This window comes from Cyrtonyx montezumae, unplaced genomic scaffold (assembly GCF_038088225.1).
Source record: "Cyrtonyx montezumae isolate F1298 unplaced genomic scaffold, pur_monq_1.0 scaffold_10, whole genome shotgun sequence".
In the NCBI taxonomy this organism is placed as follows: domain Eukaryota; kingdom Metazoa; phylum Chordata; class Aves; order Galliformes; family Odontophoridae; genus Cyrtonyx; species Cyrtonyx montezumae.
Window position 1 is genome coordinate 33894741 of NW_027071826.1, and position 55248 is coordinate 33949988.

The window sequence follows — 55248 nt, forward strand, 5'->3', positions numbered from 1 at the left end:
AGCAGTTTTCAATACAAGTTGGCATATATAAATAATAAATGAATATTCAGATATGAATAATAAATTATAGCTCTGTTTATATAGCTTTGCGCGTCCCTTCTCCTGAAACACCTCCTAATAATGAGAAGGCACAGACGAGACACTTGCAGAGATGATTTTCTGTATGTGTGGCACACACTATCGGAAGCGAGAACCCTATGTCTATAAATGAAGCGGGACGTGCATTTGAGTGCAAAAACCAAGAATATGGGGGAAATACTTCAGCGTTGAGAGCTCTCTCCGCCGTGCACCATACGCCTCCTCCCCGGGCGGCAGGCAGGAGGCCGTGTACCACAGCCCATGCACGGGGCGAGACAGGACAGAAAGCGCGAGCGGGCTGAGAGGAGGGAAAATGGCAGCGCCCCGCCCCAGCCGGCAGAGGGAAGCGCGGGCGGAAGTGGCGGTGCGGAGCAGAGCGGAAGTGGTGTCTGGGAGCGGCGCGGGCCGGCTGTAGGTGAGTGGTGCCCGGGGCTGGCCCGTGCGCTGCGGCCATGGCGGCTGCGTGAGCCTCGGGGCCGCTTCTCGGGTCTGTTTTCGTCTCAGGCGTTGTGCGGCCCCGCCGGACCGGTGACACGAGACCCCAGGTCACTTGCTGCTGTAGGGACCCGTTGTCACAGCCCTTTTTCGGTGCGCTGTTAGGGGTTTGGCTCAGGCCTAGAGGCTTCGTTCAGGCCTAGAGGCGTCGGGGCACTTCAGCTCCTCAGCTTGGTAATAACAGGTGTTGTTGCAGGACGGCTGTGGGCCGTGCCTTGTGGTGTTTTCAATGACTGGTGAGCTAGGCAGAGGAATTGTCTTTCTCTTGGCAGCTGGGCTGCCTTGGAGGCTGAGATGTGACTGCTTGTCTCTTTAATTCTGTATGTAAGTAAACGAGGTTTGAGATATGAACCAGAAATACATTGATTGGAGGCACTGATACGACAGCAGGACCTTGTTTTCTTCTTTGACCCAAACCTGATTTTTATTTTTTATTTTTTTGTAAAAGAATGCCAACTTGAACATTGGATGCAAGTTAGGCTTGAGAATGGAGATAAAAATTAGAAGAGGGGAGGCTTAGATTGCACATAAGGAAGAAGATTTTTACAGGGAGGATGGTGAGGCACTGGAACAGGTTACTCAGAGGTGGTGGATGCCCCATCTCGAGACGTTCAAGGTCAGGGTGGACTGGGCTCTGAGCACCAGATGTAGCTGTAGGTATCTCTGTTTGTTGTGGGGGAGTTGGACAGCGTGGCCTTTAAAGGTCTCTTTGAACTCACATGATTCTATAACAAAAAAAGATGACAATGTTCAGAAACTGGTAGAATTCTGAGGTGATTCTTTGTTTTCACATATTGTTGCTGCCTTTCCTTTTTTAGCCCTTTCAGGTTCGTGGCTGTTGTGATTTAAATTTTTCTCATCAGCTGCATTTCTCTACTGCCGCAAAAGGAAAAATGCATTGTAAATTCAGATGATCTAAAGCAAATAAAAATCAGTATGGTAATGACTTATATCAAGTAAGTGCATTTTTCTATAGCCTGGTGGCAACTGTGAAAACTCTTGTGCTGTAGTGTGGTAGCGCTTAGCCCTAAACAAAGCTCTGCCTGATTCTTGTGTTAATGTACATTTGCTGAGGGTAGTGGCTGGGATGGATAACGTGCCTGAGGAGCTTCAATGCTGCTCCAGGAAAACCAGGAGTATTATGAACTTCCGTGTTTCTGTAAAGTGCAATCTTCTGTGATACACTGATGCCATGTTAATTTATGATTAGAGGCCCTTACTGCCCTAGCTGGCATTTGTTCTTGGACTGATGCTAGAGCTGAAATTGGTTAATCAAAAAGTGTCTCTTGGCATTTGAAGCAGAGTGTGGCTTTGTTGCCCTCTGTGCTTATGCCCTTTGTTTCTAGTCCAGCTTAACCAGGTTCCACCTACATTTGCAATTCTATCTGCAGCTCTGGTAGGCTTTTCAACAAATTTATAGGCAGTCCAAAGCATATCAGAGAAGTATTTTTTGAAATTCTTAGTGTAGACAGAGATGCACTAAGCAAATGACTCTGTCATTTATGCTTAACAGCAAATGATTCTGTGTCTGGTGCATATAGGTGCTCATGGTCTGTTCACTGCATTTTTGATCCCTTGCAGACCTCTCTAGTTGCCACCTCTGTGTTACTGTCTTGTAACAGCTTAGTTCAGGATGATTTTCTAACCTCTTTAGGCAGTGACTACAAAATTGGCTTCTTGTGACTAACAGTTCTCAAGACAAATGAAAGCAGTTTCAAGGTCCAATATATTTCTGAATAATGTAATATCTGGACTCTCGGATAACTGTATATGTGTGTCCCTGTGTGGAAGAAGTCTATCACAGAAAGATTAGCAGTGCACTTTGCTTATAACTAGGCATTTTGCATCTGCTGATCCTACTGCCATCATCCTCCTTTTGGCTTTGAAGCCCAGGACAACAGGGTATTGAAACACTTGCCTTTTGGTGCATGTATTGCTGCTTAGGTGTATCAAAGAGGGACCTATCAACTGAAGTATGACCATAGCAGCCCCTATTATGGCAGGCAGCTCCATAAATAAACAGCAAGTACAGGTGCTTATGCTTGGAGTGCACAGAAAAGGAGCCATCTGCAGGAGCTGCAATTTCTGCTGTGTGTTTGGAAGAGAACTAGGCTTTAAGGGAGTGTTTGTCTTCTCAGCACCAGACAGAACTGCGGTGTTTTTATTGTGTTTTGAGGCAAGGTAGTGGCATGCTTCGCTTTCTTCATGCTCTGAAGTTGCCCCTCACTGGTGACTGTATTCCACAGCTGTCCTTGATAGTGCTAATGGAGATTTAAGGCATTTTCTCTGTGGGTTGGAGAGGATTTTATGGTTCAGAGGGCATGGGGGAGTTTCCTTGCTGCTGTCTGTGCCATATGTATGCTTGGTGTAATTGGAGGTTGTTGTTCTGGGGCTCTTGAGCTGACAGCTTTCATTAAGGCTGTGTGCTGAAATGTCTGAAATTGAGCAACTAACTCGTGATGTTGGCATCATATGAAGAGGTCTCTTTCTGCAGTAATGAGTGCTGAAGTGAATGGAGACCTTGGAAACTCAGAGCCTTGGAAAATCCACTTTAGAGTGGTGCACAAAGGTCTGAAAACTGTAAGCTTTGAATTCGTTTTTTGAACAGAAGTTGGGACATAAAACAAATTTCAACAGGTCTTATATGGTTGTTGGTTTTGCTTGAAAGCCTTGATTAATAAAAATTATAACAAATTTCACCAGGGAACTCTGAAATGAAAGAAAACAAAACTGTAAAGCTGCCCACATCTCTCTTAATTTAGTGTTGGTGGAGCGAGCAGCTCCATATCTAACTGATGCAGATTAAGAATGGGATTGCTAAAATTGGTATAAACATTCCAAGCATTGGTCATAAATACTGCATGAGGGAGGTAATTCTTGCACCTATCAGCATCCTTCCCGCGGGATATCTTCCCACATTCTTCACAACAAAAGATGATATTAGCACAAGACAAACAAAACATTGGTTTCAGGGCAGGCTGTGCCTTCGTGGGGGTTGAACTTTGTTTTGGTGTGAGATTTAGACAGGGATGCACTTTTAAGCTTTGCTCTCATGTGTACAGGCTATCCATGTGGCAGATGAATGTAGTTTTTAAAATCCACATCCATTTCCCTTTCCAACTTATCAGTAAATTGTTGCTGATTCCTGATGGTCTTTGAAATGTAGAACAGATCAAATATGTGCAAAATATTTCAAAATACCATGTGTGGGAGAGTGTCAAGCCTGCAGCATCAGTGATGATCAGTGATTCAATTAGCATGAAATTTATTTGCAAACACTTTGCTTGCTGTGTATGAAAAATGATTTGATGGTCCCAGGCTCTGGGAATGAGAGAAGGAGAGTAAATTTGCAAGTATCTTCATGGCCTGTAGTTGACAGGTGGAAGAGTTGTCTTCCTCGTCAGTTCTGATATGCACCAAGATACAAGTGTTTACAAATACCACCCCCAGCTTTCAACCCAAAACTGGTCTGAGGAGTGAATGAAAATGCTTGGCAACAGCATACCTACTACCAGGAAGAGGACAACGAAACAGTGAACTAAAGCAGAAGTACTAAATAAGGAAGCTTTTTTTCTTTTCAACTGGGAGGTTAGAAAGAGAAGGGGGGCCAGTAGTACTGAATATTCTGTCCACATCTACTTGAACAGACTCTTGCATCCTGACAGAGATGCTAACACTGTGGTACTGAGAAGACAACCAGTATGGTGGAGGGAAGTGGTTTACGTGGTACTGTGTCTATGACGTTCTTGTTTGATTCTGATTCTGGAGTAAGTTCTATCTGCTGCCTTAGTGTAGGTACTTCTGTGGCTCTGCAAATCCAAGGCCACATGGTTGGCATTCTGGCATATACACTTGTTGGCTTGCTTCTTGCTGGATTGATGCCATTCTGCTCCCGGCTGGATGGTATACCAGGTGTTGACTTGTCTAGCAGCATGTTGTTTGTCAGTGGAGAACAAGTAAACTGTTTGTCTGGGATGCTGGTGCAACTAGTTGTGTCCTGGGGAGATCATGAAGTAAGGCAGCTGTGATATAGACAGAAAGAGCAGAGCAGGATAAAAGTGCATATCTTTCCCTTGCTGCTTCTATCCTCTCCCCAGGAGAGCCAGTTCTGTGACCAGTTTTCCATGTGTTCAATAGGTTCCATGTGAACAGCAAGCAGGATCAGCCCGCAAAAACAAAACAAGATGTTCTCAAGACCAAAGCCTGGGGAGTCTGAAGCAGACCTGATACACTTCCAAAACCAGTTCCTGGCATCCAGAGCTTCACCAGCAGTGAAGATTGTGAAGAAAGCAGACAAGAGGAAGGGAGAGGAAAGGAGCACAGATGCTGAGAGACCCCACCTACAGGACAGCAAGGATGTGGTCATGTTGGATGGTAATTTCCCTTGTGGGGATCTTTTATAAATACATGTATTTTTTTTTTCTCTGCTAGTGTTCCTCTTTGCTTGACCTTATCACCTCTCTACCTGCTTTTTCCCTGCATGTGTCCTCTGTGCAGTATCATTTGTTCTTAGCCTTGTTTGAAAATGCACTTGTCCAATATTCCTACCTCCAGTAGAACCACCTTTCCAAGACACTGCCTTCAATCCGTGTATCAGCTGTGTGCAGTACTCCAACAAATCACAATACAATTGGTATCTTCTGTGATTTGCATTCATTTGACTCCCGAGCGCTTATTTTACCACAGTGTCTCTGAGATTAATCTCTGCTAATAGTTGTAGCTTTCATCCAGCAGATCTATCTTGATAAGCTTCCTTACTATGTTTTTCTTTTTCTTCCCCAGTAGTAACTGCAACACTTGTCATGTACTTAATAGTCTCAAAAGCTCAAAGTTCTTTCTTAAAAGCAACAATTTAAATCTTACAGTGCTTGTTTCCAGGTAAGGAAATATGATCCCTGTTTATGAGCAGTGAAACAGAAGCCTTGACTCGTGCTTGATTATGCTAATAATTCACTGTTGGAGCTGTCAGTGGAAGTGTGCTCTTTTGTGAGCACAGACTGCAAGGATACAATTTGTTTCTGTATCATCTTTTGCTTCTTCCTTGAATATTTGAAGTCAGGCCTGAATATACTTTCTTGCTTATGCAGCCCTTTGAAAGGGGCTGTGTGCCAATACATAAATAATAAAACTCTTGAGCATGTTGCTCTCCATTACCCAGTACAAGCCAGAGATGAAATTCGTGTAATAGTCTTACTGCTTCTTCACCTTGTTAATTTCTCATCAGAGCAATAATATGTACTGTTAGAGAGTGTTTGGTCTGTTACCTGTTGTGCAGTTGTTATATATGAATAACTTGGATCCTTTTTTTCCTTTTTATTTCCCCTCCACAGATTTTCCTGATATTCTCCCTGCTCTAACTCCTGGTCCTCCAAAAAAGTCCAAAATCAAAAGTGCCTGTGTCCACTTTGATGATGAAGATCCAGAGGAAAGACTGGAGAATTATGATCAACACATTACAGCAGTCTTCAGCAAAATCATTGTATGTCTAGCTTTTATGTGACATTCTAGTGTATTTTTAATACCATGAATTGAGCAGTGGCAGGGATAAAGGGTTATTTTTCTGCTTTTATCTCTGCAACATAATGAAGCAGTTGCAGCAGCATAAACCAGTGTCCTGGAGCATTCTGGGGGGAAAAACACTCTTTGGGTATATTTCTGCTGTCAGTTCAGCATGTGTTTGAATCTGCTCTCCAGTGCAGACTGCCCACAGGTCATGCTGCTCACATGCAGCCTCATTCTCTAGTGTGAATTTGGGTGAAATTCTGATTCTGTAGTGGGGGCGTTCTTGTTGCTGTGTACTGGCCTAAATTTCTTTTATCTGAGTTTTCTGATGGTTGATGGAACTGGCAGCACAACCTATTGGAAGATAGTCTCACTTTGGCTCTAAGTAGGCACAAGGTGTTCTGAACCTGACAGCTAAGTAGTAGGAATCTTGCAAACTGCCAAGCTGAGAGCTTAGTCCACTCTCAGCTAAATGGTTCAAACGTGTCTGGCTATTGTGGTTTTATTGAGTTGGATATTTTTATGCAGGAACGAGACACAAGTGCAGAAGCAGTGACCATGCCAGTGTCCACTGGAGACCCATTTCCGAGGATATTTCATCGTTCTGAGATAAAAAGTGAGGTAAGAGCAGGACCAGCTGTACTATTCTGCCTTCATTAACTATTAAAACTTCCCCACAACACAGGGCAATGCATGGTGAGTGGTAGGACTCAGACTGAGAGACTTGGCCCTCTGGAGATGGGAAGCTGACTCAGCATCTCTCTGGCATTGCCTTCTTAGTACAGTAGAAATTTCTTTTACCAAACTGCTATCAAATAGGCAGTTTATACCCTACAGTTAAATAATATTAGAATCCTTACAGTTTAGGGAAAAAGGCAATCTCCTTCATGTAACTTTAGCAAGAAGGTTTGAACATGCTGTGTTGTTTTTGCTTTCCTTTGAGGAGCAATCTTGGTGAATGTTCTCTCCAGATTTTCATAGGTGTGTTCTTCCTCAAGTTGCATCTAATTCCTGCTGGAGTGATGTTTGAATGCAGTTGCATGGTTTGTCTTTTACAGTTTCTTGGATTTTGACATAAAATTTGTTCCAAGGCTGTAAAACTGAAACCTATGTTTCTAATAGTTGCTGTAGTAGCAAGAACTGCTAGCTGAGTGGAAATCAAATGCTGGGAAATTGAATGTCATTGATAGCTATAGTTGCTTTGAATAAGGAGTTTAGTTTGAAGGACAACTCTATTGAGAGGAAAAAGTAGTACGTTTTAAAGCTACCAGTTCTGTTTACCTGGTGCAGGAGCATACTAAGTAGCTATTAAATGTTAAGACTGCCTTTTAAACATCTTCTCTGGACTGGGGATGTGCAAGAGTCTTTCTTTTTTCTGCTTAGCATGCTTTGGATTTCCTGTGTATCAAAGGCTGTTCAGAGCCTTGGTCTTCTATTGCCTAGGCAAGCAGCACAGTAATTTAGTCGGGATTATTTTAGCACCACTTGCCCGCTTCTTACCATGTAAATCTCTTCACCCTGGTGCTCTCTAATCATCTTATAAGAAGCATTTTCCAAGCATGTGGTGAGCACAGTACAGTATGGTTCCATTTATCCTCAGAAATGCAAAGCATCTACGTGGGGTTTCTAAGCAGCAGGAGATCTGGAACTGTTATGTTTGGTGATATTTTAGTGTACTTTTCCTGGCCCAAATTCACTTACAATTAATCATCTTTTCTCTCTAGGTAGCAAAAACCTTTGTATGTTTTGTCTCTGTTCTAGCATTAAGCTGTACATTAAAAATAGAATAGCAATGTACAGAAGAGGGCAAGTGGCTGCCAGCAGCTTCTCCTGTGTCATGTCCCAAAGTCTGTTTTGAGCGTGTCTTTAGGATCTGATCTATACACTTGTTAGTGCCAGGTGTGTGGGGGAGTCTGAAGGAAAGAGTGGTGACACACAGCTTCCTTGTTTGCAGGTGAAGGTGGGATCTGGAAGAAAAAGCATCTTTGCACAAAAGATGGCAGCAAGAAGAGCTGCTGAAAAGCCAGCAACAGCTCCCTCTGCTGAGTGCACTCAAATAAGACCAATTCCTCTGGATGTTCTGGATACTGAGGGATCAGCAAAAGAGGCACTGTACTCTGGCAACAGGGAGAGTAAGTGGAGAAGGTTCTGCTTATGCAGCCTACCATATTTCCGTAGTTTTAATAACCATTGCATTAGTGCACCTTATCTTTAAATTAGAGAAGCACTGTTGTCCTTAGTTCAGAAATTGTGCTCACTTGGAATATCTGTGGCATGGTAAGGATCTGAAGTGGTCAGAGATGCAAATTAAAATTCTAGAAATAGAGTAGCTTTATCACTAATTTTCTTTTTTGTTTTTACACTGGGTCAAGTAGATTTATTTTCAAGGCTTTTGCCCACCTTTTCCTTTGTTTGTCACATATAAAGTATTCCTTGGTGTGCCATTAATTTTTGCAGTTTTTGGAGAAGGATTCATCTTGTGCATGACCTCTGATGACCCCATTCCTACCTACCTACAAGTTGAAAGCTCAGTCTTCCATCACTTGCTGCTCTGCAGTGAGACTGTGACATTGTTCCATAAGGAATGCTGTGAGGCAGCACTAATGAGTCAGTGCCACCTCCAGCAGTTATTTATCTGACAGCACTGTGACAAGGAAAGATGAAACCAACTCAGGTGGTACCAGCATCTCCAGATGTGCATGTGTCTTGGGCAGTCCTGCCTAAGACCGAAATATATCTGTCCTTTTCCCTGACATCTTCTTTTTCATGTTGAAATGGATGCCAGATGTCATCTGCAGGTTTTCACCATTTGGCTGAGGTTTCTGTTTATCCCAACCTCTGTCAGAGAATTGGTACCAGAATCCTCAAATGTGCTGTGCATGCACAAATCCACCATCCAGGTCTATTACTGTGTTTGCTGTGTACCCTGTTACAATTGTGCGTGTGTATTCCTGTCTGAGAAATCCTTTGGGAAGCAGTAGTTCTCTGGCTGTGATCCTCTTGAAGTTGGAGGACGTTGATAGATGTTTTAATACAACAGAGGGATCAGCAGATTTCTTGTCCTCCTCTGCAAGATTGCTGGGGAAGGGTTTTTATAAGAGGATTGCTAGAAGCAACAGAAGGTTAGTCGTGTTTCTTGTAGCATCTGGTAACAATCAGGTGAGTTGCTGAATGGTAAAAAGTTTAGTGAATCTCTTACCAGATCTTTCTGTCTTCTCATTTCTTTTTGTTCAGTATGCAAGAAATGACATCAGACCTTAGTGCTGATTGAACATGAGTTTAATGTTTTCATTGATTGGTTTAGGGTCACAAGGATTATCCAAGTTAGTATATGGAGCATATGAAAAAACAAACAAAACAACATGTAGAATAAAGCCACAGAGACAAGTCTGTTTACAGTGGGCCGGATAGGGAGTCTTGTTCAGTTTGACCAGAGGAACATGTTATCCTGCTGCTACAGTTAAATGAAACGAGCCTTTAAAAATAGTTCAGATCAGGTGATAAAGGAGACTTGATTTTGTTCAGAGTAAGAGAAATGTCTGCCCTTCTGCAGCTTCTACTGTGTTTAACCTTAAAGGGTGAATACGTGAGGTTGCTAGAAGAAAACATGCCTGTTTTGAGGGTGGATCCTGTATCACACTGTGAACTGTATTACATAATAATTTTCATTCCCTTTCTCAACACAGATACTAGACTGTGGTTCAGCAGGTATCAGTTCATGTCTTGTTGGGCAGAGAAGGACAGTAACTCAGAATAATATCCTGATTTGTGGATTATGCTCATATTTACCTTTTGCTTTGCTTTAAAGAAACAATTTTTTTCTTCTCTGTCTGTATCCAACTCCTAAAGAAACAAGGCAGAAATGTTTTATCTCTTAATTTTGCTTCCAGATAAACTAAGCTTCTTTACCCCTTTTTTAATTTGGCTAGCAGGGTTTCTTGTGTGGGCTTGCTAATGACAAAATCTAAATGAGCTCGTAATGCTGTCAAGACATAAATGACTAACTGCTTTATTTGCTGGATCTTTCAGATAAAGTTGATGACATTTTCATCTCTCAGCGGCCTTGTATCATAACGGGAAAGGGTCTTGGAAGCCAAAGGAGCGAGCAGGAAGCTCAGGCTATCCACAAAGAGAATTTAGAGAAGCTGCAGTCCATGTCCCAGGAAGAGATCCTGAAGGAGCAGGAAAGGCTTCTGGCTCAGCTAGGTATGTGCTTTCCAGAGTGAATTCTCCTAGAAATATGGAAGCTTACTGAGCACGTGAGTATCCTGAAGTTTCAACAAGTATACAGATCAAAGATGAGACATTAGGCTCACCAATCATTGCACATGGAGATAGTTAAACTTCCATCTCATATTTGTAGCTTATGAACAGGAATCAAGTGTGAAGAAATTTGAGTACTTATTCCTCAGTGAAAGGGAGCTTAGTTGAAGACTCTTGGCTCATCTTTGGAGTAAGATGGTCCATGCACGCAGTTACTTTGCATGTCTGATATCTGACTATATGTGTTTGTATTGAGAACCTAAAATGTAGTTCTCGGAAGCAGATAAGAAAGTTGAAAAAATATTGCCTTTTAAATTCACTATATAAATAACAATGGCGTGTGTGAAAAATATTGTTTTTGCACTTTCTTCTTGTGACTGATTTGTGACCTTTGCTCCTTGTCTACACTTCTCAATCCTTAGAGATTCTAATGAGGCAAACACTTGAAATTTAGAAAGGGAATGGTATATGTTAATTTTTTTTCAATAGTTGTCCTCAGCTTATGTGCTCAGCAAGCCATAAAACAGTTAGATTTCTCATTTGAAAACAGGTGACAGTTGGCAGAGAAGAAGGGGTGTGTGGAATGGGATTGAAAAGGCTGAAACTTAAATGGCAGGACCTACAGATGTATCAAGTATTTTGAGGCTGACGCTTATCTGTCTGTCTCTTTGTCAATACTTGCAGATCCCAGTTTAGTCGCTTTCTTAAAGTCACGACGCAGTGGTAATTACACTGGTAATGTAGGCCAGAAAAATGAAATAAAAATGGAACAGAACAGACTGGAGGAGTTTGTGGAATCTCTGTCTGTGCCTCAACATGGTGTAGGAGCATCTCTTTCCATACAGGAATCAGATCTGGAAGAATCTGAAAGGAGGGATGAAAATATGAAAATGGAAATCACAGGTAAGAGACATAGTATGTGTTGTTAATGTTCTAAACATAAATGTAAGGTTTTTTTAATGATGTTTTCTTCAACCCAGATTAGAGTTCTGTGGAAATTTGGTAATTATCCAAGTCAGAATTTTATTGTGATATTTAAAGATTTTTGAGTTCAAGGAAGACCGTTCTTGTTGTTTCTAGCTGAGCTCTAGATTAGAAGGATGATGCACTACATAATGGAGGTGGTGAGCCATGCAGTGAGAAGTCTTGCTTTATTTTGGAAGCTTGTTCTGTGATCACTTGAAGAAAAATGTGTTTAGAAGTAGGCATGGTTGCTTTTCTTGTTTAGTCATGTAAACAGGGAAATAGAAAAGCGTGATATTCAAGCAGCACTTGCTTCTCACTAATTTCTTTTAACTGGGACAAGATGGGGACATGGATAGACCTCCCTGAAAAGAATAGCTGACATGCTCACAGGATAGTATGGAGATGGCAGCTGATGAGATAGCTCACATAGCACATGTGTCTTAATGTGAGACTGCTGCTGTTAGCCCCACTCTGTGGCTTGTATTGCAGAGCCCATGTATGCATTTCCAAAGGTTATTTCTCTTTCTTTTGTGTGCTATGAGTGCAAGGAGATGCTAAGCTACAGAGAGTTCTTTCAGAAGAATTGTATGGAGCCGTTGCATTTTACAACAATGCTTTAATACTCAGTTTTACTATTGATTCATTTACCTTGTATATTTTGATGATGAAAGAGTGGTAGTGTCTCTAAAACAATGAAGATGTGGACCTTTGCTGACAGGAGTCTTTATCTTTGCCTTAAAACTGGCAAGAGACCTGAGTGTGTCTGAACGCTCACTTTGATAGCAGAGCCACATCCTCTGAAATTTGTGTGCCTGTGAATCTCCATATGTTATTTACATCCCTTATTTTCCTTACTAAATGACACAAGGAATCTTTGCTGGGTTATTAGAGGAGAATTTTACCTCTTGCTTATTTAACTACTTATAAGTATTGACTTACTTCAGTCATGCTAAGGAAGCCCATGCTGATACTGCCTGTGTTGGATCTGCAGTTTCTATGCTTATGTGTGAAGAAAGCTGCTTTATCACAGGCAGCTAGAACAATCTTTATACATACAGACCAACGAAGCATTTACCCCTTTTATTTCTGTTACTGTTTCTTTCTTCTGTGTTTTTCTTTTCTTAGTCATAATTTTAGGCTCCCATTCACATCTTCCAGAACACTTTTGTTTGTAGCATGTGTGACACGCCTTTATTAGCATGCTTTTCTTCCAATTTCGTGTTTATCTTTGACTGTCTTCATCTCTTGATTCTCTCTTCTGATGCGTTCTTTGTCTCCCAGTACAACATGCAGACTGCTTAAAGAGGTCTCCAAATCTCTCTTGGATTTTAGCTTGGTGTTTGCAAGAGATAACAGGAGTTTAACATTTTCTTGATGAGAGGGATGAAGTTGTGTTTGTGTGGAGGGAAAGGAGGGATGATTAGCCTTATATGGAAGAAAGCACCTCACTGAACAATCCTTTTGCTGTTTCTCCCCAAGTCTTTGTTTTTCATCAACTCACATTAATCAAAATAACAGGTTTTGATACTTTTCCCAGAACAGCTGAGTGCACGAGTAGTGTCAGATTAAGTGACTTTCTTTTACTCGTAGAAGCAATAGGAGTGGGCTGTTTAGCTATGGAGACTGCACAAAACTGTAGTAGTGCTCTTGGAATAGCTCAGTGTACAAAGCATTGTGTGCTGATAACATCTTTTGCTGCCCCTAAAAGACTGCAAACAGAGGAAGAAATGGAGTTTTCCTGGAATATTTGAAATAACAAAGTGTGATCTAGAATGTTGTTAGGAAACCAAGGGAAGCCTTTCTAGATACTGAATTTACGCTGGCAGCCCATCCTTGGCCCACAGGAGATGTAAAATCTTAGTTTGTCTTTCAGAAATAGTGTTGGAATTTTGTGTTTGCTGGTGCTCAGAATTTAACCCATCACAAATAACGTGGCAGAAACAGAATTTCTTAAGGGTGAAGATGATGACACGAACAGAATTGCTCAAAAGTCAAACTTGCCTCTCTAATGAGATAAAAGGCAACTGTCTCTAATAAAGAAGACAGTAAAGCCTTTATATAGCAACTTCTAATCTTATCAAATAGAAAAACAAATCCTGGCACCAAGACAAAAAGGAAAGCAAACAAGAAAAGGAGGCAGTTAGTTGGTAGTCTTTAATATAATGCAACTCTGAAAAGTTCAGTACAGATTTTGCATTCAAACTGCCAGCTTCTGTTTCCGTAAATGGTTTTCTCAGTAACTGAGCAGTCTGCTGATACCTTGGAATATGTATCTGTCTTTTCTTGTTGACAAGATCATAATGCTACAGGCTGATGATAATATGCATAATCCTATTCATAGAATGATTATTCAGTTTAGTGATTAATGGAGGAGGAAAAAACAATTTGTTGAATTAAAAATGTCAATAGATCTATTTTTTTCTGTTGATTTTTATTTCCTCTAGTTTTGCATCCACCACCTACAGATGTTCCACTTTCTTAGATATCAGATGCTTTTTTCCTTCAATTAAAATGTGTGTTGAGCCTTTGGCTGAAATTCTGTGCAGCAGATTTCTGGCTGGGGAAGATAACTGTGTGCTTGGTTCCTTGCCTGACTCACTACCACATGGATCATAAGGGTGAAGCTTCATCCTAGAAGTGATGAGTGCCCTTTCTAAAAGTTTATCTGCTAATTGGGTAAAGTAGAAGGTTGGGTTTCGGGCCAGTTATCAGTAGGGAATCTCTGGTGAAAGAAGAGCATCTCAGTGGGACACTGTTCTTTGCAAGAGAAGTCCAGAGCATTAGGATTAACAGCTGCAATACAAATTAATTCTGGTCTTGTTTTGCTTCAGTAGGAATGATGATCCTGCTTTCCGTGCCCTCCGTCTGCCCGCTTCTGTTAATGCATGTGATTTCTCTTGAGATAGCAAGGACTTGTTAGTTATCTCTTCTCATACCAGCCCGGGACAGTTTTGTACTAGTGAGGCATTGCCTGTGCTAGCATTCAGATTTTCATTTAAATCTCTCCTGCCCATTTACTTGTGATATTTTTCCACATGATGAGCTTTCTTAGGGCAGTTCTTGTGTTGTCAAGTATAAATGTACTGTTTCTCAAATTATTCTAGTCAAAACTCTTTAACAAGTTAAATCAGTCATTTCTTCCTGTAGTGCCTCCACCTTTGAAATTTTTATTCAACTGCCCTGTTTCTCAGGCAAGCTGTGTCAGTTTTCCTCTTCAGTTTTTCCTTCAGTGTACCTAGGCTGACGTTGTCCTGGCTTCTTTAAAACCATACTTCATGCCAGGCCAATAATTTGTGTAGCCTTCTTTGCATTACTGCTGTTCTTGACTCCTCTAATGCTCCTCTCCTTGAATGATACTCATTTATTTCACAAAAGTAGGGCTGGTATTGTTTTCTGCCCTCATTCTGATCATTTTGCCTTATTTGTGTCCTGATTTTTTTCATTCAGTTTCACCCTAATTAGCATTGTCTATGGATTTTGTTACAGTGCTGCATAATTTCTTTTCTAGCTCTCATGAAGGATGAAAACAGCTGAAAGTCTTTGATGTTTATGCATCAGTCAGCAGTTCATTTGAAAATTATTTTCTCCTTATTTTACATGAATCCTATATTTGATGCAGTCTTTAAGCCAAGTGGGTTGGCAGATAGGGAATAGGAATTTTTTCATCTTTGTTTTGGAAGGTAAGGTTGTCATTTTCTCTCCCAAAGATGATGATCTGCCTGTGAAGCCAAGGAAAGAATGGATTCACATGGACAATGTTGAGTTTGAGAAGCTGGAGTGGATGAAAGATTTGCCCTCACCCAGGCAGAAGAAGACTAAAAAGGTTTAAAAGCAGAAACTGCTTTTTTCTTGTTTGTGATGTATCTGGTTCATGTTTCTCACCAGTTTCAAAGTTTTCTCAAATAATCCTTTGGTTACTCAATCTGAGAGATTTTGTAAGGCTGAGAGATGTCCCAGTGCTCTCCACAGGATGAGATTATGTGTGGTCACTTTAGCCTGTAGTGTTCAGGAGAGCTACAGAGTGAGAGTCTGATAACTCAAGATGACCTGTGATGAAGCAGGTCTGAAAACTTAAGGAGAAAAAAAAGAAGGAAAAACTTCGTTCTTTTGTTAAGATTTTGAGATCTGATCTGGGGAGTTTCTTAAATCACCTGCTAGATGACACCTCAGAAATGGAATTCTATGTGGTGAGTAGAGTGTAAGGCAATACAAATAATCTTTCTCTCTCTCCACCTCTTTCTTTATGTTAGGGAATGCAAGCCCGATTCAGTTTAAAGGGAGACTTGATTCCTGCAGATGCTGATTTGCCTACTCATCTAGGTCTGCATCACCATGGAGAAGAGGCAGAGGTAGGTAGGTGCAATGAAGCAGAAAGGAAAGAGTGCATCCATTTCCATTTTCTGTGTATAATTTGTCTGATTCCTTTGTGTCAAGGTGTTTTAGTGACAAAAACCTCAAGAAAGTATAGATGGATGGTTTCCTTTTGAAACAAGCTCCTGAAGAGTTTAGTCGCCTTGCATTACCTTGCTTTATTTGTTTTCAGACAACTCAGTTAATTCTTCTCCTCTTCAGTGCCATTAAGGATCTGTGGTGCTGGAAAAAGGGTACCCATCCTTTTTTTTAAGTAGTTTTCTCCCGTCATGTCATTTATTTCAATCTCTTCTGCGACTGATGTGAAACAGCAAAGAAAAAACAAAAAAACTGTGTTGCAATTTATCTCTCGCACTATTTTATAGTTGTTTTAAAAGGGGTTTTATAATTCTAATTATAATTTATAATCTTGTTTTAAAAGGGGTCTGTTTTTATCTATAGCTGGTTGTTTGTTGTTTCTTTTTTCCCTCCCCCATTTAGAGGGCTGGTTATTCTCTCCAAGAGCTCTTTCATTTGTCTCGCAGCCAACTTATTCAGCAGAGGACACTGGCTCTACAGGTCTTAGGTCGTATTGTTCAAAAGGTAAGTCACTTCCATGGAACTCCTCCCCATAGCTGACATTTTCACTGCATCAGGGACCAGATTCTCTGATGCTGGTTGTTTGTCTTCTATTTCAGTACAGATGAACAAAATAACTAGCAGAGTATTTCTTATTACACCAAGGATCTCACTGTTAAGAAAAATTATGATGTTGGTGCATGGCAAATTGAATTTCAGGGTTCTCTGCATGAAGAAGCTCTGCAGTTTTCAAGTGTTGCTCAGCAGCAGTGCTGCAGTTTAAGTTCCACTGTTTCTTTGGACATGAGTTATTTTTACAGCGTTACTTCTGTGACAAAAACTCCCATTCGTAATGACCCTTTAGTTCTTGTTGCCTGAGCCAGTTACATGATGTGCCTGTTCTGTAGGTGGTGAGAATGAGTTTGCCTAATCTTACAGTGAAGGGCATAAAGCAGTATGAATATTTACTTCCACGCACTTTCCCACCTAACTCTTGGAGGAAGTGCTTAAAGTTCCCTCAAGCAGCAGTGGAGGCAGAGATGAAGTAGCAGGTTTTGAGAAGAAAGGTAAGGCAGAACAGGGTGAAGTAATAAGAAGGGTCCAGACATAAGAAAGTTTTTCTGCATTAAATAGCTGGAGTTGTGCCTCTCTGAAGAATGAAGAGAAAATACAAAACAACATTTGTAAAAACTATTCTATGGGAAACTGCCTAAAGCAGTAGCAGCATCATTATGGATTAGTTGCAGATTGCTCAGAGAAGGTGTCCCAGTATTGATCTAAGCAGAAAAGAATTTCTTATCCTCTAAGCCAAATAGGAAATGCACCACAAAGCTACATAAATATCATCGGAATGTGGAATTATTCTCTTAGAACTTTTCTCTTAGGGCTGTCCCTTGAGTTAGAGAATTTCAAGTGGGGAGAGATGTTTGTAGCATGCAAAGCAGGGTGGGCATCCTTGTGGATGCCAGGCTGCACACTGTAATTGCACTTGGGGTGTGTGACCTTCCCTCCACCTATGCAGAGAGGAAGGGTGAGTATATAACGCAGAAACAGCAGACATTCATCAATAGGTAGTGTTTCCTAGAAAGGCTAACAATTCTGTCGTGTGTGTTTGCACTCTTACCTATTTGTTACTTACTTTATGGGGCAGCACTGGAATTCAATAGGTCTGCATCAGTCTGTGATGTCCTAAAGTTAGGTAGTATGGAAGACTCCTAACTAGTATAAACAGCAGGGTATCAAAATGGGAATCAGGTGCCTGATTTTACGGTATTTAAGTGGATTTTCCTGCACTGATGGCGCTGGAGGTCTTTGAGGTTCTTTGAAGTCGTAAGCATTTCTTCTGCCCTTTTGTATCATTACTTTGGATTGAAGATTTTTTTTTGTCCTTACAGATAATTCTGCACTTTTCTTGGAGAAAACCAAGCAGAGCAGTTTGTTGTGCTGACTGTGCAGTGTAGCTGCTTTCCAATAGAACCGTGAAGAGGCAAACATGCAGAATGTTAAATTGTACAGCTTTAACACTGTCTCTGTATGGTCTATTTTTTTCAGGCCAGGGCTGGAGAGTTTGCTTCCTCCTTGAAGGGCAGTGTTCTGCGTCTGCTTCTCGATGCTGGATTTCTCTTCTTATTGCGCTTCTCTCTGGATGATGCTGTGGATAATGTCATGGCAGCATCTGTTGGTGCTCTCCGAGCTCTGCTGGTGTCATCTGATGATGAGGTGAGAAAATCATTACGTCCCCTGCTTTGGTTTCATTCTGAATCATTTACAGAATCAGAATGAAAGGACAAGGTAAGTAACTTATAAAATAGTCTTGATGGATGCATTAGCTTAATGGTCAGTAGAATGCTATTTGTGTGCTTTGGGACAGCCAAAGGACTGCGTTATCCAAATTCGAGAAATTTGGTCCTCTGTTCTACTATTTAAATGAGCTCTACCTATGATTAAATTCATTACAAGCTGTTGAGGGAGTTCTCTTCCTTCTTGACACCTTTAAAATCTAGAACATGTCGCTACCACTGTATGTGTATAATTTAGACATTTTATTTTTAATATGACCTCTTCTGTTTTTGGCTTATTGCTATGTAGTTTTCCTGCTTCTGAACAAATTAGTCACCAAGTATTTTTCCTGCTTTTTGTCAGGCTTCCCAGTATTACTAATTTCTCTTCATAGTTGTCCATCATCTGTTGTTCTCAGATGCTTTTCTTTCACTGTTGTGTACCTATTTTTCCATTCTTATGAGTCAATTTTCTCCTTGATGCTTTTTCTCTTGTAAGAGGACTGAAATTTCTTTTGGATGTTTAGAGATACTGGACCCTGAACAGCAAGATTAAGGAGTCTTCATGGTTGAACAGAAGTTAGCCATTATGGGCAAAGCAGACTATGGCCTCTGTTTCAAGTTCCTTTTATGAGAGCTACTCCTGTGTTAAGCTGCAAAGAGATTGGTGCTAGAAAAGAGTGGTTAGATCTCTAGAAGTCTATTTCTCACAGGCCATCGTAGATATCACTGATGGGATGACAAGGGAAATGAAGTATCTTGTTTTCTAAGCTATCAGTATAATGCTGATCTTTTAGATGAGTGCTGCAAATCTGTGGTAGGTGATTAATGCTGCATACCAACTTCTTAATGTACTTTTGTTTTTCCTGACATTACTCTGGTTCACATCTGCCTGCCATGCTGTGATTCTAAGATCAAAACTCACGGTTTGATGTTTTGGATAAGTGGGAATTGTTGGCTCTCTCTCAATGCCAAAGGCAACAGTGTGATTGTTGTGTCAGTGTATTTTCTTGTTTAAAGAGTCCTTCCTAGAGACTAGTGCTGAGTTTCAGAAGGTCCTTCAGGAACTGCAGGGTGGAATTCTAGTCTCTAGGTTTTATAAGATGAATAGGATCTATCCCCCACTGTATACACAGAAGATCAACGCATACACAGATCTTACTGCCTGAGTTCTTGTTCATACCTCTGTGGCTATGGGATGGATCTTCTTTGTTTCCCTTTGAAGACCCTTTGAAGGTACTCTGTTTTGTGCATTTTTTTTCTCTTGGTGGAATGAAGACTATAGGCCTGTCGTCGGTATATGGGCTGGTTTGGCCCGGTTCCACGACAGCTGGTGTGGGGGACCCACAGACCCACGCCCCAGGAAAGGGGAAGGGCAAAGGGAGATGGGCCTAAAAACAAAACAGCGGCAACGATCTGAGAAGTAATGCTAATTTACTAAATAAGATATTGGAAAACAAAATAACAATATAATACAATATAATTGGAATTAGAGCTAATAAATAAAATGAGCAAGAGAGAGTGTCCAATAAACTGAAGGCCTTATGCTAATGCTGAAGGCGGACGGCAGCGAGCACCTACTGCTGAGCTCCATCCCAAAGGGAAGAGAGAGTCCCGTGACCGCAGACAGTTTTTGTCTTTCCCTCTGAGTGGAAACACGTAAAATGCAAAGCATCACACAGTCCTCTGGGGAATGTAGTTCTTCTCTTCTGAGACAGGGATACCCAGAACTATCGATCATCCATGCAGCTAGAGCATTAACTCTTTAACTCCCAATACACCACATGATGTTATGATGTGGAATATCAATAGTATAACAAAAATCATAAAACCATAACAAGGCCAAAGTTGATATTCCAGATGGATTTGTAGCCTAAACCCATTAATTCAGGCCTCTTCTGATTGTATCATTCACTCATCAGCTTTGCTTAATGTTTCTTTATATAGATTAATTGTACTTAAAGTTTAAATTTTTAAAAAAACACCTCAAAGTTCTTTTGAAGTCTACTACTTCTTTTCTTGCTTATGTGACAGTTATTTTTGATTGCCAGTTGAGGAAACGGTAATTTAAGGCAAGTTAAGTAGTGTAAGCATTGGATTAAATTGTCTTTTATATTCTAAAACATTTTGGGGGTAGCAGGTCTTCTGTGGGCACAATCTCATCTCTGAAGAGTTGAAAGCTGCTGTGTACTGCAGAATTACTCTAGAACTTGGGTGTATCTAACAGTGTTGTTGACTGTGAACAAAAAAAGGCTTTTTAATTTGCTGGAGCTTGAGGGTCCCTCAACAAAATTCCAAGCAAACATGAACAAATATGTCAGGTAGTGTTTAACATAGCAATTTTTACATGACTGTTCTGTGTTATTAGTGACCTAACTTCCATACAGATCCAGAGAAGGGAATAGAGCTAGTAAATCTCAAATTCCAGTTTAACTTCTAGAACCAGCTTCTAGAGGTTATTTATTTTTATCTTAACATTTTCTAATTAAGCTGCATTTCTGTTCCTTGTCTAGAGAATTTAATTCCCTTCACAGTAATTGCTTTTCATGATTTCCCTAGTGTCTGTGGGTCATAGATTGAAGTCACTTCCCTGAAAAAGCATTTCATCCAATTTGTAAATGTTTAGAGTACTCTTTATTGTGTTTCTGTTTTCCTGAATTAGGTGGAAATTTGTAAAGCATCCAGTAATTAAGTGTTTGTGAATTTTTTTTTGTCTTCCGTGATCTCTTTGTGTGAAATTTGTGTGCTTTTACTCTCTTCATAGAAATATCTTGATTGGACTTTCTCATGGTACCAAGGGATGGCTACGTTCCCATTTGTCCCCAGCAATGAGGAGGAAGAAGAAGAGGAAGAAGAAGAAGAATTATCTGGAACAGAGAGGTCTCAGAATAAAAAACGGAAGGATGAAAACAAGCCAGATGCAGATGTGGCCCGTTACGATGTTGTAAAGGTAAGCACAGAGCTAGGTCTGAAATCTGTTTGGATAAATAGACTGTGTGCTGCGGCTGTGTGTGCTGTTGAAATGTGTACTCTTCTGTGTGTGTTAGTAGTGTTAGGAACAAAAATTAAAACTCCTCCTTTGCCGTTGGATGTTATATTTCTGTCATACGTTAGCAGAAATGTAATTTTATTAACTTGTATAAATGTTGAGACTTGACCAGTGTGATTTCATCATTATTAAGAGATTTGGCGTAGAGTTCTCCACTATTCCAGCTGTTATGAAATACATTTCATTTCACCCTTGCAAATTGGTTGTCACCATTTCAGTTCCGCATGTCAGAAGAAGAGTATTTAAGCTAGCAGCTGAACTCAGTCAAACATAGAGCTTCAGTCTTGACGTAGAAGTATCAGTCCTGTGGACTCAAGTGTTACGCCTTTTCCCAAAACTAGAAATGCCTAACACTGTTTCTTCAACTGAAGATTGATTCCTATCATAGTCACTGATCATGCGAACAATACAAAATCACATCATCCATCTGCATCTGTCTTTTCTTACTGCAGAATAGAAACTGGTGTCTGTTCCCTGCTTCTATAGGCTTTCTGATGTGGCAAGCCATCAGAACTGAAAAAAGAGTACTGTGATAGATGAAGGTGATGGCTAGCTAAATGAATCAAAACGCATGAGAACCCTTTACAGCTATGTCACACTGCAATAGTCCTTTGTAGGAGAGGTGTTCCCTTCTACTTGCAGTTTCAAACTCTGAAGAACATAGCTATCCAGAAAACTCACTGGTGGTCTGATACAGAAGTTCAGATGTTCCTGCTCTGTTGGGCTAACTTTCTGATTGGTTGCTCGCATACTGACAAATCTATAGGAACGTCTCTCTTCATTTCCCCAGTGGTGATTTTAATACTTACTCTCTGCAAAAGATTTAATTGAATCTGCTTTTCCCTTCCCCCTGCTGCTTCTCAGAGAGCAGTTGTTAAGAGCATAACGAGTATTTTTTTTTCCTTTCAGGGACTTCTAAAAACACAGATTCAGCACAGGTTGAGGTATATCCTTGAGGTGGTGCGACCTGTTCCAGCAGTTGTCCTGGATATTCTGCACATCCTTACCTGCATAGCAAGGCACTCCTCTGAAGCATGCATCCAGGTAAATCTGCCATTGTGCAGGAGGAACGGTAGGAAAAGATTTGGAAAAGGAAGTTTTGGCAAGGAGATAAGACAGACTTTGGAGTTCTTTATCTATGGCTACTGGGATTGCATGCTTTCAGTTATTTCTGGTGCCTGCTGTTTCTCTGCAGCTGCTTGACTGTCCTCGGTTAATTGACACCATTGTCAGGGAATTTCTCCCTACTCGATGGGATCCTCATGTGGCTGAACCAGGGTGTTTACTTACCAGTCTCCATGGAGTTGCTTGTGCTGCCGCTATGAAGTTCATCAGAGTATTGGCATCTGGAGGCAGAAACGCAGCAGCCAGGCTGGTAAGTGATTATCAGAAGAGTTTTTCTGATGTCAAATACCATTGTTTTCTGTGCCTTGCTTCCTCACTAATGATGGATAATTAACTGGAGGTGACTGAGCTGAAGAACACGATTCAGACCTGACCAATATGTGTGAAACTGGGAGATGTGGGGTCAGAGTTCCTGTTTCAGTCTCGCTCTGAGGTAAAAGGAAGCAATAGGGCCACTTAAATGAGTAAGAGATTGAATTATCTGACATACAGCTTTTGGTCTTTCTCTGTAATTGTTTAGGCTTGGCGATAGAAAGCTGGTGATGATGTGTGTTTTACTGAGGGAGTAAAGAAAACAGCAAAACTTATCCTTTCAGTTGATGTGCTGATGAGAAGCAGCGAGTACAAGTTGAAGTACAAGACAGTTAAAAATAGAAATTTATTTCTAAAGTGAAAGTGGTCAAACTCACAAACAGGTTGCCCAAGGAGGCTGCTGACTTCCTATCTGTGAAGAAATTCAGAACCCTACTGGACTCAGCTCTGAGCATCCTGCTCTAAACAGAGAGGACTGCAGTTTCCAGAGGTCTTTTCTGACCAACAACTTTTCTGTGACTCTATGAGCCTACAAATAGTTTTGCTGATGGTTCAAGGTCAACACGTGTAGCTCTTAGCCATGGTCTCTGTGAGGTTACCTCTGTAGATATGTTCTGCCATTTGCAGGGAAACTTCAAAAATCTCTTGGAAGACAGGGTATGAGCTGAAATAAAGAGACGAAAATAATCATTGTGAAGATGTTGTGTGTTTGTTTTGAAGTATTTCTTGATGATATTACAATGTGTCTTCTGTTGCATAGCAGTAAGGAAGCTTTTTCAGTCCTTTCTTTTTGAGGGTGGGGGGGGGGTCTATGTAGCACAGCTCAGTGATACTGGCCAGCAGCAGATGTGTAGAGTGCACATCAGTATATATTGCTCTGTACCCTCCTGTGGCTCCAATGATAGGCAGCTTAGGACTTCATAAGCCAGAGGTCTTATTTGTATGTTTGTGTTTTATGGCCCTGGTTGGACTTCCCTGCATTAATGTGCCTTAACAGCTCAGGGTATTTGTCAGTACTTGTAGCCTCTGTTATCTACTTCTGGACAGGTTTTCCATTTCAGAGATAATTGTGATCACTTGTAGGGCATCACACCGATGCTATAAATATATAACATCCACTCAGAGCGACACCCATTACAGTGCAGTGCACCTCTGAGAGGTTTTGGTTAAGTATTTTTTATAGCATCTAATTAATTGCTATCCAGGAAATTGCTAGCATCAGTGGGAGAATACTAGATTGTGCTATAATATACTTAGAATAATGTGCTGATAATAGGTAGTGGGATATTTAAAAGTTGTAAGTGGTAGTAGGAATGTAACAGAAAATCTCGAAATTTCATTCTCTTTCAGACTCTGAGTAGTCCAGGTATTCTAAGCATGCAAACCTTGTTTACAAGGTTCCTACCACTCAGGCTTTGGTTCTGTTTTACTCTTCTATGACTTGTTGCAAGCACTTGAACATGGAAGGTAAAATGTAAAGTAGTGTAGGAATTTTACCTAACAACAAAATTCTTCCACCTTCCTCCTCAGGAAGTAAATTTAACTTTGCCCTCTGTTCTGTAGGAGGAGTGTCAGAATTCATAGTTTGATTCATCAGCTCCTTTGCTTCTTGTGGGTGTGCAGTGATTTCCCTATGAGATGGCTGTACAGCATTTGAATTTCAAATTATCTGTAATGTGTCCTTGTGTTATGAGAGAGACATTGTCAGTGCGTTTGTTTAGACAGAGGACACATAAACTTTTTTATGTGTGGGAGAGGGAAGGAGAAGCTCTTTTGGTTAAGCTCTATGGTTAAGCAAAAATATCCATTTGTTGGGGAGGATAAAAATTATTTCTAGAGAACTGCAAATGAGTCATGTCAGGCTTAGTTCAATACTAAAATAACCTCAGAACATTTTCAAGGCACTAAAATTCTATAAGTTTTTAAAAATAATAGCCAGGAGGTACCCTTTTTATAAAACAAACACAGAATTATAGAAAGATTCAGGTTGTATGACCTCTGAAAGCCATTTAATGTAAACATAAGAGGAATGTAAGAATCCTTTCAGTGATTTTTGCGTACCGTGTTTTTGATAAGATAGATCTCAGTGTCATCTTGACTACTGGAGTTCTACTTATGACTGGTTAAAGAAGAGTAATTATTGTTTAAAAGTCGATTAAATGCTGCATAGAGCACCTAAAATAAAGAGTGTGTGTGGGCCAGACAAATTTCTGTTATTTAAGTGTACTTGATCTGTGTGTGAAATGGATTAGATAACACCCAGGCATCTCTTCCATGGATCCCTCCATTTTAATTTCTGTTAATGATTTATTGACCCTTTGCTGTACACTTCCTAAGATTGCACAAGATGAAGACAGGTTAGAACGGTGCAAAGGGAGTTTAGAATAAACTGCAATAAAATCTGCAGGTTTTTTTTGGAGTGTCAGACCAACGAGTGTCATGATGCCTGTGAGTGAAGTCTTTGTTGTGTTTTGGTCTTTGTTTACTTGTTTTCATTGGTTTTACAGCTTAACAAGTTTGAAATGAAGAGCCGGTTAATTCGATTTACAGCTGAAGATCCACAAGATCTGCTTCTGCCAAGGGAAGAGGCCATCAGGCTGAGCACTGAAGCCTTCCGGTTGTGGGCGGTGGCTGCTGGTTATGGTCAGGCCTGTGATCTCTACCGGTACAGTCCAAAGCTGAAGAAGTGGGAATGGTGGGGGTGGAGGGTGCAACAGAAGCATTGCGTTCCAGATGGGTGAATTTGGGATCTCTAGAATCAGTTGCTACTCCCTTTAGGGAGTCTTACCTCCCTTCCTCTGTCCTCCTGCAGTAAAGCTCAGTTTCTGAAGGTGTTAATGTTGAGTTCTTTTCTTTTTTGGCTCTCCCTTATTTCATGTGTTTAATTACTTACGATTTTTTATTTCTTCTCCATCCTGTGGGAGAAACCTAAATTTTTTAGGGCTGCATACTTTTTTTTCCCCTTGTAAGCTTTTGATTTGCATGTGCTTGTGTAACCTCAAGACCCACTAAGTGCAGCACACCTAGGATTGAATCTGATGTGCTGAAGGTAGTCGGGGCAGCAGTCCCCAGCATGCATGACAATTGAGGCACGCTAATGCAGGCAAGCTCTGCGTCAACTCTCAGTTCAGTACAAAATTCAAGTTTTTGTACTTGACCTTCAAGGTCTGCTCTGGAATAAGTCTGACCTTCCTCAAGCACTGAGTCTTCTTTGTGTAATTACACTAACTTGAAAGCGTGGAGATACCTGTGGAGTTGCCATGAAGAGGAGTGGAAGAAAGGCCAGTAGTAATTGTTGGAAGGAAGTTCTCTTTGCAATAGCATTTTGAGCACAATACTGTATCGGTCAATGGAGTAAAACACAGTATATTGTTTTTTAATGATGTAAATAATGCTGAGGAAAGAGAAGCAGCAGCAGATTACTTAAATTTGCATTGTTATAACTATGTATACTCTGAGCATTTGAGAATTAGAGGAAAAAAAAGAAGAAAATAAGTATTTGGTGTTTTTTCAAGTATTTGGTGTTTTGCGTGTTTGGGGCAGGGTAGATTCCATTCAGTTGTGTTGGGAATGACAGAATTCTTGGTCGTTTTTCCATGTCTGTTGATTAGTTTGCTTTGGGAGTGTTGATGTTTCTCATCTCATCTTAGCCATGTGCAATAGAGAGGTGTTTAGAAAATAGAGCTAGGTCCTTCTGGTGATAGTAGGGAAAGTACAAGGAGTAGTGGGTACAAATTGAAGTAAATTTCTCTTAAGAAAAACTTCTGCTGTGGAGATAGTCACACTGCAACAGGTTTTTCAGTAAGTCTGGACTCTGCATCCTTGAAGGTATTCAAAACCTAACTATATATGTTCCTCGGCAAACTTTGCTTTAGCTGACTAAAGCTTGAGCAGGGAGTTGGACTACTTCCAACCTCATATTTTGTATTTTAAACCATAGGGATCTCTATCCTGTGCTGGTGAGGATTCTGCAGTCCCTGCCTGAGTTACTCAGCACGAGCCATGAGAAGAGCCCCATGTTTGAGTTATCTGTCCAGCGAGCTGCAGCGGTGGTTACTCTGCTGGTACATGTGACACAGACTGCAGGATGCACAGTGGAGCTGCATGCCAAGCTGAGCAGGTAGGCCTTCTGCCACCTGATCTGTGCAGTTGTCTTAAATCCTCTTCCCTTCTGTTTGGAAACCTAGCTTTACCCTTCTCTATTTGTTCATTTCATATGGTGTGCTGTCCCACATGTGAATCCCTGGATGGTTGGGATGTCTTGCTTTTGATGTGAGGACTGAAGGGGTAGATTTAAGGCTGGTTAGATAGCTGTATGCCTGCTAGTCTGCTGAGGGGAAGGGATAAGAATCTGCATTTAGCAATGCATTCTTGCCAGAATAAACTAAAAACTCCTTTGACTTTTTCTTTGAGGAGAAAGAAAAACACTTCTCTGAAGTCTGAAGGAAAGAAACTCTGTGGAGAACAAGGTCGATCAGGATTAGGAAAAGTGGGCTCTGGGTTTGTTGGTTTTAGTATCAAAGCAGTGGAGATTGCTGAAAACACAGGTATGTTTTTTGGTGGTGAAAAAACAAACAAACAAGAAACTCTGGACTACTTTACTCGAAGCTGGGTACTGGAGTAACATATTCAGTAGAACCAAAGCTTAGCTAAGGACAGATAATGCAGGTGAAGGAACTCATGCATAGTTTCCCATTTGGCCTTTCTGTCTAAAGTGATTCATTCTAGTCTATGGCAATGTGTGAAGTTGTTTTTCCCCTTGTGGCTGTCATTAGTCATGCATCTTCCATACTACGTGTAACTGTAAATCTTGCTATTAAAATGATAATTTAGAGAGAATTGTTTTCAAGACATCCTCACTGTTCTGTGTCATTCTTTTGCTGTGTTTCAGTAATAGCTCAGAAGACAGTGAACAGATTCCACCTCCTCCAGTAACATGGAATCAAGTGTCAGGCTTACAGCCCTTTCTTGAGACCAGTCTGAAAAAATTCCTGCAGGTGATATCTCGGACAGAAACTTGGCAAATTCTTCAGCCTCTGACCACAACTTACATGATCTACCTGGGAGTTTATTACAGTGCTTGCAGTCAACAGGTAAGACCAGAAAAATAGGTTGTCTTTTTGTGTCACCAGTGTCAGCTTCTGTATTACCATTGAAAACCTTGAAAAAAAGAAAAAAGGCATTGAAGAACACAAACGAGGACTAGATTTTGTTTGCCACACTTCTTACCTAGACTGGGTGCTGATCCTTGACACTGACAGTGCCAAATAGCACTGTCTTCATCTCTTTCTTTGTGCTCAGAGTCTTAATCAAGGAGTGTGGTAGTGCAGTGACTCATTTGATTTACTGCAGAGATACCCAGCATGCAGTAAATATGACCTAATTCAATTTGGCAGCCCTTCCTCATTGTGGACTAAATTAAGTTGCACATTTTTGCATTTGTTGTGGTCTGAGATCCTACTTGTAGACAGTTATTGCAATAACCTTGTAGGATGATAAAGCACTGAGAGTCATACCATATGAACTTTGGACAGGAGGTTATAAAGATGACTTTATTTACTGCCCTTCTAACATTGAGAGTCAAATTCTGTAAGCTGTAATACTGTTGCAGTATGTAACCATCTTTTTAACAGAGTTTTCTCAAGGTGGTGGTGTATCAATGTAATGCTGTTTGGAAAAGCTGTGTCTTATGCTTTAACTGCTTTAAAGTTTCATATTTTAAAGATAAGTGCAGATTTCCTCTTTACTGCCCAGCTGACGTTCCCAAGTTCTGACGTGGGAGAGTTATTTTCAAGATGTAGGGGTAATTTAGTGTGTGTATATATTCAGAGCTCTCTAACTCTGAAATTTGCCTAAAACAAATGAATTAGTTTCCCTTGGCTAGGGTGGAAGCCACCAGTATCGTTCAAAGATATCTTCAGTTTCCCAAAGGTAGTTGGCACCTTTGACATACTGTCATTAGGTCCTGATCTTTACAGAACCAGGAGGACCATTTAAAGAGGTTTGTATTCCTTTTTAACCTCTATAAATATTCTAGAAGAGCATCTGACTAAAATAAAGAAATTATTTTATTTTAGGTCCTTGAAATGTGCAGTGCAATTTTTATTTCCACTTAAAAAAAAAAAAAAAAAGTAATCATAAGCCTGTGGTTAGATGGTCTGATTTCAAGATAAAATACAGAATTACGTGTAGCATATTTGAATGGATAAGAGGAAAAAAAGATAAAAAAAAAATATCAACCTGTATGATAACTAGACTATTGAATACAGGGACCTCCATGGGATAGTTTTGTTAGAGTACTAAGAATTAAGGATAACATTTAGATTTTGCTGTCTGATTTCTGGAGACAGCTTTCACCTGGGGGAAAATCAGGTTTTGGTATGACAATGAGTATTTCTCTAACAAAGGCAAAGTATAGTAAAAAAAAAAATAAATCAGTAAAATGCCAGCCTGTTGGTTCAATCTGGAATATTGCTTACTAGGATCAGAAGAATTCGGATTGTTCTCTAAAACCACAGATCTTCCCCTGTGCAGTGTTCGTCCACAGCCTTTCTTGATGGGTAGGTCAATTGCACTCTATACAGCTGAATATTATTATTTTTTTTCTGAGACCATCATGATGCTATTCTACTTTCTCAGGGTAGTTCTGATCACCTTTGTGTTTTCTTCAAGTTAAATAGGAGATCAGCATATAGGTAGTATGTGAAGAAGTGGAAATGTCAACCACATAAAGCAAGTTTACATTTAGAAAATTTTGCTCCCAAAGATCCCATATCTTTCTTCCAGACAAATAAGAATTCTCTCTGATACATTCTAATACTTGAGTATGAGGACACCTTGAGGTGCCAGCTCTCAACTTCCATACTCTAGGCAGTTAAGCCAGCTCTAACCTATAGCAGTACTGATGCGTAGATGATGTGGTGTGGCAAAACAATATCAAAAGGGAAAATAACTAAATCGGTGTGTGTTTTTGCATTCCCCTGTTTTTCTATGTTTTATGCAGCCATCAGTCAATCCAATTGACTGCTTAGAGGAATTGGAACGTTTGACATCCGAGGTGCTGCAGCCCCTTCTCAGCCAGCCAGCCATGCACAGCATGTGGGATTTGCTCAGGTAAAAATATTTCATTGCTTCATTTCTATATTGTACTGTGTGGTCAGGAAGGCACAAAACACAGTGGTTCTGGGGACTGGGAATCCACTCACAGCAAGGAATTCTCTAATGTTGGCCTAGAATACAAAAATAATCTAAAGCACACTTATGCTTTAGATGATTTTCTCCCTTCCCATTTATTTACCCTTTACGTATGTTCCTTATATGTGTGGTACTAACAGCTGGGTGAATTGCAGTGCAGTAAGGCTCTGTCTACACCCCTTCTTTGTCCTTTCTCTCCTCACAACACAAGGCATCTGCTGCAGAGGTTCTCCAGTTCCTCCTTGCCCACTGATGCTGCTGCAGTGCCTGCCTCTCTACCCTTCTATGTAGCTGTGTTTTACATCAATTTCAATTAGATTTTTGTCACTCTTGGCTTTGCTTATTCTTTAATTTCCACGGTTTAAGAACAAGAACAATTTGAGTCCCCCTTACATCAGTGGGAATGCGTGTACCATTCACGTACTGTGTATGAACTGCTTTCCTAAAAAATGTTCCTGCAGAGGTCCATAAAACCTTTGAAAACCCCTACAGGAGAGTGAGAGGCTGGATACCAAGTTGTCCCTTTGGAAATTTGGATAACATAAATTTGGTCTCAGGCTCTGAACACTGTTCAGTGCTGTAGATGTTCCCTCCTTCTGCTGTAGAGGGAGCCTTGCTACCACTCTGCAAACAGTCCTCTGGAGAGTGGTAAACTGAAGAGTTTAACTTGAAGTGAGGGAAACATCCAGTTCCTTGTAAGAATGTCTCATGTAAGGAACTCTTGAATTTTTTGGTTCTGAGTGGTATTTGAATTGTCACCAATCTTTCATGACTGAGAACCGAGTTCTGAAGCTCCTAGCACCAGAATTTCTGATGCACAAGGCAGTATTTTTAAAATGGCAGTTTTAAATATAAGCTGGCTTTTTTGACTGTCTGATTGTTTTTGAAATATCCAAAGTTTGTGGGCAGCTTTATTAGCCTGGATTATATATGCATGTAGGGAAGTGAGTTTTTTTTAATCCAACGCTTTCAAATTTTAGACATTAGAGATGCATCAATATTTCTACACATGATGAACAGTTTAGCTGAAGACTGGAATTTGTGACATCTCACTGGCTTTAGCTTCTGTGCGACAGTGCTTATTTGACCAACTGTTGACACTGTTTGCTTATTTCCCTTTCTCTTTGCGCAATCATTGTGGTTTCTTTTCCCATAATATATGGCATGGTTTGGATAGTAATGTTCCTACAGGTAATTTTTCAGTAATATAAATGCTTTTGACCTAATCTTTTTCATTCTGTGTTCACACAGGCCATGTTCTGCTCTGTGCAACCCTCTGTCCTGTTCCCCAGCACCTGAGTCTGTCTTCAGTATAGTATCTTTGAGTTGTACTGGAGGCAAACCTCCTTTGAGCCTAGTCGGCTCCAAGTCACCTTTCCCTTTCCTCACTGCCCTCCTATTTCTCATCAGTAGCATCACTCGTATTCACAAAGGACTGATCAGCAAGGTAAGAATGTACTTTTTCACTTTGAGTTCTGTGAGAATGGTAGTATGCTTGGGAGGGAGGTTAGTATTTGTGTCTTCCCAGGCTTAAGAGTGAAGTTTGCAGGACTATTAAAATAAAACTACTGTGTGTTTTTAATTAAAAAATATCAAAGTACTTTAGAGAGAAATAACCCACGTTTTCAGAACAGGCGAGTCTTTGAATTCCCATATCCAGTTGATGCTGGGAAGCTGGGATTATAGAGCAGGTGTCAAATGATAATGAGGCCTAAAGAATGGAGTTAGAAAGAGTGTTCAGAACAGTTAAGCAACTGTTTGGCTCAACAAAATAAATATTGTCAGACAAGGGAATCATATATTCATAGGTTCATTAGGTTGGAAAGGACCTACAAGGACCTACATATATATGAAGCATATGTAACAAAGAAAAATGACATCAAATTAAACAAAAGAATGAGTGCTACAGTGGCTGAAAAGGTTTCTTTCTTCTTCTGGTGATGAACAGAGGTGTGAACACTTAGGCAGGAGGACAGATATTTATCAGGCCATTTCTGAAAATCTCATGCAGCAGCCAACAGGAATTCTTGAGGGAAAAACAGGGGATGGTAAACTTAGGAGAAGACTGTTTTACTTTCCTCCAAGCACCGACTGTATTAGTATTTGTCTCCATTTCTGTTTCCTTTACAGTACAGCTCTGTGCTGAGCTTTGAAGGGCTGAAGGATTATCTACATCAAAGCTGGCAGACTGCACCCCCCTCTGTAACCCCTGCATCTGCGTGGATGCTGCGCCATGAGTATCATCTGCAGTACTTCGCATTAGTATTGGCTAGGAAAATGGTATCCTTGTTGATTCTTTCATTTCTTTCACCTCAGGAGTTGACTTCACTTTAGTTTCTCTAATTCTGGCAGCTGGTCTTTGCATCTGTGCTTTTCCACATAGCTGACCTAGGTTTGGTCTTCTGCTATATTGACTATTCTGCCCCGTTAGCAAGTAGTATCTTTACAGTTACTGATGTTGGGATTTAGATCCAAAATCCTTCATACGGTAAAATTATATTTTTGCCTGACTTTGAGCTAGAATGAGAACAACTTTTCTAGCAGCACTCCTGAAAACTGTCTTGCTGTCTAGGGCAATCAAGGAAAGCAGAAAGATGTCCATATGAGTGCTGACAGTTCTTGCAGTTTTCCTCAGCCTTTCACTTTTCAGTGAGATCCGTGCCTCAGCTGCCTCCTTCCCACAGTCCTTGCTTGTGGCCTTGTTGACTAACAGTGCAGTGGTTTTGTCTATTGCTTCTTTCCTGTGCAGGCAGGCACTTGTGCGGATTACAACCGTCATGCCTCGCTCCATCACTGTGTTGCCATGGCATTGCTGAGCCGTCTGTTACCAGGGAGTGAGCATCTGGCTTATGAGATCCTGCTGGATCTTGCCTTTAATCCAGAGTTTCTTCCGTAAGCTTTACTTTTTTTCTTTCTTTTTCCTTAGTCTGGTACGTGGGAACACTTAAAAATGATGAGAAAGCAGATGTTGGTAATGTAACTTCATTGTATTTTTTGGCCTTCACTAGAGCTCGTATTCAAATTTTAGATGCTCACTGGCATATTCTCAAGTCAGACTGGAAATGTGGTTGCAAATTTTGTCTCAGTTGTATCCATGTTAAGAAGTATGACCAGCTCCACTCAGTGGCAGGAGTCCAGTGATTCCTACAGAACTGATTTTCCCTAAGGTTCAGCATCTGCTGCACTGATGGTAGTGAGGCTAGGAAATACATAGGAGCCTGACCTATTCTGAAAAGCTTAGTAAACCTTCCTTTAACCTTTATTGTACAAGTTCTTATGCAGTTTTTTTGCTGATTAGATTATGATGTTTCCTACCTTTTTCTAGGAATAATCTGGAGCATCCAAAATATGATGCTTCTTACACCTGGCCAAAGGTGGTAGCAGTTTATTTTGTTCCTCACAATCACTTTAAAACTGCTGCCATCATGCATCCCTACAGGAGATTAGACCGGTGTGCTACAAAGAAATGCCATACGTCTCCAGCAAATTTTCCTTTAAAAAGGAAAGCTTCCCCTTGCTAATACCTGCTGTGTGCCATTTTGCAAGAATTTCACAAGTAATCTGAGACTGTGATAAATGTCTCATCTGAGTTTGTGTTTTGTTTTGTTTTTTGTTTTGTTCTTTGCTTCTTCTTGTTTGTTTGGGGGTGTGTGAGTGCGTTTGGGATTTTCTTGACTGATGTTTGCTTTTATCTTACAGTGAAGGGAAAACTGGAGGACCAGAAGCGGCTGACTTCTCTGATATCTTGCATCTGAGTGCCAGTGCCAAACTGTCACAGACAGTCTCTGTGGCAGCATCTTCTTCAATGCCTACTCGTGGTGCCCTGCTGAGAGAATCATACCAGAATCTGCCTGCCATCCGCTCCTGCTACCTCTCTCATTTCGTTCACTTGCAGCCTGCCCTTGTTCATTCCCAAGCATCCTACCAAGGACGGAATTACCTCATCCAATCGATGCTGCTTCCTGAAGTCAGAGGACCCATCCTGCCTTCAGACTGGCCATTCTTTCCACTTATCAGCCTCTATAACAAAGTGACTAATGCAGAGACATGTGGGGCTGTGCTGAACTCTCTCCCGCTTGATCTAGTCAACACTGTGACTTGGAACCTTCAGTGGGTCTTGTTGCTGGAAACTTGGCGTCCTAAAACCCTTCAGAGCATCCCTACTGCTGCCAAACTTGCACGACTTATGTGCATCTTCCTCACAGGTGGTGACCTCTTTCTAGAAGCACCTATCCACTGTTACACAGCTGCACTTCTTTCTATGTATTGCCAGCCCAAGGCTCTGGACTCCCTGAACTTGGATGCTCCGCTCCCTGGTTTGGCGTCCTTCCATGACCTTTATATAAGTCTGCTGGAGCAGTTTGAAGGTGTCTCCTTTGGAGATCCACTCTTTGGAGTCTTTGTTCTTCTACCTCTGCAGAAGCGTTTCAGTGTTCATCTGCGTCTCTCTGTTTTTGGGGAGCACACAAGTATCCTGCGGGCACTGGGAGTGCCACTGCAGCAGGTAATCACACTTCATGGTTGTTGCCTGCATGTTTCTGAGATCCTGGGCTTTAGCCTGTGTTTCTCCAACCCTGTTTTGGTCACACTTCCAGCACTACTGCTACTTTATTCCTCAAGTGTTCAGTTGAATAGTCATTCTTCCTTCACTTACAAGTTCTCATTTTTCTTGAAGAAAATCCAGTGCTTGGAATGTAAAATGAAGCACAAATGAAGAGCAATGTCAGGTTTTTGTGTTGTTTTTTTTTTTTTTATTGAGAAATATTACAGCAGTGTATACTGTTGGCTTTTTTTTTTTAATGGGAAGCAGGGACTTGAAGAGGGAAACAGTATGATTGATTTTAAGTCTAGAGAACAGTGTCCAGCCCCTGTGGATTGTCCTTGTTACAAAATCTTTTCCAGAAAACTGTTAAACTTAGTTTTGAGAGCTGATAAATATGTATAATGTGAAAGGTGCAAGCTGTGAGATTGTTCAGTCTTCAGTGGACACCATCCACCACAACTTTTGAAAGAAGAAATTCAAACTGTGAACGAGCTGTTTACTTGCTCATGTGATTGCAGTGCTTTTGTTCTGGTTGTAGTGGCCCTGCAGCCAGTTTTTCTGTATTGTTATGGCCAGATCAGCTTTTGTTTGTTAAGCCAAGTAAGCCACGATTCTCTGGCTTGCTTCTTGAGATAAGCTCTCTGTACTCACGGTCTTTCCAGTAGTCCTTCCATGTCTGTTATAGCTTCACAAGTATATGAGCAAAATCACTTTAGAGAGAAGTTGTTTTTTTCCCTTTGTTTTGTCATAAGATATGCTTAACTTACCTTAGTGGTGATATAGGTTGATTTGCAAAGAGGATGCTTCAAAGTGAAATATGTAATATTAGACCTAGAGAACTCGTGAAAATAGAGAAGAAGAAAATTTGGATTTCTGGAGAATGAAGAAGTGAACAAAACAAAGTTATTGTTAAAAGCTTTTCTAACCTATTTTTTCAAAGGTAGACAGTGAATTCAAAAAATACTGGAAGCTTAATTTAACAGCAGCAGTAACTCTGGCTTGTATATCTGCTTTCCTTTTCTCGCTAAACGCATAGGCTGTTGTAAGTTTCTTTGATACATTAGCTGAAGATATAGTGCTGCTGAAAGCATTTTGTCTTCTCACTGTGAAACACCTTTTCCTACCTGTGCCAAAAAGCAAGTACCATCACTTGTCTGGTAAAACACTTATCCGTAGTGCTGAAGAGCTCTTGAGGACACTTTGTCAAAGGCATGTCACATCAGTCAGCACAGGCAGTAATGGTCCTCCAAAAGGTGATTGTGCCACTGAAATGTATTGTGTTATATGGCAGCACATACCTTAAGAGCTGGGAAGACCTTACCACTTAGATTCTGACACAAAAGGTAATGTTGCCTTTACCACTTAGATTCTGACACAAAAGGTAATGTTGCCTTTTGGGTGGATTTCTTGCAGTTTCCTGTGCCTCTTGAGCGATACACTTCCCCTCCTGAGGATAACCTGAACCTCCTGAGACATTACTTCCGAACACTGGTCACAGGTGCACTGCGCAGCACTTGGTGCCCTGTTCTTTATGTGGTGGCTGTGGCCCATGTGAACAGCTTTATTTTCTCACAAGACAGTACAACTCAGGTAAGTCAGTGCTTCAGCACTGGGAGCTTTGGGTTTTGCACCTGGTATTCCCCAGCTTCCATTGTGGTTTGTTGATGAATCGCACAGCTTGGACTTGAAAACAAAGATTCTAAGTATGTGTAGAGGACTGTCTTTGACCTGAAGGTTGGAATCCACACAGGGTCAGTAGACAGCCACTGTTCTTCGTTCTGCCCTAAGAAGCTTGCACTGATTGTAGCCAATCCTACAGAAACAGCATCTAAGTTAGCAACCGTGGACAACTATAAAAAAGGAAAGAAAGAAGCATGAATAATGAAAGAGCTGACCAAGCAGAGAGAGTTTGTAATAGATTTAGCCTCTGCCAGGGGCAGTCTAAAGTTGTGGAGTGCTTTTTCCCTTTAAGCAAGCAGGAGCCCAGCTGTGGCCTCAAGATCTGCAGCACTGGTTCCTTGTACTGACTCTTTCTTCCTGCGATCTGCAGTTTTACCAGATCATCAGGTCAGGGGAAGAGAGGGAAGACCCAAGTGGTTGCCATCTCAAGGCTTTTTTGATAGAACACACTGATCTTTGGACAATCTTAATAAGTGTAGCGTTGTTCTAGAGTGCTGCGTGGCCTGTGGGCAGTGATGGTGTTGTTCCATATAAATTGAAGTATATGCTTTGTTCTTAGGAGGCTGATGCTGCTCGGAAAAGCATGCTGCGAAAGACTTGGCTCTTGGTCGATGAGGTAAGATGTGTAAGGAGCAATGGCACCACTGAGGCTTGAATTTTTTAGGCATGGTTCAGGTACTTCGTATACAGACTTCATTTTGACTTTTGAAATTTTTGTTTATCTGCATTGCTGACTTGAGAATGAGTTCAGCAGCAGGCTTTTGACATGCAATAACTGCCAATAGTGTTACCTAGTTCTTGTTACAATTAAACTCAACACAGTGAACCCACTGGAACACTGATGAATGATTCTGTGTATCTCTTGTACTCTTATTTCCATGCTTCTTGCCTGAGAAGTGTTCTTCCTGCATAATGACAGGTCCTAGGGGGCTGGTTCTAGCACAGCTATGAACAGGCATCTGGCACAAACTCCCATAACATTTAGCTGGATGCTTCCCCCACTAAAGAACCTTTCCATCCTACCTTATCATACCAGATCTTGTCAGAGTTTATCATTGATGTAACAGAGCTGTGTACTTTTGCCCTTTAAGTTTAGTGTCCAGTGTTCAGTCCATTGTTAGAAGTTCCCACTCAGAACCCTGTTTGGGCTTCCTGCAAGGGATTGTTAAGAAGACAGTTCAGGAGAGGAAAACTCAAGTAAATCAAAAGACTTTCTTGGAAGAAACTGACTTTTTGTAGCTCTTCTATTGAAGGTGTTGCAGTTAAATATGTTGGATGTGGTAGAGTTGTCTGTCAGGTTTACTGTGTTGTGTGAGACATAGGAGAAAAGGTTAGATTTGTGCTTTTAAGACATGCCTAATGGCTGCTGTTTCTCTCTTCAGACCTTGAAAAAGCATCTTCTCTACTACAAACTGTTGAATGCAGAGAGCCCTTTGGGCTTTGAGCTTTATGAGCAACTCCCTCCCATACGACTCAAGTACCTGCAGATGGTGACGCAGAAAGAAAATAAGGAGAATGCACCAGTGCTAGTCTCATAGCCAAACATTTGCATAAGAGGACGGCTAAGGGGAAGAACAGAAGAAAATTATGCTTCACTGATGAAACTATGCACATTTCAGATTGTTAGTGTCTTTCTTTGACACTCTTGGTATCTCTGCAAAGTGAAGCACTGATGTTTGAGTGCTATCACAGCACAGATCTCCTCAAGACATGGTGATATGTGTGTGGTCTCCTTATTATGAATGCTAGAGCATTTTCCATGATTTAGATTGTTCTGCTTCATCCTGGAGGAGGTGAGAATGTGTCTAATAGGTGCTGAACTGATGAATAAACAAAAAGAACTGAAAAAAAAACCAAAACCATTTCATTCATTCTGGCTGGAGATTGTGAATTCTTGTGGTGATGTCTGTCTTTGACAGATCTTTGTCTTGATTTTTTTGTGTCCTGGATTCTACATCCCAACATTGTATTGCAGCCTCAAACACGGGGGCTACAAATGTAATGCCCTAAAAGGCTCATCACATGTGCCAGGTGAAACTCAGAATTCAGTCTTTGGATGTAATCTCAGTGAGGTGGATGTTCCTTTTATATCCAGTCGTTCTTGTAGAACTACAGTCAGCCTTGACAGGCTTTTGTTTGGAGAACTTTTATGAAGAAAACTTATTTCGTTTCTATTGTTATTATCAATAAATTCCTCTGAGAGGTGCATGGTGATGCCTGGCCTGAAGGCTTAAGGTGTTCTCTGCTTATCAGACAGTTTTCTAATTCTATCAGTACCCCTTCGGTTGGAAGATAAGTTTCACCTTTTTTGTGCCCTTATTTCAGACAGGACGTGTGTGGAATTGGTGTGTCATTTTAATTCTTTTTTTCATTATTGTTATTTTTTCTGTTGCAATTTTTGGTCGTCTTAGGTCAATAGCATGTGATTTAATAAAAGCACCAAATGGTCAACAGTGACTTTTATAGTTAAATTATTTTAAGAATATTTGATGTGATTAGAAGTTCAATTGAATGCATGCAAGTTTTTATTTTAGATGGTTAAAGTCCCAACAACTGTCATTGGAGAGTAATGCACAGTAAAATTTAAGAACTGCCATCAGCAAGGATTTCGTCTTTTGTTCTTCGATCTCCAGTTTTAAAAACCTCTTCCAGTCCTTTGTGTGATGCCAAGTTAAGTTTTGTAATGTATGTGAGATGTAAATAAACATTTTGATAGCTCTGTAGTTTTTGTGAAACAGAGAGAATGCTCTCCTCTTTGTTTAAACTTCCTCATTTTCATAGCTGTGTTTGCATTTTATCAATATATTGGGAGTACCACATTCTGTGAGGTGTGGTGAGTCAGTAACAGTGCCAAATGTGTGTGTGTACATGGTGCAAGTTAGTGATTTGAGTGTCAACAGAAAAGCAGTAAAAAAAAAAAACAACTGTTCACAGATAGTATTTGGAGGTAATGAGAGGAGATGTAAGGCATCTATTTTGTGAACTGCAGAGGAAAGGATCAGGTATTGAAAAGTCCTCTTGTTCCCGGGTGCTCCTCAAGCCATCAGTGTACACCCACAAAATACTTTGTTTTCTGACAGGATTCTGACAGAAATGGAAAGGGAGGAAGGGATCCCAAACAGTTCTGCTGTCACACTTATTTGCAGAGCATTTTAAGCATGTTGCATGTTAGCCATAAGCTTTCAAAACTTTGGCAATGAGTAAGACTGTACAGCAGCCCCAAGCTATAAATGTAGAAGGCTTTTGGGAGCTTTCTTCCAGATTTCTCTGCAGAACACTAGAGGGCATTGCTTTCTCTAGTTTAAATACAAACTTTCACACTTGCCTCAGAATTGGGACTAAAACAAAACAAAAAAACCCTTAAACTTAGTTTGAACTTTCTGCGTTTCTGAATATGAAAAATAGGAAAATGCGGAGAATTCAGTAAACTTTCATTTGAAGTATTGCTAAGAATTATCTCTGGAAGAAACAGTTGATTTGTGAGACCTGGGTTTAGTGGCATGGCCTGCTTCTGCTGAGCAGGGGCAGCTCCCAGAGAAGCAGGCAGCTCAGCAGCAGCAGTGCTCCATGTAGAGGTAGGACAGAGCCTTGTAGGAGTGAGAGTTAGGCAAGGAAGAATCCAAAACCCCAGCCTAAAAGGCAGTGCTTGGGATATTTAAAACAGTAATATAGCCATGAAGCACTGTATGCTTAACGTAGTTGCATTCCAGTGTATTTAGTTACCACTTCCAGTTGGCTGTTGAATGTAACAATCCATTTATTTAGTAATGCTTTCTGTCTTGCTACTTACTTTCAGGCAAATCCTGAACACCTTTTGCTGATGGAACGAGCTGTATGGTTTGGCTGCACAAATGCACTGCGGGTCAGGCAGACATATCTTACTGCATTGGGCGCAGCAGAGCAGAAAAGGCAGCTTTTGCTCTTTTGTAGTTCTACAGTGCTCTTACAGATATTTGCCATGAGCTTGTGTCTCCAACTCAACTGAGTCTGGGGGGCAAAATAGGTTTCCTTCCTATTTTTGAAATTGGTTATATTCCCTCAGTTCACAGAGGTGGTTACCTCTGATATCCCTTGTGTAAATAAGTTTATGGTAATTTACTGGCCTTTAACCCTAGTTTTCAAAAACTTAAGAATATGTATATATATATATCTTGACCAGAGGACCCCCTGCAAAGACATCCCCTCAGTGTTCCCTGGCTCTGAGTGGTCGCCCTGCTGTGCAGGCTGCTAATCAACCAAGGTTGTTTTAAACCGAGCAACACCTGCTCCTCCTTCACATCAAGTTCTTTGCTTTCTGTTGAGGTACAATCAGCAGATAGTGGCCACCACCTGACTCTGCAGACCACCTGGGAGCCCTGCTGACCCCCCCCCCCCCCCCCACGTGCAGCTCCAGTGGGACAAGCAGCACAGAGCTGAGAGGGCTGTGTGGAACTTTCCAGAACGCCCTGAGTGGCACCAGCTGCCCTGAGGGCGGCCCCCACGCTGAGGGGAAGCAGCTGCGGCTGGGCAGGTAACCAGGGGCATCTGAGCCCTCAGTGAGCAGTGGAGGGCTCAGAAGCAGAAGGAAAGCACTGCATTTCCTCCTTATCTCTTTTTTAATCTCCTTTTTGGTGCATGGAATGGCTGGTGGAATGTGGACTCCGTGAACTAGGTTAGTAGCGTTGAACTGCGTGTTTCACGTGGCGGGGTCTGGGCTGCTGTACGCATGGCAGGCATGGAGGAGGGCACCTTTGCCTTCTTGGGGTTGTAGAGGATTTAGTGCTGCTGAGGTGGTGGTTGTGTTTCTGGGCTATGCAGGAGCTTGCCAGAACCCCTCTCTGCCCTCAGCCAGGCCTCGTGTTGGGGTGGTTTGCAGGGCCCTGGGTGCACAGAGGGGCTCTAGTGTCCTGGGACCCCCTGGCAGGAGGAGTCTGGTCCTAGCAGTTGGGGGACCCAGCAAGGTAGGGGAATGTCGAGGGTGGATCTGGTTTTGGTTGCACTGTTGCTGGGCTTCTTGCATTGAGCTGATGTTCCCTCCTTTCCCCTGTTCCCTTTCTTTCTGTACTTGTCTCTTGCATCTCCCAGCTGTCTTTTATCAGGCTTTCTTTCCCTCCTGATCTTTATCTTTCTGTTTTTAATTTTCTTCATTCTTATTACTTGTAACTCTTCTCATCTTTTCTCACTCTTTTGGCTGTCTGCAGAAGCACTCAGTAGTATGATGGTTTAACTGGAGAATAGAGGCAGTGCTACTGAGTTCCAGGTGGAAACTCAATGGCTTCTGATCTGATGGTCTGGGCAGGTGCTAATAAATAGTGCTTGTGATGTGCCCGCTTGGAAGCCTTATGACAAAAAGGGCTGTAACTTTGAGATTTGGATTGACTACTGTGTAAGTGGTGTAAGCACTGCACCATTTGGGTCTGTTTTGTCAGAGATACGATGATGTTTTAGTAATTAACCTATTGGGTTTGTCTGTTGAAGGAAAATCTGGAGCTTGTATATTAAGTGACTTTTCTATTGTTGCTTTCACTACAGTAAGCTTTTACTTCACAAAATCAATGAGCATATCTCCAGAACAATGTTTAAAACTTTTTTCAGAGTGCGTAGGCTTTTGCTAGCAGCTTCCCTTGCTGTGTGTTCAGCATGGTTTTTGTTCTCTTTGGAGTACTGGGGCATGGAATCATAGAATCCTTAGCATTTAAAAGAACCTTTAAGGTACATCTAGTCCAACTCCCCTGCAATGAACAGGTGCTTGAAGAGCACTGAATTACCTCCAGGTGTGTGTTGCTGGTAGTGAACTGTAGTTTCAGGCAGGACTAATCTTTGTCACACTGTGAAGATGCTATGACAGCCATGCTAATGTGTGGTGCAGCAACTGTTGAGATGGTTGTTAGCATTCTTCACAGAAAATCAGCTTGCAGATCCTGGCATCGATATTTCTTTGGTATAGATTATAAAAAATAAATATAGAGTGATACAAAAGTTTCTCTGTTAAAGTATCATGCATCTCTTGTCTGACATGCGTGTCAGCTTGCTCACAAAATTTTAGTTGTGCTGTAAGCCACAGATGGCAGCTCATTTTTGTTTCTCTTGGTTCTGTCTCCCCTAAGATTGATCAGGTTTGGATCGATGAAGTTATTTGGGCAGAAGCTGCCACTGCTCTCCCGCTGTCTGTCCACTGACGAAGTGGGAGGAGTGGAGTTGTTAAGTCAACTTTGTAATGTGTTTCTATCTTTTTTTTTCTTTTTTTGGTATCGTTACATGTTATTTGTGGAGGAAAGTGTGGGTTTGCTGACCGTTCTTTTTTGCCCTGAGCTCTCATCAGCAAATTTTACTTTGTATAGTAATCTCTGAAGCTCAGATTTCAGTGGCGGATTCTTATTTATTTAAAGGACAATTAGCAAGCTAAAAGTAGGGTGCAGAACCTGGATATCTTTATTCAGCAGCACTTATAGATAGCTACTCCTACTCTCCATGAATCAAGTGGTTTTATTGTCAGCATACACTGGTGTCATAACCCAGCATTGTACTGTTGGAAAAGTTAGTGGGTGCAGGGCTCCTCTACAGTTAGTGTGCAATTGTCAGTATTATCCTAGGGACAACAAACCATCTGCCTGCCCACAGTCTGTTCTGCTACCAAGTAGCTCTAGTGGTTAGGAAACAATTCTTAATATTGTAACCTACCTTTTTCTTTTGAACCAGCAGTCTTTGCTTTCTGCTTTCTGTAAATATTTATTTTGGTCCTTCTTATAGTTCACTGAAGTTGGAAGAAAGAAGTAAGCCTGTAGCTAGCATGGAGCTCTTGGCCTCTGTTTAAACAGAAAAAGCAATTTTATAGCCATATTAAACCCATGCCAGGAACATGCAGTTTCTGGTCCAAATTAGAGAGAAAATACGATGCACCCTAGAAAGACCAATTGCTGAGGTTAGGGTAATCTTGCACGAGGTAGGAGATCCCTGTCAGAGCGCCCCCTACTATGGGGCTGGCGGTTGTTCTGATGTAAAAGGTTTCCCCAGTTTGCAGTTTCCACCTTGTTCTCGTGCTACGTTGAACTTAAATGTGTTGGTGTCAAACTGTACCTAAAATCAAGTCCTTACTTTATGGTTCATCCTTACTGAATGTTTATGAAGAATGATTTAGCACAAGGTTCTTAGAGTATGATAAATGTAGTTACTGGTTTAGTTCAGTCTTTGTTTTTTAGGAAAACACGTACTACTGCATCAAATAGTACTAAATTGCTAACTGGAAAATATTCCCTCTCTCCTTACTGCATACTGTAAGCTAAGCATTGCTGGTGCCTTTCTGACTCATCAGCTTTGCTACTGATGTAAGAGGAACAGGAATGAGTGAGTGTGAGGGAGCCCTGTGTGTGTGTGTGTGTGGGGGGGGGGGGGGGTGGTGACCTCCTGGCTGCAGAGGACAAAGACTTAATGGGAAGTTGCATGCATAAAGAAGCAAGTCATGTGCTCTTATCCTCTGTGTTCAATGAAGAAGCAAACTTCACAATTGGAAACTGCTTTGGTCTGGTAATGCCCAGGGATCATGGGTGGTAAGTGCTCTAAGTAACCATAATTGAGCACTTCTTTGATAACAAGCTTTCCTCTTTATCTAACTGCAAAATGATAGCATATTTCCCTTGGCAGACAGTTCTGGATGGAGAGCTCAATTCAAAGGCAGCCTTTGCTGTTAATACCCAGAGGCACACTGGCCCAGGCATTCCTTTTTCTGTGTACAGGCTTGCTTATGTGAAGACATTGACTGTTTCAAAGCTTAATTCTTCTGGTGACAGATGTGATTGTCCTCTTACACTTTTATTAAAGTAATATTCCTTGCCATTTTGCTACATCTGTATTTCATGTCTTCTGCAGATCAAGCTGTGTGGGCCTTCAGGATTTTATTGCTGCTGTATGTCTCTGATAGGTGGTCTGTCTACTATGCTGGGAGACTAACCATTCACTAAACAACCCAGCTGAAGCTTCTATTTTTTGCTTTTCCTTCTCTTTCATCAACTCCTATGTATTTCCATATTTGACGAACTCCAGGAAGTTTTGGGGCCCCCAGTAGTGCTATTTGTAAAGAAGTTTTGAAATTAATGTATGCTTCTGAGGCTTCCTGCGTGTTAGCTGGTGTGCTAGGGATGAGCCTTGTGTGTTTCCCTTAATTTCTATTAAAAAATCTTATTCTGATGATTGAAAATTTACTTGTCGTGACCACCTGCTGACCGTCTCCATTTAGCTTTGTTATCTCAAGCAGTATCAAGCTATCCTGGTCTTGTCCCTGTCTTCTTAAATGATTTGTATGAGTTTATTCAATAGCAAGGGCATAAATGTTCTACACAGTAGTGTGTAATTTATCTGTGTTTGTAATTTATCTGTTAGCATTTAAATTTGGGAATCTTTATTTTCTGACTACTCTGATGTAACATGGATTTCATGAAAATGGGATCATGCTGGAGTCCATAATAAATCTCTCACCTGTTGTGCTTTGTGCCCCAAGTTCTTTAGAAACATTAATGTTCATGACCTCATTGTAGGGACAGTTGGGAGTGTGCAGACGTGGATTGCTTCACGTAATGCTGAGGTAGGGAGGACTCAGTCATGTATTACAGCACACAGAAATACTACGTGGTATTTTAGCCTGGAGAGTGGGGTACTGTATTTAGACGAATCTGTAAGATTGATTGAGGTAGTTATCTAAATTGGATTGTTTCCAGACCAGTGGGATTAACAGCCCTCTTTTTGCAAAAAAGCGTTATGAGATCTTTAATGATTGCACAAGGTCAAGACCCCTGTTTTATGTCTCATCAGAAAGATCATGAACTTATAACTACTGATCTGTCACCGTCTTATCTGACTATCCGGTCTAGAGACTACTTTATTTTAGACAAGATTTGTGTTGCTGGAAGCCTAAATGCCATCAAAGCTTTTAGTCCTTGCCATGTTCCTTGCCTGAGGAGGTTTATAATGGGTTTTTATTCTGATGTATTTCTGACTCCTTTTTCCCTTTTCATGGCAGGCCAAAGTGAGATTGCAGGGACTATTTTCCAGTTTGTACCTCTGTCATTTACTGCTACATGACTGCTTACTGAACCAAGCCTGACAATAACTGATTCCTGGGCTGTTCAGGAAGGTATCTGCTTCCCAGTGCTTTTTCTGGAGTGGCTCATCTCTTTGTCTATATGGCCACGTCTCTCAAAAGCCCCTCATTGCCTCTTACAGTAAAACTTTGTCCATAGCAAACTGCAGGATGCAGCAAGTATGTGTTGTATGCCAGTCCTGCTTTAACAGTTTCAGTAATAACTGTTTTGTGTGTGCATGCATATGCACATACAGAATCTTCTAGGAAACTTACAAGCAAAATCTTTTTGGTAGCCTAGCTCTGCTCTGACGAGATATCCCAGGAAATTAGAGGAGCTTCCCCTCCCAACTATTCTTAGTGTATTATTTGTGGTATAGGTATGGAGTATGGACCCAGGTAATAACTTCACTGTTTATAAGTTGAGGGTATCAGATTTCCATCCTCTCTCACACATTCATATGTGGCCACACAATTTGCATGCTACCCATAAACACTCATTCATAATAACAGCACAAAAACACATAGTCTTGTGGTCTCTTGAAGGGTCTGCTTGGCCTACAGCAAGGAAATGCATCTTTGCAGTAAGATCTCTCTGACCAAGGTAGATATTATTTGAGGTAAGAGTAAATGGACAAAGGAAAATACTCTGTTATTTAAGCGCTCAAGGAGTGAGCTGTGCCCTGCCCCTCTATCTGTTTATTCAGAAGTTTTGTCTGCCCCAAAGAGGACATCACTGCACATCATCTGTGCTTTTAGCAACTTCATTTCAGCAGCAGTAGAAGAGGTGAAATTGAAATCAGAAGTTCTTAATTTCACACGGAAAGAAATTTGTTCTGAAACGAAAGGTTTTTCTCTCTTGAGTCACTGAAATATTATTACCTTTGATTCAATTTAGAAGCTCTTTAGGATGCTGTAGTCATGTGGCTGGCTGGCAGCCTGGGTAACCTCATCACTGCTGTGCTCATAAACGACGTGCTGCATGTTGGTCATACTGCACTCTTTGCCTCATTGCTGTGAAGGTCAAACACAAGGGTCTCATCTGGGGGCCGTGTTTGGCAGGGGCATTGCAATGAGATGCCTGAGCTAGTAGTGACATGTAGGAGCAAATTACTCCTTTCTGAAGAGGTGGGTGGAAGAAGAATCCAACTGCAGAAGAATAACAGTTTGGTATTGTACATCAGTCAGAGCTTCTGAATCATCTAGGGAAGGCAAGTCAGCAAGACCTATTTGTCCAGAGGAAACGTCTTAGACTCTGAGCTAGCACAGCAAACTTGAAAAGCTCGCTTTGTGCAACTATTGCCTGTGCACTGTGCTGTTAAAAGTTGATGGCTCAAATTTTCATATTCAAAAATTTCTATTTATTTATTTTGTAAGTAGCCTAAAAGCACCAATGCATTTGAGCACCTTGATGCCTGCTTGAAACAAACTATTTCTCTTTCCTGTTTGACTGATGGGAGCGTGATAGTACAGAGTATGTAGGCTAAGGTACCTGCCTGTGGTCCCACTGAAAGTATGCAGCAGAGAAAAGTAAGCCCTGTGTAAGTCTTTTTCTCTTTGTTTCTCCTGTTACCGTAACCAAGTTCCACCTCACAGCTTTTGTGGAAGCTCAGCCTGTGACATTTGGGCTTGCCAGTGAACATTAGGCTGGAAAGCTCACCTAATATATTTTGGTACTCTCCCACCCAAGCAGTAGCCAACTTGTGTCATTTAGACTTTTCTACACATGCTTACCTTTTAAAATATATTGCTCATTCAGTGCAGTAGAGTAAAATCAGTTCAGTCTCACTTCAGATGCTTAACCCTGACCTTGCAGAGCTTGACTGCAGGGACTGCTGAGCCTTTGGGATGTGAGCAGGTTCATCTGCCAGCAGTGCTGGGTCCCAGGTGGCTGTTGCTGCAAGTGCACACATATGCAGACCAGCAAAAATATGTTTTTTAGCCTAGTTCCTTCAGAAACATGGTTTGGGGAGTTGTGTTATTGGTTAGGTATGACTTTCTGATAACTATGGAACCCACAGGTCAATTTATACCAGTGAAACAAAATAAAAAGCAAAACTACCAAGTCCCTGTGGTTTTCTTGGGAGCTGTAGGCATCCGTTAGCACTTCTGCTGTGAGAAGAGCATTGGTTATTCCTGTCCGTGTTTGGTAGAAACCAGCTGGCTGCTTAGCACAGGTCTACTAGCTGTCCAGACAGTAGCTCTGTGGGTCTGTGTTGCGTTCTGCCCTCCTGGTGCACCACTGTGTGACACGAGGAAAGGCACGGAATGAGCCTGAGAACATAAGGTCACCTTCGGGAATTGCGGGTGAGAGTGTGGCAGGAGGTAATGAGCAGCAGACTGAGTTTCCCCCATTTTGTTGCTTATTGAATGAAGTTGTTACATTTTCTCTCAATTGCTGTAACAACTTTAACCATGATATATACGTGTGAGGATAATACGGTGATAATTGATTGAAAGAAATGCAGAAAGCGCCACACACTTGGGGTTTTGCTAAAGCATCTTTTACGCAGCAACAATGATGACAAATACATTTACTTTGTTTTGCATGGAGTTGCTGTCACGTGGTCTGTGAGTGAGCAGGAGGATGCATGGATAGGAAAATGGGAAATGGTAGGGGTGATACCGAGGAGCGGAGTCCTGGGCAGGGATGGGTATTGCCAGAGGACTTGTTCTGTTCAAGGCCTTGGCTAATGATCTGGGAAATAACAAACATCCCATTAGTTCACTGATGCTGATAATGTGGAAAGTGTTATATCAGATAAATAGAAAAGCAATAAAAAGCCTAGAAATCTGGGCATAGGAATTCAAACGGGGGGAACCTTATGAAACATAGGTTAACTGGAGGCAAACTTGTAAAAAGGCAAGCTTTTCCTGATCAGGAAAGTTGAAAAGAACAAAGTAGGGTATTGATAGATCCTTTAAATAAACAAAAATCAACCAAACGAAAAAATAAAACATAAAACGTTCTCACAAGAATAACAGGAGAGAACATGCACAGTAATTTTGCCTATTATTTTTTGTTTTTAATGATGGACTTTTACAGAGAACGTATAAGGCATCTGTACTACAGTAACAAAAAAAACCAAAACACAAAGAACAACAGAAATTCTCTGCTCAGCTTGGCACTCAGACCAAACTTGAAGACCCAAATTCCTTGTGTGCTAAAAGGCATTCTCTTCTTCTTGAGAATGAAAAGAGCAGTGACCTATCTCTGATATTTCACATTTGCACTTTGGTTGTGTTTTCAGTCAATTTCCAACAGGAACAATTCCTCACCTTCAACCTTCTTGATGGGTGCTCAGGTACATGTGTTTTTGCAGAAAACTGCAGACATGTCAGATTGCAGTGGAGGGGCATGCTGTAAAAACAGATTGTTTAGCGCTATAAATCTTTCCTGGGTAAAGTTCACACAATTAATCAAATTAACCAAATGGGATCCAGAGGCATCCCACAGACTTCAGAGGGTATGTGAGTGACGCTTCCTCTTGCTAGGAAGAGCTATGCTTTATCTCCTGTCAAATGTCCCCAAGCTGATGGTTGATTTTTAGCTATATTTTTTCCAAAGGCAATCTTACAGTGTTTATTCTCTCTTAGGTTTCTCTGCCTGCTGTAGTCTTTTAGTACCAGAGTTCAGGATATTTGTGCCCCCAAACGCATTTCCTTCTGTCAGTCTATTCCCCCTAATTGTTGCAGTTGTTTTTGTTTGATGGAATAATTGAGAATGCATTTACTATACATAGGAGAGGAGTAGGAAGAAATCAGTCTATCTTCTGTATCATTAGAAGTACAGAGGGAAAAAAAACTAACAGCATTCCCTTGCAGGTATCCATGGCTTTAAAGTCTCTTTCATGTAGTTTTATTTTTGCTAATGAACAAGCTGTTTGTTTAGTGCTCTTAAATGAAGCTTTTGCTTCAAGGTTTGACACTGAGAGAAGGGATGGGATAAAGGGAAGGCATGGAAGAGGGATGTGTGATGCCATGAGGACACTCGTATGTTTTTTTTTTTAATTATTTTTATTTTTTAGCTGGAGGAGCTGTTCTGCTCTGCTTTGCTATCCTCAGGCAGCTCCTCTGTCATTTGCAAGGTCAGGATTTTCTGGCTCACTTGGAGAGGATGCTCTCTGACCAATGAGGCATGAAATAGCAGTTGGAGAAGGGCTTGATAAATATTGATTCAGAAATTGCCATGGTTGCTGACTCTACAATTGGCCTGTTTACCCAGCAAATGGAAGAGGAATTGAAAGAAGTTGTCCATTTCTCAGTGATGGTGGTACATGCATTTTTCAACACTGCCCTAGATATTTAAGAGGAATGGGGCTGAAAACTCAGTCCAGCTTCTTTTTCTGGGTGGGACTAATCCATTAAATTAGGAGACTAGATTTTGCAATCTATCAGTGGCCTTCTATTCCTACTTCCACTAAAATCCATAAGAATAGTTGTGCTGTCCTGCCAGGAGGCAGGAAAGTTTCGAAGACAAGCAAGACAGACACTTTGCTGCTTTGAGGAACATCTGTACAGTCATCTCAAACTGAAGTGAATATGTACTGCCAGTGCTCTAAGAATGACTTTTTTGCTTTTGTTAGCCAGCTACTAGCCTCAATCTGTGGTTCACCTCTGAGAAGCCAATCCTCCTTACCTTTCTAGATCTCAGCAATATAAATTTGGACTTGCAGGGTGTCATCATTCCAGTATTTTGCATTATGCATTTGTGCCCCTACTAACTTGCCTGCTAGGGACCCAAAAGGCAAGTTTCCTGTATTGCCAACCAGAACCTGTATTTAAAAAGTTACAGCTGGGAAATTAACTCGAGCTCAGTATTGTGCTAATGCAGTCATCAGATCTTGGGATTGCCTCAGAGTGCAGGTAAAAACGAGCTCAGCCTCTGCCAGTTGCACTCAGTGGTATCCCTTCCATGAAGTGTTCCTCAATGCCATCTAACCTTAGGGTAACTCTGGCCAGAGTCACAGGATTTCCCCTTCCTTTCCTCTCTTGCAAGGAACCCTGCATTTACACAGTGCTTGCTATCCACTCTTCCTGTTAAACATGAAATCTTCTTATGTGTCACTTTGAAAACATATACCATAAAAACTGTCAGAGGCAATCACTGAGCCAGTGGAATTTTAATGCTTTGATCTTTCTGATCTATATTGTCAGCGTGTTTGAATCTCTGCAAAGTGAATGAGAGTTGTTTTGTTGCCTTTTAATTTCTATGGCTTAATGAAGTTACTTCAATTACAGAGGTGCCTGGGGACTTCTTTGTCAGAATCAGGAGCCCTCCAAGTTAAATGTGCTGAATACAATCGAGAGGGCTGGAAAGAGGTTTTGTTCTGACAAGTTTGTGGTCTAGACAAAACAAGAGGAAAGAGGAGCTTTTTGATAAGCCAAGACTTGAGTTCAGCTGTGTGGATTTTCTTTGGAAATGATGATTTCACTGGGGGGGGGGGGGGAGAAGACAAAAAAAAAAAAACAAACACGCCAAAAAACAGTTTCATAATGTTATTAGTCCTGCTACTCCTGTAACCTGGAAGATGTTAGGTAGGAGCTGCCAATCTCTGTGCCCATACAACTAACTTTTCTCTGCCAGTATAGAGTTTGCCCTTTCACTCCCTGCTGCTTCACTGGGAAGCACTGTGTACACCTGGCAAGTGGCTTCACCCCATCTTCTATGGAGAAGAATGGGAACTGAGGAAAAGAACCACTCCAAAGCAGGTGATGGCTGCAGAGTGCCAGGGTTCTGCCCTGCTACAGGTATCTCCTCCTATGCTCTCCTCACGATCTTTCATCTTGGATTAATAACCTTCACAGGTCACTGTGCAGTAATACCACCTGTCTGATAACCTACTTCAGCTGGCTTGGGTGATGAGTCGCTTCTGGAGGGGGACACTATTTTATTACATCTGACTGTAAAGAAATACTGCTGTAGGGTGGGATAAGTCTGATGGTGTATGGTGAAAACAGGTTCAGGAGGCTTATCACTGTCTTTCAAAAGTGCGTAGGGCGTGCAATATTATTACTGAAATAAATGGCAGTGATACATTTGGAGAAACCCAGGCAGATTAAACATAGATACTGTGACAGTGCCTCACTCCTGCAAACTAAAAAAACAATGATTTCATTTATTATTTTTAATCCATTTTGCATTGCCTGGAGGTCAGAACACAAAGATTTTCAAACTAAGTGATTAATTTTATTTAAGCTTTCTGATTCTCTTTGCATTCAAATAGGCGTGTTTCTAGCTAATATATGTTATCTGAAAGTACATATGGTTTGTCCTCAAGTATCACTAGTCTGTGTACACTGAGTTCCCAGGTGGTATATGACACGTTTTGTGTTTAAATATAGCAACAACACCAAGTTAAATGCAAAACCAAAACTGCACAAAACTTCACTTTCTATGTATCAAAAAGAACGTGGATGTGTGTTGCTTTCCAGATTGCCCAGATACTTTGTTATAGGTGCAGTGATGCAGCTGGGAGTTTGTGCTTTTTGTATACCGGACTGTTAGGAGAAACCTCTCCTGTATTGCTACACATTTTTGCAAACCATTTGGGTGATGTTTTGAGGCTTTCTGTCTTTGCTTGTCAGGTACTGCAATGATAAGTAATCCAGTAATTTATTTCTTGAAACTAAAAAGGGACTTGTAGAAGCCTGTTGCATTTTGAAGATCTAGGAAGAATGGCAAAGGTGGATTAGTTCATTCTTTTAAGGCTTCTTGTCTGGAGGCTGTGGGACTATAAACTAAGCAGCAAATCCAAAGAAGAGCTCCTATCAGAGAAAGGTGGTTCAGGTGAGATGATAATGCCAAAAGCATAAGGTGAATGGTAATACAAAAAGTGGAGGTTCTTTCTAATATTTTAAAACAGGAGATATTTCTTCTCTTCATAGTTAGGGCATCATCAGATTTTTTTTTTCACAGAGTCTTCATTTCTCCATGAATTTGCTGTACTTTATGCTCAAGACGTTAAAATCTCTTGGCTATTACTTTCTGCTCCTTTCTTTGGAGTGGTTACCTCATCACAAACAGGATAATGATGCACTGTTCCTGCTAAGACAGGCAGGTGGGAGATTGGCAAGGAGCCTGTTTGTCCCAGGGGATAATAAAGGCTGGGATCCTACTCAAGCTTCTGGTTTTAGTAAAGAGTTAGTGCTGTCAGTCTCAAATGATTGCTTTATTGCATATTTTGAATGAGTTTTAAAACCAGACATTTTATTGCCTATGCTAAGCCCGGTTGGAAATACTGGATTTCATACTAGTTGCAGAATGGTGCTGCTCTAGCATATTCTCTCTGCCACATTAACTGTAGTCTGAACCATCGTAACAGCCTGCACTGACTCTGAATTCATAATGCATAGAGTAGATGGTTATGCTGCAGCTGACATATTCCTTGTTCATCGCTATGCAAGCCTGAACTTTGTACCTGAAGTGCATATATACCTGAACAGTACTGTAAGTCTGCTAGGAGGGTGGGCTTGGACGTACTTCCCAGAAATACTGTGATTGGACTCTTACTGTAAAATATTTTTTCAGATAGGTCTCAAAGCATTTTACAGAGGAGGTCAGTTTCATTATCTCTCTCTTACAGATGTTCATTTCCTAATATAAGAGCAAGTACGGGACTTGCATGTGGTTTCAGAAGAAACTGAGACTAGAGACAGGCCTGGAATCCCAGTTTTCCATATGCAAGTCTACCACTTGTTCCAGCAGGCCATGCTGAAGTAGGTGCTATTTCTACAGATCTTTTTTTTTTTTTTGGGGGGTGGGGGTCTTAATCATATGATTATTTTATTTAGTTGCTCTATCAAGAGAAGAATCCCAGTATAACCCCAAGTGATGTTTGTTCAAGGGTATCAGAGTGCTGATCTTCTTCAGACACCCTCGCATATGTCTGTGCACTATTCTCTATTTTCAGAGACTAAGAAATCAAGGCAGGAAATAACAAAGAAATTTCCAGAGGTCGGATTTGGAGAAAAGAGCAAGTCAATGCCATTTGCTGGGAATAGTTTCGAGCACTATGATGTGCATTTCCAAGCCCTGTGTACATGCTCACCGCTGTTCATAAGAGAACTAAAAATGTCAGATGATGATTGAGAAGCCATGCTCGCAGTCTGTGGCTGTGTTTCCCAATTATTCTTAAAACTCAGTGAGAAGGAAACTCAACTCAATGAGAAACAACAAAGGAAACAAGAACAAAATGCACTGATTTGCATGTGTTTCAAAAGTGCTTGCTCCACATGTTGAAGTGGATGCTGGCTGTGTGTCCCTGTACTTCAGGGTGAGGATGAAGAGGAGTATTAGTGCTCATTGACTCTGGACAGCAGCTGGTTCAATTTGGACCTTTGATTGCCTGTAGCTCTGAAGCTGTTGAAGCATGTGCATGTTTGTGCACAGCCTAATTAGTGCCATTATCATTGTCATTAATGGCTTTTAATGAAGGACAGATGGTTCTGTCAGTGTTTCAAGCTGTGACGTTCACTGACCTATTTGTACTATAAGGGAGGGGGAAGGAAGACCCCCACAACTCTATTTCAAAACTGATGGTGTTAAAGTGGAGTAGAAATGATGTTTATATAAAGTGTAGTCTGTTCTGAAGGCATGTACAGAGAAAAACAGGGTTTCTGTGAGGCTTGGACACATCAGTTATCTTTAAGTTTGAACCAAGGCTTTTCTGAAGAAGAATATAGGAAGTGAAGTGGTTGATATGATAAAACCATGCCTTGGAAAGAGTCATCATTGACAGTACAGGATAACAAAGAAAGGAGACAGACAACATATACTTGGAAAGGTTTTCAGTAGAGCCCAAATAACCCAAGTCAAGAACCATTAAGAATAACTTTACTTTCTTCCTTCTTTTCTGTTCTGTCTCATCTTTGGCTCCCATTCACGCTATGGTAGGCATTTCCCTTTGGGGCTGTAGGTCCAAACTCTGTTCTGGAAGATGGAATGCTGCTGTTACTCCCTAGATATTCAGATGGTCAGCAGTAAACATGGGATCGTGACTGAGACCAAGAGGAAGAGGTGAATCTCTCAGGATGTTACTATCTGTCCTGTGAGCAGCTTTTCTTGTCTCCAGAATGCTCATATTGATCAATGCAAAGCCTGGATTGCTTAAAAGAAATTCTGTTTCTCATTTGATAGTGTGGGAAGCTTTTAGTCTGATTTGATTCAAGACTAGTAGTCTCTTTTTTGGTATAGTATTGTCCATCTGGATGAGCAGTGTGTTATGTACTTATAACATGGGGGCTGTTAGTAGTATTCACTTCTGACTTATTACAGGGTGTACCCCATTTAGGATCATTCAGGGGTATCTGTACTCGGGCAGAAAAACAGAGCCTCCTGGTCATATTTAAATTCATGTTTAAATGGTTTCTGATTAGAATTAAACTTAGAATTGCTAGTGTCATGAGTCTAAGTTATAACAGTATTTTACCTCCTTTGCAGGAGAGTTCTATGTAGGACCATGTATCTGTCACTTCAGACCCCTAGAGGTCCTATTCTTCTTTGTGGATAGGTTGGATTTTTTTGTCCTGAAATAAATACTGGCTCTGTTTCATTGTCCTCAAGCTGAAGCTGTCATTTCCTCATTTTCTGAGGAATTTAGAAGAGTTTAAATAGTTTGCTGAAAAATATCATAATTTAGAATGGTAATGAGTTAATGTTAAAGGAATACATCATAGGAATAAACAATAGCTGGAAATATTCTCCTTTCTCTTTGTCCTCCATACCTTCATTTGGAAGAAGAAAGAAATTCAAGTTATTAGCATAGACCTAGTGCAATATCAAATGATCTGCAGCATGGGGCACTTGTGCAATCTCATATCAAGCATACAGTCATTTAGAAGTTGGGGGGTTGTTTTTTTTTCCTTCAAACAAAGAAAAATATCTATTAAGGACTAAATAATGATTTTCCTGATTAATATATATTGCCTATATCGCTCTGAAGAAACAATTATCTCTCACTGGGAGTTTTCAAACAAACACAGACATGTCCATGAATTATTCCCCCAGGGAGTCTCTCTGGAGCTGCAAAAAGAGACTGAGAGAAAGCAAAAATTCTGCTGCCCTTCTCTGCCTCCTTCCCAGCAGTTTCCCAAAGCTTTGACCATCTTCCTGCCTAGTCCCTGTTCCCCATAAGCGGTTTTGGAAGGCAATGGGAACAGCGTAAAAAAGTGGAGAACACAACAGTACTCCTCCACATGTATCCCCAAGCAAATATAATCTCAGAATGAGATATCCTAGCGTGGATGAAAATACTCATCACAGGTGCTTCTGATACATATT

At 41.0% G+C, this 55248-nt stretch overlaps 1 protein-coding gene across 2 annotated transcripts; it reads left to right on the forward strand.

The window, feature by feature from the left end:
- The first annotated feature begins 454 nt into the window (after window positions 1-454).
- Window positions 455-37772, forward strand: RPAP1 (RNA polymerase II associated protein 1). 2 transcript variants are annotated; one of them, XM_065754828.1, is made up of 25 exons: window positions 455-493; window positions 4711-4947; window positions 5904-6052; window positions 6604-6696; window positions 8030-8207; window positions 10105-10281; window positions 11023-11241; window positions 15012-15127; window positions 15555-15653; window positions 16156-16257; window positions 17785-17952; window positions 20776-20961; window positions 21970-22104; window positions 22256-22435; window positions 25005-25162; window positions 26438-26617; window positions 27389-27590; window positions 29501-29610; window positions 30943-31138; window positions 31822-31971; window positions 32441-32583; window positions 33391-34195; window positions 35648-35824; window positions 36474-36530; window positions 37297-37772. In XM_065754828.1, exons 2-25 carry the CDS (start codon window positions 4758-4760, stop codon window positions 37450-37452), a joined length of 4326 nt encoding a protein of 1441 aa, XP_065610900.1. In that variant the 5' UTR covers window positions 455-493; window positions 4711-4757; the 3' UTR covers window positions 37453-37772. The 2 variants fall into 2 exon arrangements, with proteins under 2 accessions (XP_065610900.1, XP_065610901.1); XM_065754829.1 differs by lacking the exon at window positions 455-493 and having other exon boundaries at window positions 4541-4947.
- The last annotated feature ends 17476 nt before the right edge of the window (window positions 37773-55248 follow it).

What these genes read in the sequence shown, in the direction of transcription:
- RPAP1 (XM_065754828.1), top strand. Translation starts at nt 4,758, where the DNA reads ATGTTCTCAAGACCAAAGCCTGGGGAGTCTGAAGCAGACCTGATACAC. An exon ending in TATGAAAATGGAAATCACAG is followed by an intron (nt 11,242 to 15,011) that starts GTAAGAGACATA and finishes TCTCTCCCAAAG; the next exon opens with ATGATGATCTGCCTGTGAAG. An exon ending in TAGTATTGGCTAGGAAAATG is followed by an intron (nt 31,972 to 32,440) that starts GTATCCTTGTTG and finishes TTTCCTGTGCAG; the next exon opens with GCAGGCACTTGTGCGGATTA.